Here is a 60,735-nt window from a genome sequence, read left to right on the forward strand (position 1 = left end):
AGAACATTTTGTGAGAATTTTGTGTAATTGTGAGAACATTTAAAGATGGAAAATAATAAGAACGCAAACCATTTGCTGCTGGGTTATTGCAAAAGAAAACAACAATTTTGAGTGAAACACTAATAGTCTATTGTGTCATTTTAACAGCACTCTCTGGAAACACTTTTTAAGAATCCATTGGATGTCCAAATTCAATCCCATTCCTAATTAATGGACTGAAAAGGTACACATAGATTACAGCATATTATTATTATTATTATTATTATTATTATTACTACTATCATCATCATCATCGTCTAAGCTTTAAAAAACATTTGTCCTTTCTGTTCGAAAACATGAAAACTATTCCCATAAAAATCTGCAACATGTTCAGCCCCACACACCAGTAATGCAAATATCTGTGCAGTCCAATTAGTTTGTTTACTCTTTTCAGCCAGGAATATTGTAACCAAATATGTTGAACCTAAACAAGCTAATAAATGCACAAATAAACCTGACTTGCTTGATTTCATCGTTTACAGACAAAATTATGTGTGTTTGTGCCAGGCGAATCGTTGTACTACCCTTTTGGATAAATAAACGCATTAGGCCACACTATGCCTTTCCCACCACAAAATCACTCTAGAAGGGAAGGCAAGGTCATAGGAGGTCATGCAAAGTCATCAACAACAGAAGAAAACAATTATCTCTACTGAAAGCAAAGCTGTCATATCCTGTCCTTTATCCTTAGAAATCCTCAAGGGCCTGAAAATGTGCATAGGCCTATTAGGTCTTCAGGCCTGGAGAATGCCATGGCCTAATTTCAATTATTTGGCTACAATCCACAATCCAGTGTTGTAGAAGTGGTTCAGTGGCACATCAGCTACAGCTGAAGGAGATAATTGTTAAAACAACTTTTCATCCCCTTCTTAGTCGTAAGTTGCTTACTGTTACTGAGCCATTCCTTCATTTACATTTATTCATATAGCAGGCACTATTGCCCAAAGTGATTTACATGTCAACTATATTACAAGGGATTACATTGTCCCCGGAGCAACTTGATGTGCCTTGCTCAGCGGTAAACCCAGAACTTTCAGGCTACAGCATGCTAGCCCAGCTCCTTAACCTCTACACTACCTTCACAGTGTAGGCTACTAAATGTCACCTGCTTCGACCTTGGCACTTGGAGTCAACTAGCTGAAACGTAAACACAGTTAGGCTACTGTCAGGAGATTTGAACACACAGCACAGACGGCACAGACAGACAGCAGGGTTGCATTCACCTGCGTTGAATCCAGTTTTGCCCACAGCCCACACCAAGATGCAACATTCCTTGCTGTTCGTCTCAGCTAGTTTCACACATGACTGTTGTGATATTTTTTTTCAGTGGGTAGGCTATATAAAGATGTGCATTACAATGCTAGTAATTAAGAACAATACATAAATAAATAACTAGAAATGTAATGCCAGAGGAATTACAATAGTGGATGGAAAGCTACTGTCTTAATGTTGGTGGGGAGATTCCTGGAAAAAAACATTGAATCACTTAATCTTTGAGTTCATACAAACCCTCATACCAAAAACCCTTGTGTGTCAAGGCGTTCTTGAGATATAACACTCAAGGTGTTTTTGACCTTGACATTTGACCTTTGACCTCCAACATCAATTCACTTCATCTTTAAGTCCATACAAACACTCATACCAAATTTCAGGCATGTATGTCAAGGCATTCTTGAGATATCGTGCTCAGAGTATTCATGGACTTGACCTTTGACCTCCAACATCAACTCACTTCATCTTTGAGTCCATACAAACACCAAATTTGAAGCATATGCGTCAAGCCGTTCTGGAGATATAATGCGCAAAGCATGAGATTTGCCTGTGGCTTTTATTTTTTCACACATGGGAAACACTTAAACAGGATGTGTAGTTTTAGGGAGAGCCAGATTGTATGCATTAGAAGCTGAGACAGTAGAGTGGTGAAGTCCCGCCCCTTCTACTTCCGGTCCATGGGACCTATCTTTCAAGACATTATGAACGGGAGTTAATGGAGAGATAACAATTATTTTTTGGTCCAGTTTGAATTGTGCCACAAATTTCACATATGATGTGTGTGAATTTAAAAGATAATTTTTCACGTCAAGAAAGTACTGTTGTTCGATAGACTTCAAAAGTTATGTTGGTTTTGTGCGAATCCACTCAGTGGACTACATCTCTCGCTTTGAACGATGTACGTCACCAACGTAATGAAACGATAAGAGTTGTTATGCTAGTTAACGGTTGCATCTTGCTGCCTGCTATGTCACTTAAAAGTATGTAATGTACAGTCTATGGACGAATACAACTTACCTGATGTGTTTAATCCTCTGACTCATGGTATTTTCTTCGGCAAGGAAAGCCCAATTAAGACCTGTTGCTGGTATGCTTGTACAATCTAGTGAATGAGCTAACGTCACTAGCGTGACTGATGGGTTTGTAGTCGTTGGAATTACGATCTTTCACAATGTTGTAATTCAATAGTTACGAAACAAACTGCAAATGTCTTTACATGAAAAATTGTCTTTAAAATTGACAAACATCATATGGGTAATTCAAGGCACAAGTCAACCGGGACCAGAAAATAATTTATTTTTCACCATAGACTGCCATTCAAATTTTTTTGAAAGATAGGTCCCATGGAGGCAAACGGAAGGGGCGGGACTTCACCACTCTGTTGGATTCACAGGTGACACCTGTGCTAGTGTTCTGATTAGCCCGGGAAGTACTCCGGGAGTTTAACAGTGCAGCTGGCTTTAGGCCATTATGACATCACAGCCATTCAAGTCTATGGGGGGAAAATTAGCTTTTTAACATTTTTAATCCCTAAGGATAAACTTTTAAACATGACTGTACATTAAGTGGTTAGAGTCGCATTCATTCTTGAAAAGGTAAAAAGAAAAGGTTATAATAAGAAGAAGCCAGGAGATTTCAAGGTAGTAGATTCCATCCACTATAAATAAATAACAGACTGAACCTGCTAGGGCCTATCCAGATTTGGATTCAGATAATAATCTTCAGAAGTAGGCCTAAACTTTAATTAGGCTAAGGTTTGAATAATAGCCAATGGTCATGTGGTGGCTTTTTTTAAATAGCATATTGTTTTGTTGTTGTAGTTTAGTGGTTGGTGTTGTTATTTTAAATTAAGCTATCACAAGACAGGCATGTAGCCTTACTCGGACTATTTATTCATATTGCTTATGTTTCACGGGAACACATTTTACAGTCACACAACAACACGTTCACATGTTTCCGGGTACAGCAAGATGGCGGTGACTTTGAGGAAGGGGTGTAGTGATTTTCTCCGAACGTGTTGGAGATTACGGGCACATAACTTGCAACTCTCTTTGGACAAACCCTTAGGTTGGTTTACACACAACTTTCCCATTTACTAATTAAGGGATTCCATTTGACATAGGGCAGAGAACAGTGCACCAAACATGTCTGCTTGCAGTCATGCCACAATTAGCTGAGTCCCGTGTTAGCTAACATTATGTTCGTTTCTGTAATCATGCCTTGGTAACATCTGGATGTTTGAGAATGATCCAGTTATTTCAGCTTACCAACGAAATGGTGCACATTGAAATAATAGTCCATATAAAGTAACGTTAGTCAACGTAATGGATTCTTTCAATCTGCTGTTTTACTATGTCAGTGGTCTCAACTGTCACATCACGTTAGCCTAACATTAGCCAGGTTTTTTTCTTGATGAAGCATACAGTACGTCTGATTTTATTCAGTGCAGTGGTGTATTATATATTGTATATCGTTGTGTAACTGTGTAATTGTATAACTGTGTAGCCTATATTTATGTAGGTCTACGCCTAACAAGTAAATTATAGACCTGATGTTTTGCATGTCATTCAGCACAAGTCACCAAGAGCCGCAACTTCATGGATTATGCAGAATCTGTCTACTTAGTAGTTTTTTTTTTTTTTAATTGTCTTTTAAGTCTAGGATATGTTGTACCCCAAGCCGAAAAATATGTAATTTTTGCTGGTCTGAATCCACATATGGTTTAATCTCACCAATGGCTCAACTCAAATGCTGAATGTATGACATCGTCCAGCTAACCTCTAACAGTTACTGAATTTGAACTTGAGTTATTAAATAAAATAGAGCAGGTCATTTTTCATAAATGGAGTGGACGTGCAAATATCAGTGTTTACAATTTAAGATTTTAGGCATTTTTTAGTGCTTTTTCCTTGGATCATGTGTAGGCCTAGTACTAGCTTGCCCATAGTATTGTAGGTGAGCCTACTAACTACCCTATATCATCACTAGGCTGCTTTGAAGACTGACTATCTTCTCCTTTATCTGAGGTCACTAACATTATCTGTGTGAATAATCTTAAGAAGGCCATGCAACCCATAAGACAAGGCAGTAATACTGGAAAATACCTGTGATTGTTATGGTTATAGCTATAACTATGGTTATATGTCTTAACTTCATAAGAAATATAAATAAACAACTTAACCCTTAACCCCCTAAAAGCACGCCATATGGCAACAGTGGCAAGGAAAAACTCCCATATTCCAGGAAGAAACCTTGAGCAAAATAGGGGGAGCCCATTAAGACCTAAAGACTTGGTTTTGGGTATTTCTTATAGACTATCGAGTAGACAGTTTTAAGAAGCACAACTAAGTTATATTAATAAAATAGCCTATAGACAAAAAAAACAAAAAAACATTAATATCCCTGACCTGTCAGGCGATTTGGCATGTAATAAATAATAATAGTTGATTTTTTTTCGTATTTTATTTTACATCTAGTCTGACCTGTTGGTATGAGTTTAAACATTTCCCTACCAATCAGCATTGCTTAGATAGCCAAGTTCTCTGTGAAGACATTCTGTTTGGTCATGTTTGCCATCTGATTTTTTTGTCAGGATGTTTGTTACCTGCCTTTGTGCGTCAACAGAGTTCTCAGATCCTGAAGTACCCACCCAAGTAAGCAAACTTGCATCTCACAACACATGCATGCTCTTATTAATCAGTATCATTTCATTGTGAGCATTTTTGTCAATTTTACACAAGACATGATTGTAGGTGTACACGTGATTGGCCATTGTGGTCAGAATGTTGAACGAATGTTGGTTTGATTGCTGAAGTGGACTCAATTAAACTAAATGCTCAAACCGGGCGGCTGAAATCATCCTAAGCCTCACCTCAGTGAGGACTGATCCTGTACACCACTGATATTCTTGAGGAGCTGGGGTAAGTGACAATGACACGCTGAGTTGTTCATCCTGGTGTTTTGTACACAGTTATGTTCCAGAAACTTCATTATCCAGACCCCCATGGCCTGAAGTAACACTCATAGATCCTGAGGAAGAGGCAAAGCAGCATCAAGGTTAGGAATGGGGATTTTTTTTTGTTATTAAAGATTAAATGAAAGAATTGTTTATAGTGCATATTAATATTGGGGAATATTCCTAGTGTTACAATTATCATGGATGCATCATAATGGCAAGTCTAGAAACATTAAATGTTTTACATTTATGTTGTAAAACAAAAAGTGTTTACTTGACTATTGACTTCCAGTTTAGAGCATTTAGAACATTACTGGCTGCTTACTTTATGTGTGTTTTTTTAACCTACCGAACTTTTGTGTTTTGATACCTAAAAAATAAATGGCTTCCATGAATAAATATAAATGGCTTAAACTCCATGGCTTCCCTCTTTCCACAGCTGTTGTGCAAAAGGTTAACACACTCCTAGAGAAAGGAGATTACGGGAGGCTGTTTGCTGTAGTTCATTTTGCAAGTCGACAGTGGAAAGTGACAAACGAGGACTTGATTCTGATTGAGAATCACATAGATGCAGAGTGTGGTGACAGGATACGAATGGAAAAGGTTTGTGTCACCATGATGGTTCTTTGTTTTTTTTTTTAGTTGTGTTGGCTCTGTGCCTAGGACAGCTGTCATCCTGCTTTGTGAAAGAGGGGCTCAACAAGAAGAGTAAATAAATACCATTACATCTGAATTGAAAGTGTTTCATGAGAATTGGAAAGGAATGTTATGGATTGTGAGGACCATGCAGAAAAGCAGTGATGCATGTAATCTCTTTGTCAGTTGGCAGCCACTGATAACTAAGATTCACACATGAGGTTACATAATGCATATAAATGTGTGCTGTCAAGCTTGTGACATGAGGAGTTGTGAGTTTGAGATGAACTTAACTAGCTATTGTTGCTCATTATGTTTCTGTTCTGTGAATAATTTGCTTTCCTTTGTCTTAGGTGCTGCTGCTTGGTGGTGAAAACTTCACTCTGATTGGACGTCCACTGCTCGGGTAAGCACAGCAGTTTGTGTAATGTCAAGAAAGCTGAATGTTCTAGCATTATATCTTTAGTTTTCCAGTTTCTGGTTCCTGATTACAGAACCATTCATGCTTGATCCTTCAATTAGATTCTATTGGGCTTTTGTCATAAGAAAAATACTAATATGTGTAATGATAATATTATGATCCCATCAGAGATACATTTCTCAAAGGAGAAAACAAGGCCTTTGAGAAATGTATCTCTGATGCCTCTGATACCCACCATAAACAATCTTCATTGTTATAACTGTGATTCAACAACTTGGTGTTTCTCAAAAGTGTACTTTCAGCAATCAATTGCATAATTGCAAAGCTCAGTGGTTGGAACTAGGCCTACTGTTCACAGCCAGTAGTTGTAAATGTAGTTCCTGTATAGTTGCTGTTGTCATTGTTTTAACTGCACTTAAAAGAGTGCCCTTTTCCTTATCTATCCACTGAACACCCACCTACTGACATTTTCATACAAATAGTCCATTTAGCCAACATTTTGACAAGGGAAAATCTGGCTTGTTCATTTTCAAAGGGGTAGAATGTGTTCAAAATGAACATTGATTAAAAAAAAAATTATCAAAATGCTAGGCATACATTTGATCAGATTCTTGAATTTCCCCTTGGGTATCAATAAACTATCTATCTATCTATCTATCTATCTATCTATCTATGTATCTGATCCTCAAATGTACAGAAAAACTGAAAGTGCTACATTCACCAGCAGGTTCTACTGTGTTGGTTCGCCTTCTCAGTACAGACCAATGTGCAAGCTCTCCTGACTTCCTGTGTGACTTCTAATGGTTATAAGAAAATTTCACGGGCTTCTCAGATTAAATGAAGGGTTCATGTTGTTTTGCTAATGTTTACATTGACAGTGAGTTCTTGGAAGAGGCAGGTCTCTGGAAATGAAACCCGTTTCACAACACTGCTAACACACCGTCTGTCTTTGTCTTTTCACACCTAGACGTGATCTGGTCAGGGTCGAGGCAACGGTCATTGAGAAGACGGAGTCTTGGCCTATGGTTCATATGAGGTTTTGGAAAAGACACAGATACCAGAGGAAAAGAAGTATGTTTTTCCTTTGGCATGCCATCTTGCATGCAATTTTGCCTCTGATGAAACTGTGATATAGGTCTATTTAACTCAGTATGCATGCATACCAAGAAAACACTGTTATTATTATTTTGTATTATTATTATTTATTATTACTTCCGTTGAAGAGTTGCCAGGGTAAACCACTGTGGACCTGTGTGTCATTTGTGGTGAAGTCATTTTAATGTTCACAATGAATGGCCTGAATTCCTTCATGCTGAAAGACCAATTACAGGCTAAATTTAGTTTGATGATGTTTATTTGAAGTAAACAGGAACATACTATTTGCCTAGAAAGCGGAAATCCCACCCCCACCCCCTGACATGGGTAGAGAGGGTTTTCACTTTCAGGGAAATATACTAGTGCTTGGAACTATGCCTTGCTGCCGATACTAGCACATACTGCAGTCTTACATATCACATAGCAGCAAAGGATAAGGGATAAACACAGGCCACCTTCCTTGGGCAGGTACTGCAATGGTTAAGAGGACGCGGCATCTAAACATACTGTATGTTTCTTATGTCGCTAGTGATCCTGTATCATGAGCCTCCGAAACAGTTATGTGTGTTAAAAGGTTGTACATTTCAGTTTTGCTCTTCAGCTTTTAAATGAGTGTTTTGCAGTTTGCTATGTATGTAGACTAAATTGTGTTTGTTTTTGTTCCAATCTTTTTCAGTTATCATCCAGCCCCAGACTGTTCTTCGGATAAATTCAATTGAAGTAGCGCCAAGATTGAGTTGATTTTTGCTCTGTAAATAAACGAATGTGTTTCTGTAATCATGTCCTTTTGATTCATGGCTAACTATTTCACTGTGTAATTAAACTTTGCAAAAACATTTATCCTTTGCACTTTGTGGGCTTATTTTCTTCCCACCCCTTGTTTCTACTGCTGTAATGGGAGAGTGAGAGCCAGCGAGCACTTTAAAGGGTTTTCAGAGTTTTCTTATATTTTGTAATTTTGTAGAGGCTTTATGACAGTCAGATATGATGATTATTGGTTCTTGTTCTCAAAGCTATGCACAAGATACAGGTAACAGGGTGTCTAGACATTGTCCAGATATTGACAACAGTGAATATGTTGTGTTTGTTTTTCAAAGTACTGTAATGATCGGTGCACTGTACCAAAACAGAATGAAGTCTGAGAGAAGCCATTTATTATGGCACTAAACCAGAAAGATATCAGTCAGGATGGAACAGGTGAAATGGCCTCTGTTCAGCCGCTAATGTAATCAGATGGCATCTGTGTGCCCAGGGGTAAACATGTAGGTTAGGGCCCGGCCATCATTTTTCAATGTATTTTTTGTTTCTGGCAGGCATGGTATGTGCGCTTTTGCTTCTTGGTAGGGTGTGGTGTGAAAGATAGTAATTGTCATCCTGTCGACATGAGAGACTGCAACAATAAAATAGGCTGGGCACTCTATGATGATGTAGATTCCACGTTGGTTCTCTTGGTTTAATCTAAGGTCTTAGAAATCACAGCATATTGTAATGCAATTTGCTCGGTATTTAATCTGGGTGGGGAAAGGTGGCAGAGAGAAGAAGGAGGTGGGACGTCACTAATGGGTCTGCATTTCAGTGCGTGTGCGCACAGGCAGAGGCTTAAAAACTGTCCGTGCTTATACAGTCAGATGTGGTGTGGTAGCCTACTCCTCAATTGCTTATGTAGTTTTTAGAGTTGTAATTTCTTTTCGGTAAGCCTGGAGATTTCCAGGATGCTACCTTTTGCTAGATTTATAACAAAACTATAACGAAAACATCCATCGGTGAAATTAAAATCAAACTCACCATGACTACAAACCGAGGATTACAAAGAACTTTGAGAAGAAGTGGAAGTTTACCTGCGTCCCGTACTGTGAGAATTGTGATTTTGGGTCAAGCTGCAGTTGGTAAAACGGGTGAGCACCAACAACTGAAATGTTAACCGCGTGTATCTGCGCTGAATCTTTCCTATTTTCGTTTGTTATTTCTCTGGAACTGACGTGGTGGTTGGCTAATATTGGTGCATCCTAATACAAGACACGTTGATATATTACAGTATGTTTGTTTTTTCCCCTGCATGCATTATTATGTCTTTACATGATGAATGAAAGGCATCTCTCAGCACTGCAGGATTTTCCAGCAGTCTTATCGATTCTGCTCTTAAATTATTCAAACATTTTCCTCCAGCCATGGCAGTGCGATTTATCACCAGGAGATTCATCGGCGAGTACGACCCTACTCTAGGTAGGTGTATTGGAAAGGGAGAGAGGATTCACTTTCTATTGGATAGGTTTTGATACATAAACATTAGTAGCCTACCCTTAGGGTACGCATATTTTGATCCACCTTATTAGGCAAAGGCTATGCAGTGGCTTCTACTCATGAAAACTATCAGTCAATCAGGTAAATGCGATATTGTTGATGGATTGCTTCCATGTTAAACAGAGACTATCTACAGACACGAGGTTGCCATAAATGGAGACGCGGTACACTTCGAGATACTGGATACAGCGGGGCAGGTGAGATTGGTATTTTCATCGAAATTACCCTATTAATAAAATACATTGTTGTAGACTGTTCAGGCCTAAACCCAACACTCTGTTTCTGTTTATATTTAGAGACCAATGTCACTTAGTTTACACATGCCAATCATGACTACTCAGACCACTCTGTGTCTCCAACACTCACTTGACTAAACTAATCAGATGATTATGAGGCCTAGGGCCTACTAGCTGAATCACTCTCTTCATTTGACAAAGACCAACATATAGCCTAACATGTTTTGTAAGTCATAGACGGGTAATAGAGTGTGTCTGTTAGGCTAAATAGATGTTTAACAGACACACACCTAGAAATGTCCACTATGTACTTTTACATTTAAACCTGACTATTTAAGGTGTGCTGACTGCTGAGGCACACAAAAGTCAGTATTTCTGAAATTACAGTCAAGAGTCTGTTCCCTGTTGCTCTGTGCTGCCAAAAGTTCCATCTGAAACAATATATGGAGACTGTATTTTCACTAAGCCTTCAGAATACTGCAACCATTTTTGGCCATTGGATTTCTTCTTGAAGTCCTTTGTAACCTGAGTGCTGAAAAAGAAAGCTATATTATTTATTTTCCTTTATGCATACTGTTTAACTGAATGGGGTTAAGATGACCTGCAGCTAAAGTTAAATGTACTTTGTTTTCGACCCAGTCCATCCATAATCCATTACACATATGTTGATATAGCAACTATTAAGTCTGTGTGAATGTGTGTGTGTTTCGTTAAAATACTATTGTTAGTTTCCCATTATATATGAATCAGTTAAGCCTGCTGTTTCCCCCTTGTGGCCAGTTATATAAGCCCATGTTCCCAGGTTATTTGTAAATTGGTTGAAATACGTACTGTATACTAGAATGCTTTTAATACCATAACATTCAGTTTAGGCAGTAGGTTAAATCCTATAGAGTGATGTGCTTTGTATTGCTCATGTGTTGAGAAAAAGCTCCAACACGCTTTCAAAACACTATGACCTAACATGCTGGATAAGCCACCATTTTCCAGAATACCACATCAGCCTTGCCCATGAAAAACCCACAATATAGTCAGCAGAATGTCTGTGTTAGAGGATCATGTCTTGTGAAATACACAGTGTCCAATTACTAGTGTCTCTTGTCAGGATTTGCTACAGCACATGTTCAGCTAATAAAAGAAAAGTAATAGTGTTAATGAGTTTTCCTGATCTGATGCACACTCAGCAGGACCTGGTCTGAGAGAGCCCTGCAGCGCTTCCTCTGAAATTGCTCTCCACTGAGGGCTTTGACATGCTGGCAGCAATTGTGAAGGAAAATAAATCTGACAGCTGAAGTTAACATTCACACACAGTGCAGCTTCACTATGAGAGGTGTTCCACCAAAATACAGTGATGGTGGGCAGGGCTGGGGGAGGCATTGGAAGTTCAGAGCAAAGGTTTCACATCACCAGAGAAGACCAACATATGCAGCCAAACTACTGAAATATGGGTCAGAAATACTGATGTGTACCATCACACCTCAATCAGTCACTAAGTCACTAACTAATTGAGCTGGTTTTAATATTAGAGCATGACATGTTAGGCCTACCAGTTTAGTTTATCACTAAGGGCCCTATCATGACATTCTAAAGCGCATCGTCACTCGTCAAAAGTCTATTCAAATTTAGTAGGATGTCCAGTTCACATTGGGAGGGGTTTTGTTATCAAAAGTGGAGCGCATGGCGCAACAAGGTGTTCCTAGGTTTTTTAATCAGTCATATGGGTGTGTTTGGGGCGTAACACCATTTTAAACCAATGAGAATGACATCTGGCATTCCCTTTAACGGCGCAAAGCGCGATATGTCAAATAAATGCATCGGTATTTTAGCATTCAACGGCGCATTTGAAGGAGGCTGCTTGCGAGACCGTATGGAATAGTCATTCTTAAACCATGCTTTACTAAAACCTAGCATAGCCTTCACGCATTTCCACTCGACTATTATTTGAACTCATTGGCAAAGTGAAACTAACTTCACCAAGGAGTCAGTCAACGACAAGACAGTTATATGCAGTTACTTTCACTATTGACTGACAATGGGTTACCACCGAAAACATAGGCTGGAAAAAGCAACACTTACCCTAATATTGCTCAAATGACTGAATAAAACAACATTTATCCTGCAGAGGAGTTGCTTATGTCTCGTGACGGTGCGTCTTCAGCTGTGCTCCATACGTGTCTCTCGCCTCTCCCCTAATCACTTTTAACCGTCATTACCGATTTGCAAATGATGGTGAATAACTACTCATCATGAGATGTACAGTATTTCGTAATATCTTTATTCTAATTATGTTTCCCGTTGTAATCGTGCAATTTGTAATGCTTTGCATTGACGTGTGCTGGTGTGCGTTCATGAATAATAGAAGGATGGTGCGTGCACCTGCCAATATGACTGTTGACATGCGGTCTTAAAATAGCATATGAACAACTCGCCATTGACTTCTGACCAGGTTTAGGTGGTGTATGATAGCGATTTTAGACAACGCGCTAGGACCCTCCCTAGGTTGTTAATTGCCACAGCCCTGGGCGCAATGCTTAAAAAATAAACGTGCAAAATACCGAATTCAACTTTGCGCGGGTGAAAAACGAACTTTACGCCATGCGCTGGTGCCCAAAATAGACAAATATTAGCCATCTAAAGGCTTTCATTTTCAGTAAGTTAGAAACATAGTGATTTACTTTGCACATGCTCCCCTACAAAACAAAAACATTGTGGGTTTTAAAAAGAAAGTCACTAAAAGTTTATCATTTAGAACCCTAGTAGCCATTAATTACATTTTTTAACCTGTAAACCTGTCTGAGGCAGGAAAGGAACTGGCGATGTATGCGTGTTATTCATGCTCCAAGGAACAACCTTAGTCCTCTGCAAATCCAGTTTTTCTGCTTTTCAACCACAGCTTGATAATTAAAACAAAAACGAGTTACGTAATTTTACTTGGAACTGATCTAACTCATTTTGGCATAGAAATCTTGTAATTATAAGAACAAGCTGAATAAAAAAAAAACAGAAACTCTGTCTAATCTTGCCAGCAGACTGATGCTAATGGATTCTTCTAAATCAGTGATAATTAATCTAATGACAAAATCCCATTAACACAGGCTCAAGCGTGAAGACACCCCTCATTCTTCTCCTCAAGTGACACCCATTTGAAATGGGTCATAATTCATTCTGAACTCTTAACCCGCATTTCAGGAGCTGAAATGTAAAATCACTTCTCTCAGTCTGCCTCCTGTTCTATCTCTCCCCTACATTAAAGCACTCAATTATAAAGATTGTTTATGTCAAAGCAGAATATTCCAGCTAGTGTTTCAATCTTCTCCAGTCCACCACCTCTTTGATGTAAGGATCATAAGGGTAGCAGGAGGGTACTTTAATGTGTTTGTGGACTGGTTTTGTTGTGACCTTAGTGAAAGAACAGGGCCTGTCATGAAAAAAGGGTCTGTGTGGAGGAGATATGAGTCGGATCTTGTTAGGGTTATTATCTTTCACAGTGAATGAGAATCAGGCCCTGGCATCACGCGGGATGTATGCGCCACCTCGCCTGAGCTCCATGCCAGGGGTAAATCTTCAGTGTGAACACACATTCTACACACACACACACACACACACACACACACACACATACTCACATACTCTCTCTCTCTTTTTCTCTCTACACACTACCTCCTTCATACCCATACACACAGAGTCTCTCTCTTTTACTTTCACACACATACACACACACACACACACACAGAGGGGGAGAGAGATAGGGAGGGGGTATACACACATACACTTATAGCCTGTCACTTAAATGTACGCATACCTTTCTCTGTGCAGTCAGCTATAGAATAATACACAGTTAGGGGTCAGAAAGTCAGGGTTTGCAGAGAACAATGAGTGATTGTTTTAAAGTGAAAAATAATGATTATCATAATAATTATGCATATGGCTTTATATATGAATGAATGTGATTTTAAGATGCTTTTTTGTTGCATAAAAACATTAAAACTCTTCTGCAATCAAAAAATAATACTGTAACAGATGATCAGATGACAGTTCATGGAACACACTTTGATGAAGGATCCTGCAATGTAAAAGACTACAATTTGTTTGAATACTTCAGGGGATCTCTGTGCATGATATCTTTTTAGTGTCAGAACTTTCCAGCTAAGCCATTTCTGAAACCAAAAAAGGAAACAATCATCAGATGACAAATGTTAATGCAAAAGGCAACAACTTGTTATAAGCAATACCTCTGGGGACATCCATGCATGGTCCATATATAGATTATTATCCCCATGCATTTGAGCAAAGTCACCAACTCACTCAGTTCTTCCCATGTTCTTTCATTCCCAATCCCACCCAGGAGGAGGACGCCCTGCTGATCGAGGAGAAGATCAGGTGGGGCGACGGCTTCCTCATCGTCTACTCCGTCACAGACCGGTGCAGCTTCGACGAGGTCATGCGCCTCTGTTTCCTGGTCAACCACATCCATGCTGGGGCCGGTGGTGGCAGGCGGAGCAACGCCGAGCCGCCGCCCACACTCATCGTGGCCAACAAGAAGGACCTGGAGTACGACCGCATGGTGAGCCCCGAGGACGGCGAGAACCTGTCGCGCGGCCTCAAGCTGCCCTTCCACGAGATCTCGGCGCGGGACAGCTGGGAGGAGACGGCCGCCGTGTTCCACGCCCTCTACGCCGAGGTGGCGCAGCAGCTGGACGCCTCACCGCCCTCCTTCCGCCGTCGGGCCGTCTCCAAACTCATGGAGAAAATACCCAGAATTCACTCTGGCACGGCGCTGGGTGCCGCGGGACGCAGCTTCAGCTTTGGATCCTTTAGAGATTTCTTGCCTGAGTAATTACTGGGGAACATGGACCCTCCTGAGGTACAGGAGGTGAGGGTGCATACCTTCAACCCTGATCTAGATGTAGATAGAGAATTAGACTGAAGGCCATATCACAGCAGTTTGGCTAGCTCTTAGTTAGATTACTTGCTGATAAAAACAACACATCTGTGTGGTTACTCAATGAATTTTGCAGACAGACTAGACAGATTAATATATGTGTTGATCTGCCTTTATATTAAACATTACACAGTATTTTGTTCATATCCTGGAAATACTGGTGATTGAAGAGAAACTGGAGGAAAGATGGCAACCTCTCATTGGACAGGTTAAAAACTTTGACAGTGCAGAGACGCATGGAACAATGCCTGAATAAATGGCTGACTTTTTTCATGGTCAGCAAAATGCAGAATATAAAGTTGCTCATTTACAGTAATTTTAGAGAGACTATGGATAATAGTAATGTTAAATATTTCTCAAATCCTTTTCAAACAAAAACTGGATAACATGTATGTGGAAAATATTTAACATGAATGTAAACCAGCAATTACTTATACTACATTCTGGGAAATTCTGCGAATTGAAGAAGTGAGAATGCAGCATCACTTGGCTGTGAACAGCATCCCCTTAGTAGATGCATTATCTTTTGCCTGGTGGTGGACACATGATCTACATGTATTGATAGTAGCAGCAGCATGTCATTTTCCCCAAGAGCTTTTACATTCTCACAATTATCAATAAAGTAGATGCTTCAGGGGGAAATGGCTCCCAGTGTCAGACCACAGATATAATCTAAAAATCTCATTGAGACTGAATACCCAAACTAATTATTTTGGTTTTTCTGAAGGAACTTATACTGTATAGATGCCTGCCAATCTTTGGTGTACAGCAAGCTTGCCACTTGCTGTGAGTATTGCACACACAAGATTTTGTCCAACTTAAACTAAAAAAATATAATGCATTTTAGTAAGAAATATTCGTTTCACTAATTATCTTATTACCTAAAATCTAGCATGTTGAAACGGCCTGAATCACAGATCGATATGATCATAAATTAAAGATACCTCTTCCACTTAATTTTGACCCGACACATCACCAGAAACAAACAGTTGAGACTTCATTTCACAGAGAAGCTATGACGCTGGAAGCCAGTAACCCTTGACCAGACAGGAGAGGAACAATGAAGTAACAGTCTTCAGTGTGTTCAGAGGAGTACTCTAATGACAGTGTACAAGCGTGGGTTATTCAGAACAGTCTGTTTTAGTTCAGAGTTATAGCAAGGGGCCACCTGTAATAGAACAGCCTTTGTGGTGTCCTTCTTTGATGCTATGGGAACATATTTGATCAGTTGAGCATTTGCTGCAACTGATAACTGAGTGTGAGAGGCCATACGCAAGAATAACCCTGCTGGAGAGTTATGGACCAGATCATGGGTAATGTTTCTCTGTGTTTCAAAATCTATTAAATTATGCTCTTCTGTCTATATTGCTCTGGCTTTGAGCAACTGGATGTCAAATTTAGTTTACTTCATGCATGAGAGACTTTGCTTGTTTTCTGACTTTGCACTAGCCCTGGTCTTACATTGCTTTGGTTCTAAAAGATAATTTGGATTTTGGTCATCAGAGACTGCTTCCAAAGTCTTCCACCCCATTTGTGGGCCTCTCTTAGCTTGCCAAGAATCACCATCCCTGCACCCTCACAGCAGTGATCTTCATGAATCTGGCAAATCAAAGCCACTGTCTGATTAGTCTGACCTCTTTGCCAGCCAACACCCATCCTGCTAATCTCCAGAGACACAGGTAAACACGGGCTGGTTGGATAAACTTGCTTCACAGTGGAATGGCAGAGGTTGCATTTGTCTTATGTTCCTCAGAATGATCTACTTCTTTGTCATTATCATCACAGGTAAGGAAGACTGATGAGCTCTCTTGCCAGCATTCTTTTGTCTTAACTTGACTTCCTTTTCCAGGGAGAACACTCTAAGGTGTTGCACAATGGTAATCTGCACCAAGTCACAAAGATAATCACTGTAGATATTTGTGAACTGAGGGAATTTAAAATTACCCAGTTAATTAAGACATGTCTGAAGCAGAAGTCATTGATGTGTGTGTGAGCGAGAGAGGGAGACAGAGAGCGAGAGAGAGAGTGTGTGCAAAATAACAGCCTGCTCTAATAGTAGGGTGCTGCTAATGAATCGAAGAGGACCTTTTTTCTCCATGAGGGTGTGCAAGCTGTGGCTTAAAGCATCACCCAGCAGGTGCAGATCTGCCCTCGGGCAGAGAGCCAGCAGCAGAGCCTCAGCATGAGTGTCCGCCAGCCCCACATCTTGTACTTCACTCCACCAAAGATCTGCTAGCTTTACTCCACCACAGAAACAACAGTTTCTGAGTCCACCATATTTGACCCCCTCACTCACACATTTTAAGTATGTGAGGGTCTATAGGTTATGTTGGTGGTCCACAGCTGAACAGTGTATATTAGAGTTGTGAAATTGTCAAAATCCCCCAAAAATGAATCACATGATTTGAGTAAAGCCACATCATTTTTGTGAGTAGGCTAATCAGGCATGACAGGCAGGACTATCATACGATTCAGCTTTGCCGCAACATACATATGTTTGCTGACATTCTGCTCCACTGAAGAACATAGCTCGGCCATGAAGTTGACAAACCGATTCAACTTACCAATGTTCTGAGAAAACATTTCCTATTCAGTGTTGTTTCCTTTGAAATACATTTCCATGATGCCAAGGCGCCCCCTAGCTTTCATTTGTCACCAGAGAGATTAACCTGAGAGATCTTTGAGAGACCCATACTGAATCCTGTATTCTGTGTCAGTATATCCGTCTGAATAAATTGATAGGTGAAGACCAAGAGAAGTCTTGATTCAATATTACAGTAAATATATTACAATTACATCAACCTTGGGGAAAACATGGTACTACATCAACTCAAAAAAATCATATCAATCAGAAATTAAATTGTACTTTTATTTAAAAACACAAGGAAGGTTGAAAATACTGTAATCTGCTGTAATTATGAAGAACTAAGTGTGTCTTGTGGAACAGTGCTGTTATGACATGTTATTTCCCTTTTGATTCACTTATCGTTATCACTATACAGTATTTGTCTCTTAATTTGACTCAGAATGAGGGATGGGTTTAACCATGTCTCCTTGGAGAAGTGGCGAGCTCTCCATGTCTTCTGTAACAGAGTTGCGTCTTGGCTCTTGGAAGTCTGTCTCTGCTGGCTCTTTTTCTCCATGGCTCAACAGTGAATCAGTATCCTCAGTCACTGGTATATGTGAGTGTGTGTTTGAGATAGTATCTTTGTCTTGTAAAACAGGAGTTGTGTCCATTTCTTCTGCAGCTGATTTACTTGTACGGCTATGTGTATCTGCATTTGGTTCTATTGCTTCCGCAGCTGTGTCAGTGGAGATGAAATCTTCTTTGCTAACTGGTTCTGATGAACATGTGTTGGTATCTTCTGGGACATCTCCTAGAACATGTATGTCTGCGTCTGTTTCTGGAGGTGGTTCAGGTGGACTCCCCTGTTCAATACACAACATCATCTGAACACAAGTGCTTAAATATATACAGTAGAAAATCAAAACAAGATTTATCTCTCTCTTAGTCTCCCTCACACACACTCGCTCTCGCTCTCTCTCTCTCTCTTTCTCTCTCTCACACACACATACACACACACACACACACTAATACTAATAAAGCCCACTCAAGTTGTTACTCTTTACATATGCTGCAAAACACTAGTTATTGACCTCCTGTATGAGTATGTCAAGTGAACACATTACTCAGTAGTCAGGTGAAGACACTACCTGTGGAGTGCCTGATCCAGCAGCAGACTGACTTGTCATCTCAGTCATCTCACAATCTTCAGGTGGATCAAGTTCTCCTTTCAAACTCTGTTGTAAAAGGGATGATACTTGTTTCAAAAATCCCATTGTTCAACAACCAAGCAAAGACTAAAAACTAACAAAGCAAGGAGAATGAAATATATGATTGAAACAAGACACTACATACACATGTACTGACTAAAGAATTTCCAGAGTCTGTACATACAGTAATACATTTAATGGTCATACAACAACTTCAGTCTGGTGATACCTCTATAATGCATATACATCTCAGTTATTTTAATATTGAAATACAAATTTACGTACATTTAGTAAAAACTGACAAACCTTTATCCAATGTCTACATCCTTTTTTCTTACACATGTCCAGTTCTGTTTTAATTCTAGGGAATATAGTGATGAAAATGATAATAAAACAATAATTTACACATACTATATGATACTAGATGGTACAACTATACACATACAGTATTAAGTAGCTTGCAAAAACATTAAATGAATGACTCATTCTACAACAAAATCATCAAAATCAATTAAGCCAAGAGGAAATACATACTTATCTCGCCTGCCCATCCCTGCATTTTATACATAAAGATAGAATTAATAACAAATTAAATATTAATAAAGAACTGAACAATTATTGTCTAAACTGAACTCACAGTATGCATGGCTCCATAGCACAATCCAGCTCAAAACAAAAACACATTCAAACGGTAGAACTACAACACGGAGATCTGCTACATTTCGTTCTCCTGTACCTGAAATTGCAGGGTAATGACAATTAGTCAGCTTCACCACCATCACATACTAATTGCCATCTGAGCAGTTTAATTATCACTTTAAGTCCCAGATCAAATAGCACCTATTTTTTTATTGGGTTACCATGTAATGTACAATGTACACATATAGAGATATAAAAGGCAAAGTAGCAGTAACATCCGCTTATTCAACAATGATTTTGTCTGTCAATTATCTAAGCCCACATAGTCTTGGTTTAATAGAAGTATAGGCTACTCACGTGATTTCAGTATTAATTCTGTTGCCAAGGTAGCAGCATTAACAACAACTAAACCAACAGCTCCATACTTGTAGAGAATCGTCTTTGGAGTTTCTTTGTTGAAAAAGTTTTGAATGTTATTAAAAGAGAGCATAAGTTTGAATGGCTTAGAAAGGGACAGTATATTATTCTGCAGTTTGTGGATGTGTGTTCTTTTCCATGTAAATGCAGCATGCAAACAACAGCAACAACAAAAACAATTAGATTTAAATGGTGCACTATAAAATATAAACCAGACTGTTTATACTTGTTATCAACCAGTCCTTATAACTTATAGACTGCATTCAAGACTTGATAAGGACATGACATTCTTAACTAATTAAATGGCAAAATAAATAGATTTTTTATGACTGCCCATTAAGTTGTCAATGTCACAAAAGTTACTAATCAATCTTTAAATGGGCCTGCAGCTGCCACTCTAACAAGTAATTTTCCCTTGTAAAAGGCTGACTGAGCAAGAACAAGCACTGTACCAGCTAAAGAGAGTTTCACCCGATCATATATTCCAGACAGAGCCAGGAGGTGGAACAGGGCAGTTACAGACAGCAATCCAGCACGCTCTGTAGATTCAGGCATATGCAGCACAAGCAACATCAAAAGTGGCCATTGTTCCAAAAAGAACATCAACAACCATAATATGCAGAAAGAGATACAATGTCTTCTCACCTTCATGATTTTCTAGAATTTGATTAAAGAAGTAGAAAATTACTGCACTAATAATGAGGCGCCTGATGAAATAAAATATCTGCCATCCCAACCAGAACAATTCTGAAAAAATAAACCAGTAAACATGCATGAGTGGATATGACATTCCTTGAAAAAGAAGTCTGTATATTCTTGTGTAAACCTAGCAAGAAAGCATTATTACCCTCATCTTACCCTTATTCATATTTGATTTCTAATTGCATAACTACACATTATTAGTAATTAGTTATTAATCATAATATTCTTTCAAATTACACTTAATTAAATTAACTAAAGTAGTCATGCTGTGCTGAGGAACCTTACAGTTGTGAGTGGTGACACACTGTTATGATTAATGTGAGCGTGACACTTACTTGATTTCTCCAAAAAAGGATATCTTTTCTTAACTATGATAAACAAAATCCAGTTGGATAAAATTAATACAAATACTCCAGCAAACATGCTTATGAAGGCACCTGCAAAAGAGCAAAGATATGATTGTTATTTACTGTTCTCTTCTATGAGGTTTATCTGTATTTACTGATGCCATCAAAGGGAAAATGTGTATAATTACAAAAGGAATACATACTTTCACTGAACGTGCGAGACAGAAAAGACATGTTGAACAAGTAAAACAAATCCATGATTTCCATGAAATCACCCCCTTAATTAGAAAATGTATGTAGACAGGTTAGTTTTTCAATTGGTCTCACCATTATTATAGCAAAACATTCACTTCCAACAATTACATTTTAACAGCACCATAAGTATTCTCTATGAACAGCACTGTAATCTGTTGGTGAGCATGTAAGTAGACAGAGGCCTGCTATAATTTCATACATTTTCCCCTTACCTCCACCAAAGAAACCTTTTATGCCCATATGCAGTGATGATCCATACATGATGCCCATGAAAGCCATGGCTTTGCTCTCTCTTTCAATACTCCAAACATTAAAGAAAATGACTGAAATGAAGAGGGACATTTCATAAGAGACATAAGGGATTTTTATCTTTCAACAGCTGTTACTGCATTAGCTGTCAAACTATTAAGACCATTAAGGCTGAGATACACTGGGCAGTGTTTAGATAACATTTCTTAGGAGAAAAATGACAAATTGTGTATGTGTATTTAGACAGTGCGTCTCAGTATTATTATCCATCAATGTTGTCCAGGTGCACCAACAGCCTAACGAAGCATTTTGAAATTACAAACACATAACTGTGTGTGTAACACACAAACCCAACTGTGTGTTAGCATTGTGTAAGAAATATGAAAGGCACTGATATGAGGGTAAATTGCAGTCAGAATTCTATAGACAGCATATCTTAAAATGGCTTAGATAAGCAGACAAGCAACAGTGGTGAAATACAAAATGATTAACATTAGATTTCATGGCATTGTCCATTACGGCAAATTACAGCCAATTCAGACATTGTCCCCGTTTCCCGGTGAACAATGAATCTTAGCATTCTTACACACATTGGTTAAATGTGTGTGAAATGATGAAAGACTTTAGTCACTAAGATTCATTGGGCCCAGAGACAGTTTCCCCATGTAGATCACTGGTTTGTTCCTCCCTCCAGTTGATAAGCCAATTCTGTATCTCATATAACTGTGTCAGTAAACTAAAGTGTGTGGGAGAGCGTGACAGGAGTCTGAGAAAATTGAAGAAACATTGTGAGCAAGATATAACACCTAAGGTTGAATGAAAAAGCCAATTTAGAGAAACCCAGAACAAATCTAAAAATAATCTTTTATCTATTAAAAATGCTCTCAAAGGCTGCTCTGTTGGAGATGTTTTTTTGCCGAAAAAGGTTGCTATAAATCTACTATCTATACATGGATTTCTATGCAATGTCACGAAAACATGTGTGTGCAACTTCAGGGCAGAAAGCACCATAGAACAGCATAGAGCAGTGCTTTCCATGAAAAGATTACAATGAGTTTTTGTGCTGAAAACAGCACCATTCGAAATCACGATGGTTAGAGAATGTTCAATATCCCTAAAGGAATGCATGTCTTCGCCAAAAATGCCAAAAACACCAAAAGACAATGTTATATTAATAATGCAAATGAGCGACAAACTCTAAAATAAACTCTAAAAATGAGATGTTATCATCATTGAGACAGCAGGGGTATACAAAAAATGACGATTGTAGCTTACAGCAGCCAACTATTAGGTTAAGTTTACAACATTGTGGCCGGCCACTGAGTGTCTAGTTTTGTTGGTAAACAGGAAACCTGTCTATAGCTTAAGGCAGTGTTTCTCAAAGTGTGGGGCGGGCCTCACTAGTGGGGAATAGAGACATGACAGGTTGGGCGCGATGAACAGGAGGATTTTTTTATGCTTAAATAATGCCTTTCTTTTTTGACAGATTCAAAACAAAATACACACACAAACAAAGGAGTCATAAACAGACAGACATTAATTAAATTAAAATAAGATCCAGTGGACCAAGACAGTAAAATGCAAAATAATATTTTAACGTTACCATTTTGCCGGGATGATGGGCTCAGGTGGGGCTTGAAAATTCCCCACCTCAAAAGTGAGGAATGACAGAAAAAGTTTGAGAACCACTGGCATAAGGAATCTAACACCTCTCCTGTGTATGTTTGAAATTAACCTTTAATGGATACTAGGTCTACTAGATCCAACAGAGGTTTCATTCATGATCATCATCACATGATTCATTCTTGTAGTGCGTTTGAATCAACATGGATAGTATGGGCCAGGTGCACACTGCAGTAATGAACTCATGCCCATCTACCATAATATTTCACTCAGTTCGGATCTGCACTTAGATCGAGGTTCCATATTTTTTTTCTCAATATGAGATATGGTCATACTGAAGACTTATTAGCATCAGAAATGGTTGTGGAACCTTATTGTAGATTTGAGATTTATGTCCACGTGTCTTGGTTCAATATATGCTAAATCCTTTGAGTACTACAGCATATCTGCATCAAGGATCCACAAAAAATAATTGCCCCAGAGTGTGCACAAGCATGATGGTTTAGAAGGTGGGGGATTTATAAATTCTGATTCCTTACTGGTGTACGCATGACCAGTGTGTGCACGCTTCATAAATACAGATTATTTTTTTACTTACGCACATTCTAAATATTACACATATGGAATTTAGAAACCTTTCTACACAATTGATAAATTACGGCTCACATGCAGGTGCAGGTACCTAGTTTGATTAAACAAACTGCTGAGGCCCTGGTGAAAGTGTTACATCCCTCTGTTTGGATTTTCTCCCCTATCCTGCACTTGTTAGAACTGCATACAAACCCCATCAGATTACACATTCATCTCAACACTAGCTGTGGCATTATCTCTGACATTATGGGAATCACTATTTACTGTAAAAAATGCAATTCAATTGATATATTTCCATAACATACAGCATGTCTTAAGGTGCTTTGCAAAGCTCATCTTGAAACTGTGAGCCTACCTGAACCTTTCCTCAATATCTCATCATCAACAACATCCAAATGTGGACTTCCTTCATGTTGCCCTTACAAATGGTGCACAGTCATCTGTAGCTAAATGCTGCATCTGCCAGAATAATGTTCTTTGACTTTTCGCTTTTAATACAATACAGCCACATATTTTAACCAGACAGCTACTCAGTTTTAACCTTATTAGAGCTACTGTTGTATGGATTACTGATTACCTCACAAGTAGACCTTAGTATGTGATGCTACATGGCACCATGTCTGATACCATCACCACAAACATAGGAGCACCATGGTACAGTGTTATCTAAATTTTTATACTGTACACTGCTGAATGCAGGCACAGCATTGATTCTTGTCATTTACAGAAATGTTCTGATGTCTCTGCTAGTTGGTTAGATGGAAAAAAGTAAACCCCATCCTGATTAAAGGACAGTCAGTTGAGGTGGTCCCCTCATACAAATACTTGGGTAATCATGAGGATAACAAACTGGACTGGAAGATAAACAGCAGTAATATTTTCAAGAAGGCCAAGTCCAGATTAGGAAGTGTCCTTTTTTATGCTGTTGTTTGTTGGGGCGGCAGTCTGACAGTGAATGACAGGAACAGGTTAAGTCCTTAAAAAAGCAGGGTTCATTATTAGAGCAGAGAACCATGAGGAAGCTTAAGAGTGTTCTGTTGCGGGAGGACCATCCTCTCCATGGCGTTTTTGTAAAGAGTGGTACAGTAGGAGTCAGCAGCTCCTTTTACCCAGATGCTCTACTAAAAGGCTTAGGAGGTCCTTTGTTCCTGCAGCACTCAGGCTTTTCAACATGAACGGCAGACTACTGCTGTGTTGTATCTGGGTATCTCAGAATGATCTGCATTGATTTAATTGTTTTTATCGTAATTTCTCTGACACAATGGTACTTTGTACATTGCATTTTGCACATGTTGGTCACTTATCAGTGATATTGTGGTGGTGACTGCACTCTTATCTGTGCATGGTGCCATTATTATATATTTATTGTTGTATGTTTTTTGTTCTATATTGTACTGTACTTGTCATTGTACTTGTCATGGTACTACTTGTCTTGTTGTATGTTTTTTGTTCTATATTGTACTGTACTTGTCATTGTACTTGTCATGGTACTACTTGTCTTGTTGTATGTTGTATGTTGTACATTGTACTGTACTTGTCATTGTCTTGTTGCTGTCCTGTTGCTGTACAGTATATTGTCCAGTGTAGCAAACTAGTTACCCCTTTGGGGATCAATAAAGTTAATCAATCAATCAATGTTCTGTGAGTATGGTGATTATATGATATGATGATTTTGTGCATTAGCCTATAGAATAACCAAACAGGGATATTAAATATTTGTAATTGACCAGAATGGTTAACTAGTTATTTGACTAACCATGCACACCTCTTACAATTAGTCTCGATTCAGGTCTGTCATACATACTACACAGAAAGTGTCTGGATATTTACCAAAATACAAAACGCTGACAACGATGAAGTACTCAAAGAAAAAACCAGTCTTGATGATGGTCTTAATCATTTCTGTAGGAACAGGGACCACATTAGGTTATTGTCAGATGTAAACACTGTAAAATTCTAAAGCCAAGAGAGACTATCAGCACAAGAATATAGAAGGAAATCATACCCCAAGATAATTAAATCAATATCATCCTCTAAACTAAGAATATCAGTATATTAGATAGTGAGTTTGAAACTAATGGTAAGCAATTTCCTGAAAAAATCTTGATATGAGTTGTTATAATTGCCTGCTATATAAATGACAAGCCTATACATCTTGTTCATGAAAATCATGTACTGAGAAATAAGGAGTGGGTTCCGGTTCATGTATATGATGAAAATTTGATAATTCTGAAACTGCAGAATTAACTGCTGAATTATGAACTACCAAAACCAAACAAACAAAATAATCCTCAAACCTGGGAGTTTCTCCTGATATAGACATGTCTTGAATAGTAAAATGAAACGAATTAGGTTGACAGTTGAGCAGGTAACCACCTCACCCAGGAATCCTACAATTACAGACAAGAGACAAGAGATCATTACAACACTAAAATTCAAACCATCCTTAATAAATGAGTGGGCAAATGTATTAAATGTAAATACATTTTTGATAATATGACAACACTTACCCTCAATAACGCCCCACAGCACAAATGCAGTGAACATTAAGATACTTGGAGCAAAGACCAGCACATAGTGCATTATCAAGGCTCTTTGGCTTACATCTGTAGATAAGAAAAAACAAATGTTGTATGTTGTCACTACACCAAAAATTGCATATATGTTTTGTTATATTATACAGTATACAGCACTCACTTACAGGTAAACAGTAGCAGTCATAGGGCTAGGTATCCCTGAGAGCTTACGTAATAAGTAATCATAATCAACTTGAGGAAACATTGGTCTTAACATAGCTATAGCTACAATAGAATAGAATAGAATAGAATAGAGAGAGAGAGAGAGAGAGAGAGAGAGAGAGAAAGAGTGGGTGTAAATGTGTGTATGTGTGTCTGTTTGTGTGTGGGTGGGTGAGTGTTTCTGTTAGTGCGTACATGCATGTGTTTGCAAACATTGGTGGTTCACATGCACATTTGGCAACATGACAACATCAACTGTGTGTGTGTGTGTGTGTGTCTACATGTGTGTGTACAGTATGTGTCTGTTTGTGTGTGTGTGGGGTGTGTGTGTGTCTCTGTGTGCGTGCATGCATGTGTGTGAACATTGGTGGTTCACATGCACAAGTGGCAACATGAACTGACAACATGAACTGTGTGTGTGTGTGTGTGTGTGTGTGTGAGTGGGTGTACATGTGTGTGTGTGTGGGTGGGTGTGTTTCTGCATGTGCGTGAATGCATATGTGTGCGAACATTGGTGGTTCACACGCACAAGTGGCAACATGACAACATAAACTGACAACATGTACTGAGTGTGTGTGTGTCTGTGAGTGGGTGTACAGTACATGTGTGTGTACTTTATGTGTGTCTGTTTGTGTGTGTGCTTCTGTGTGTGTATGAATGCATGCATGTGTGTGGGAACATTGGTGGTAAGTTGTAGGAGTGTGTGTAAGGAGATGTCTTTTATCTCCTGGATGAAAATTATATTCTTTCCCATTCATTTCCTATGGCGGTCATTTTTGACCGTGAACAAAAAAGTGTTTTAAGTTGAATAAATCACTCAACATTCAAAGAAAGTAGTCACAATAAATTCTGTGTTCAAAAGCCTTTTGTGAAGGATATCATAAGATCTTGAGGCAATCTGATGAAAAATGCTATATTTATGGTACAGGGAATGTGTAAATCGGTCATTTTTGACCGAAACAGTGTTAGAAGGTTAAAAAGCTGCTTCCAAGCATTCTGAAGAAACGTCACACACATTACATTATTAATGGGAGTTTCTTTCTGGTGTGCAAGTTATTTTTCTACTTGTTTTATCCAACATTTTTTTTTTTTCTCTGTAACCAGTATATGTTTGGGGATGTGCATGTCCTTCCTCCTTTTTTTCGCTTGATGGACCTGTTGAACGTCACTTGGGTAACCAGGAGAAGCCCAGTGGAGCTGCTGAAGGTGTCTTGATCCCAAAAGGGGGAGAACTTCAAGCAGATTGATCAGTTCTGCATCATCTCACAGATGAATTTCAAAACCAAAAACGTCAGTGTCACTTCCAATCGCCTCTGTAGCTTCTTAACGAACTTCATCAACACATCAGTCCAGAAGGGTGGCATCACATGCATCTCAGGATGTTTGGAACACATGGGAGTGGTCAGACAGCTCATCAAAGATGCCAGAGAGAACAAGGGTAACTCATCAGTGCAGTGGCTGGGCTTGGTGAATTCATATGGCTCCATACCACACAAGCTACTGGTTACCATCTCAAAATGGTCAAACATCATGACCCAGCAGAGCTGTGGCACAGGTGACTGCAGCATCCGGACCACACTTGGGTTTACTGTAAATGCCCACCCATGGGGACCCGGGTTTGAATCCGACCCACGGTCATTTCCCCAACCCACCCTATCTCTCTCTCACACTCGCTTTCTGTCCCTCCTGCTAGTGCTATAGGGTAAGGGATTTCACACAGCGGCCAATCTACAAACAAGCCTATTTTCCGTCAAAGATTTACCAAATCAACCTTTGGGCAAAAACATCACCACCAGAACAGCCTTCAAGAGCATTTCACCGGGGTTATCTAGCACCTTCCTTCATGGGTGTTTCACGGGTGTTTCCCAAGTAGTCTGTGAGTGCCTCAGCCATAGCCATTTGTTTGCTTTTTCAGCAACCTCCAATAGCTGATTTACAGCACTTTTCACTGACCGTCCTCGAAAACCAAAATCTAGCATAAGTGTGTGTTGTGACTTGGCTGTGTGTGATTGCTAGCCAAGTTCTCTTGCCTCTTCTACCAGTTCTGCATACTTTGACTTCTTCCTCTCAAAGGCTTCCTCAGTCCCAGAATATAAAACCATATCCTTGTCTCAAAGCAGTGACAACAATACACTGTGGAACCTGCAGTTGCCTTCTAACATCCACCAGGAGTTTCCAATGCCGCGCTTTGCCCCATCCTCCTGTATTGCTTGAATCTGCCCGATGGCCACTTTTCTGCCCCTCACATACAAACAAAATTCCACAGTCCCTGTCATTTGCTGGCATCAACTCTCTTGCTCTCAAGCAAACCCAACAGTCATTTTAAAACCTCATGTTTCCAGGTGTAGCAACCTTGAGTCAGGCTACTTTTACAACCAGAAAGAATATGCTTTAAAGAGCCATGACCCATATATAGCTTACAGTATGACTTCCATTTTCACCCACCCATTGACTGAGGTTCTGTGGTGTTGGAAGAAGTGGCTCCTACAATGAATTTAATGCAATTAGCATCCATGGCCCATATAGCTCTCTCCAGCTGATCTTCTTCTCAACATCATGCCATTTCATCCATTGTCCTTGCTTTGCTTGAGACACGGCTGTTGAATGTCTAGTTGGCTCTTCTTGTTCAAAAACAAAGCTGGTCAGCATCTGTCTCTTCTCTTGAGCTGTGTGGACTTACCCCATGCTTTCCAACTGGTACCAAGACCATGTCCTGCTCTTTCATTCTGCACCTGACCAACAATATCCTGATTTTGCAGTGCACGTTGAGCATGCTTCACTGCTTCCCTTGGATTCCACCTTCGACCGGTTTTAATGGTTGGGACAGTGTTCTTGACGACTGGATCCTTGGATTGTGAGAGAGTCATCTCTAGGCTGGTCTTAGCACATTTGACCTCCTCCACCAAGCTGTTCAATGGAAATTCCAAGATTTCCTTTCCGTATAATATTACAGTTCTCAGACAATGTGGCACCCCAAGCCATTTCCTAACTACATTGTTAGCAATTCCACTTCTGAAAACAGCAATTTCCTACACTGACAAAGGGTACCTAATGCATGGCAGGAGCCCAAACTGTACCACAACTTAAGCCTGCCAGGCAAGAAGGTTTTATCGATGGAATGTATATTCTATTAAACTGATTTTAACTGATTTAATTTTAACTGAGTTAGTTAAGATTTGAGATTAGAGTTATACTGTAAATAAAATAGTCTTTAAATAATAATAGCTTATTTGAGTGTTATTCATGCAGTTGCATTTTTTATCCACTAGGTGGTAGTACAAGACCAGGAATGAACTGCTGGGCTAACAATATCCACACAGCCACAGCCTACAACAGCCAACTGCTGACCAATCAGATCCATATTGCTCCACATCCACATTGTCGCATAGGGAATTGCAGATTTGATTATTTGTTTCAGGAAAGAGAAAATAAAGGCAAGTAAATAAAAATTGATAAAGGAAAAAAATGGTTAAAGGAGATAAAACAGTTTCTGCTCATTCTTCACCTTTTCACTGTCCCAACTGCTGTACTTCCATCAGTGCACTTTAATGCAGAGCACTGTGTGCTTACTCATGCAGTGTGTGAATCTCAAAAGGATAGTGTCGTCTTAAATCATACACCAACTCTGTGCATTTAAACATAGCGCGTTACTGGTGTTCTCTATTCCAAAGTGACATGGTACTGCATTATCAAAACATGAACAGCCAACTGTCTGGGTCCCATAGCAGACAAACTGTTGTTCCATCTTGCACAGGGGGGAAGTTCATGCGGAGTAGGCACGTAGCACTCTCACAGGGCAGAGTTTGTTTAGCCATATGTCCTCCTACTGGACATCAGGGCAAAAACATTGGCAGCCTGCACAACATTGACCTGAGGTGTGGCATCCATAGCTGGCTCGGCCAATAAAGAGCTAGTTGTATCACCAGTGGCCATCCGCACATACCTTGTCTGGCAGAGCTGGGAGGATCATGAGCTGTGTACACTGTACAGGAACATTTATGGCCACGTGTGCACAAACACATCCAGCCCCAGCGGTAGGTTCTCCCTGTGAATCGAGAACCACAGTTTGCAGTGGGTGGTTTCTGTAGATGTGAAGAAGGCGACCTGTGCGGCACCAAAGCGATTCCAAATGTCTACCATAATCTGAGGGTTCAGGCGCCATACTGACTGGTGCAGGCAGCCCCTGGACAAAAAATCTATGCCGATGTTCTGTGCACCATGCAGGCAAGTGTATTGAACATAGTGACAACAGATGCCCAAAATACAGTCTCCTTGCCAGATGGAGTGTAAGCAACCCTGACAGTTGTTATATGCCACTGTCGCCACATTGTCTGTTTTGATCTGAACATGACAAACGGACAGCCGGGGGCAAAAATGATTCAGTGCGAGGAGCACTGTGTCCAGCTCCAGGACATTGTTGTGTAGGTGCCTCTGTGCTGCTCTTCCACACACCGCTGGCCAGTTGGCCCTCGTACAGGGCATCCCATCCATGTAGAGAGGCATCTGTGGACACTAAGCGCCTGTGGCTCACCTGGCCCAATGGCATGCCTGTGTGCAGTGAGTCAGGGGAGTGTCAGAAAGCTGTGTTTGGCAGAAACGGTGAACACAGTGGCTGATGAGCCAGGCCTGAAGCTTGCACATGGCCAGCAGGCCAAGTGGCACTGCAGCTGAGAGGAGACCTAGTAGCCTCTGGCAGTTGTGCACACTGACCGTGCATCCCAGGTGGAACTATAAGGCTAAATCTACCCTGAGAATGATTACATCCAGCTAAATGGACAATGGAATTATTTGCCCGGGTGGCCAAAAGGCAAGTCACACCACAACTTCCCAAATTGAACTGTTTGCATCCATCTACTGATTATATCAAGCCCCCAAGGCCTTGATTGCATCTCCTGCATCCTTAGATCATCTGGCTCTTCACCAGGGTCACAGAGAGCATCAAGATGAGTGATATTTCAAGTATGTACAATTGTACTGTGTATTAATGAAACATATTCATGTTTGGTCTCTAATTGATCGTTGTTATGTGGACAGCAGTCTGATATGTGCCATAGTTCTGTAGGAATTGGCTGATGGCAAATGCATAGGGATGGGTTTATTTTGTTCTTTCCTCTTCTCTTTTTTTCTTGCTCCTCTATTCTTTTACCCTTTTCCTTCCCATTTCTCTCACTCTTTTGTCTCAGATTTGTTTTTGTTTTTATATCTCATTCCATACAGGTTTTCCTAGTTTCTTCTCCTTAGATTGTATCTAACCAGTAATTTCATTTATGAGTTACAGTTTTGAAACTTTTGGTTTTGTCTCTTTGTCAGTTTACTTGACATCTGTAACATTAAGTATTTATTGCAGTGATAAAATGTTCCTTCATATACCATTCATATAACTCCTGGTGCGCCATGCCATTGCGCCTACCATTTGCTTATAAACTGTTTAGTGATATTGTAGGTGATTTACTAATTCAATGGAGTCAGATTACTTGTATTTTCTACAATATTTACAAGTCTAACGGTGTGTTTCCGCGTCGCTCTCATTGAGGTTGAATGGAGAGACGAAATTTGCCCTGGTTGGGCGAAATGAAAGCGAATCGCCGAGTCAGGCGAAACAAAGTTGGCCAAAGTTTAACTTTATTTAAATGAGGACCATTCGAGAATCAGGTCCACGTCTTTGTGTTTGGAGTGGCACTTGTATAAACACGAATTGTGGTTTATATGCCACACAAACTTAGTCAGAGCACATACACCACTAAATAGACCACTATATATGTTAGTTTAAGCACTCAAAAATCATAGCAACATGGATGACCAGAACGTAGAACCAGCACCAAATCTAGGGGCGGCGCCACGGCAAGCAGGTGCTGTCCCAGGGTTTTTCCCCTGGTTTGCCGGGGGCCCATGGATCCCAAAGTTTGGTGCAGATAAGTGTGAGCAGTTTGGTGAGTGGAAAAGGAATATTGAAGTTTGTCTTAGGGCCTTAACACTTAATAATGGACAGCAGGTTGATTTAGTGATTGGGGCACTAGCAGGGGAGGCCAAAAGAGAGGTGGACCTCTTAAAAGACGATGAAAAAGACACCGCAGATAAGATCTTGGGGTTTTTAGAAAAGCTATATGGCCATGAGGCTAGCCTAGCTGAGTTGAGGGGGGCCTTTTTTACATGCAGGCAGCATTCCGGGGAGGGGGTGGGCTCGTTCATCCTGCGTCTCCGTGAGTGTCACTCTAGGTGGCGAGCGAAGGAGCCGACCCCAGGGGAAGACGATGACACCTTACGGAGCCAACTGGCGGCCGGTTTGCTGGTGGGCCCTGCCAAGAGGGAACTGCAACGGATTATCCGGCGGACCCCTGGCCTTTCCTTTGTGGATGCCTGCAAGGAAGTCCGTGAGGTGGAGAGGGAGGGCGCGGCGGAAGAGGGCCCTGAGGGGGTGGGGGCCCGTCAGACGTACGTCCCACCTCCACGTGGCCGGGATGCCCCCCCTGGTGACACACCAACTCAACCAGGTGAGTGGCAGACCACCCTAAAGGATGAACTCTTCCTGGAACTACGCAAACAGGTCCAGGAGCTCCGCGAGTCCCTGTTGGGAGAGTTGCGGAAGGGAGCCGCAACCAGAGGAGAGGAGGCTACAACCTCTGGTGGTCCCCCAAGGAGACGACAACGCCAGGGTCCGGGAGCAGTGGCCCGTTGGGACGAACAAGGGAGGCCTATCTGTCTGCACTGTGGGAGACCCGGGCACATGCGCAGGGAGTGCCCAGATCGGCAGCCGCCCCCATCAGACCCCGCCGTCTCCAGCCGTGCTGTTCTGCCAACTGTGGGACCTGGAGGAACAGACCTCCCCATGCGGGAAGCCTTGGTCGGAGACAGCCCTCAGGTACAGGTGCTGGCTGCAGGTCGTCCAGTGACCTGCATTATTGACACTGGCTCTCAGGTCACCCTATTTAGTAAGACTCTGTTTGAGCGCAGTGTGCAAGGGGTGAAGATGCAGGATGCAGCAAAACTTCCCTGGCTCGCTCTCAAAGCAGTAAATGGGTTGGAGTTGCCCTATGTGGGGTATGTACTGCTAGACTTCACCGTAGCTGGAGTGGTCGTCCCTCAGAGGGGGGTGGTCATTGTTGAGGACTGACACCTACCTGCATCGTATGGGATCCTGGGCATGAATGTGATCCAACACTGCTGGAAGGTCCTGGAAGAACGTGGCAGTGTGCATCGCTCACTTTTCGTGTCGACACTTCCCCCACCTGCCCAGGTCGCCTGGAACCAAGCATTTGCTACTTGCCGGAGGGTGCAGGTAGCCAGAAGCCGCCTGGAGGCACCCCCTACAGCACGGGCATGCACTACAGGGTCGTCCATGCTGCAGCCCCAATCGGAGAGTGTTGTCTGGGCTGAGGTGCCACGGGGCCAGCTGCGAGATGGGGACCAGGTCATCGTGGAAGATTTCCGAGGGGGCCACCAGGAGTGGTGCATCGGTCGGGTCCTGACCAGGGTACAGGGCGGCCGAGTGCCCCTCCGTGTTTGGAACCTCCACACCTACCCCGTGGAACTTCCCATATGCCGCCCACTGGCCAGTGTTGAAAGGGTTGACCCGGATGCCGTGCAGCTACCTAACGAGTTGGTGCTGCGCCCCCAGGGGGAGCGTGTCGTGGAGGTCGAAGTTCGCCCAGTCAGACACGCGCTGCCACAACATCTGAGTTCTCTGGGGGAGCAGGGAGAGGGTCTTACACCCGAAGAGCAGGAACAGCTGTGCAATCTGTTGGAACGATGGCAGAGGGTCTTTGCCAGAGATGAGGAAGACTATGGCAAGACCGACGCCGTTTACCATCATATTCCGACGGGTTGTGCTGCACCCATCCGTGAACGTTATCGCCCGGTGCCCCCCAGCCTGTATCCGGAGATGAAGGAGCTGCTATGAGGAATGTTGGAGGGGGGCGTGATCTGTGACAGCTCCTCCCCCTGGGCGGCCCCAGTAGTCCTTGTGCGAAAGAAAACGGGTGCGTGGCGGTTCTGTGTGGACTATCGGCGCTTGAACGATGTTACTCACAAGGACGCCTACCCCCTACCCCGGATAGAGGAGTCCCTTACTGGCCTGAAGGGGGCTGCCTGGTATTCGACCCTCGATTTGGCCAGTGGGTACTGGCAAGTGGAGGTGCACCCGGATGACCGAGAGAAGACTGCCTTTGCTACGCCCATGGGCCTCTATCAGTTTGAGCGTATGCCCAATGGGCTATGTAACGCTCCAGCCACCTTCCAGAGGTTAATGCAGCGTTGTCTGGGCGATAAGGTGCATGATTTCTTGCTCATTTACCTGGATGACGTGATTGTGTTCTCACCTGATTTTTCCGCCCATCTGGAGCAGGTGTTCACTCGACTAGAGGCCCATGGGCTGAAACTCCAGCCAGCAAAGTGCAGTCTCTTTCGACGCTCGGTTAAGTACCTGGGCCATGTGGTCGGCAAGGGCGGAGTGTCCACTGACCCTGAGAAGACAGCGGTGGTGCAAGACTGGCCTATACCCACCACGGTCAAGGAGGTAAGGGCCTTCCTGGGGTTTGTAGGCTATTATAGGCGCTTTATACCTGGCTTCGCTAGGCAGGCAGCAGCTCTACATGCCTTGCTGAAGGGGGTCAATGCGGCAAGAGTTCAGTGGACCGACGAATGCCAGGATGCCTTGGAAGGCCTGAAGGGGGCCCTACTGAAGGCCCCAGTGCTGGCCTATGCTGACTACGCTCTGCCGTTCCGCCTTTATACGGATGCCAGTCTCCAGGGCTTGGGGGCAGTACTTTCTCAGGTGCAGGGGGGCAAAGAAAGGGTCATAGCATATGCCAGTCGCAGCCTGCAGGACACTGAAAAGAATGACCGCAACTATAGCGCCTTTAAGTTGGAGTTACTGGCTCTTAAGTGGGCAGTGGTAGAAAAGTTCAAGGACTATCTTTGGGGCATGAAGTTTACAGCATTTACCGACCATCGACCCCTCCTGCACCTGAAGACGGCCAAGCTAGGAGCAGTGGAACAGCGTTGGGCAGGCCAGCTGGCTTCCTTTGATTTTGACCTATAGCACAAGCCCGGGGTAGAACATCGGAATGCGGATGCCCTCTCGCGGCAGCCTAGGCCGGCTATAGTGGGGGAGACCAGGGCCTGGGAAGGCACCGACTGGGCTGAACGGCAGGGGCAAGACCCAGAGCTGGCCCAGGTCAGACAGTGGCAGTTGTCCGGAGACAGGCCTGACTCCAAGGACCTACCGACGGCCACCCAGGGGTTGCTTAAAAGTTGGGGGAGGCTGGAAGTACGGGAGGGGGTGTTGCTGTACCACACACCGGGGGATGACTCTACTGCTGTGGTGGTGCCACAGATCCTGCGTCGGGCAGTGTGGAGGGACTACCACGAGGCTCTGGGGCACGCCCGGGGGAAGCGGTTGTTGAAGGCACTCCAGCTCCGGTTCTTCTGGCCAGGATTGACGAAGGATGTGGGGGCCTGGGAGAAGGAGTGCCCGACATGCCTGATTGGATCTCCAGGTCTCAGTGAGTACCCACCTTTGTGCAATATCAAAACGTGCTATCCGTGGGAAGTTCTGGCGGTCGACTTCCTGTCATTAGGGCGACCCGCGGATGCACGGCCATATGTATTGGTGGCTGTCGACCTGTTCTCTCGTTATGCCTTCGCAGTTCCCACAAGAGACCAGACTGCGGAGACGGCCGCCCGGTGCCTGTGGAAGGAAGTTTTCCAGCGGTATGGCTGTCCCGAGAGGTTGCTGTCAGACCAGGGTCCAGCATTTGAGGCGGACCTCACTCAAGAGCTGTGCAGGACTTATGGGTGCAAGAAGATTCGCACCACCCCTTATAGACCCCAGGGGAACGGGGCTTGCGAGCGCTGGAACGAGACCTTACTTGGTCTCCTGAATACCCTAGCACCCGCAGAGCAACAGAGATGGAGTGAGCATCTGCCTGACCTGGTCCAGGCTTACAACAGCACCCCACACAGCAGTACTGGGCTGGCCCCCTTCTTCGTCCTGTTTGGTCGCCATCCCCGACTCCCTGTGGACCAGGCATGGGGAGTGGATGACAACAGCAGCGTGGAGTGGCTACAAGGACATCGGCGCAGGCTGGCGAGAGCCATCCAGGAGGTCCAGAGGCATGCAGGACAGAGGCAAGAACAGGACCAGCGACGACATCAGCGCCGGCTGAGGGCACTGCCCTTGGTGCCAGGAGAGCGGGTCCTGGTACGGAACTTCAGAAGACGGGCCCATGGCAAGTTGGGGCCATACTGGGATCCCCGTCCCCAGGTAGTGGTCAGGCAGCCGGATCCACAGGGGCCTGTGTACCAGATCCGTCCCGAAGGCCAGGAGGGGCCACTCCGTACTCTGCATCGCCGCCACCTCAGAGTTTGTCCACCTGGATGTGGATTACGACCTCCGGAGACCGCAGGTGGGCGAGGGGGAGGGGCAACTACGAATCCAGGCTTGGGTGGAAGTGGGCGGGTGCTGGGGTGGCCAGGGCAGCTTCCCTTAGAGAACCCTCGGATAGCACCCCCTGAGTTAGCGCCGGAGGGATTGGTGGCTCCTCCGGGGCCTGGGGAGGCCGAAGGAGACATCCTCCCAGAACCAGATGGGGTGGGAGGTGGCGAGCCGGGTGAGGTTCCGGCTGGCCCTCGGCGGTCTCAGAGGGCAAACCTGGGGAGATTACCAGCCAGATATCTTGAGTAGATGGTCGGGACGACCATGTTTTAATGGGGGGGGAGTGTCGTGTCTGGGGAAAAAAGAGATGTAATTGTTGTTTGTATACAGATGGACTTATGTACTGTAGTGGTAACGTGTACTTTATTATTAACTGGAAAACTGTATGTATATTCATGGACTTACAATGGACTGTGGGTGTTATGGTTATTATATGTGGGTTTGGGGGAGGAATGATGCGTACGAGTTGATGAACAAGATTGACAGCCAGCTGTGTGCAATTGGGATTGGGCTGGTGGGCACTCGGCTTGGACACATGGATTGGCTGGCTTCCCAATAAAAACAGGCTGGACACTGCGGGAAGGGGGAAGAGCTACGGGACGCACTGTACCAGGGGAATGCGGTGGTGGCTCTGTCTGGTTGTCCAGATTCCTGTGTTTGTGTCCTGGTGATCGCCTATCGGAGGACCCTGGAGCTGCCTGACTGAAACTGCTGAGGAACGACTGACACACACCTTGAAAGGAACGGTAGAATTCTGAGTGAGTGACTGGGGCTAGCTACGGGCTCGGATAGTCGCTTAGTGTTTGTTTACTTCCTTCTCAGGCGGCAGTTCCTCGAGAGGACGAGCGGTGGATTCGGAGGAGGCTGACGAGAGATTTGGCGTTCTTGCTGCATCTAAAGGAAAGTAACCGTGTCCATCGTTGTTGTGTGTGTGTGCGTGGATTCAGCCATGTTTTGCCTGTTTTGCCCTGAGAATTCCCTCTGTCTTCTCCAGACGGCTTGCTGCTGCTGTGTGCTGCTTCCGGGTTGCGCGTCATCACCGGCTGATCGGAGCAAGAGAGGGAGCGTTCGCGAGGAGCGGCGCTGCGCGCTTCCATCGTCATAAAGCCGTTTTGGACTATTGATGGACAGTTGAGTGCGGGCCGCCGCAGACAGACTGGTTTGGGGATACCTGCTGGGAGGACTGACTTTGTTTGGTTTGTGTTTTGCTGCTTTTCTTTGGGGGATTCAGCAGTGGGTTGTGGCAGAGCCAGCTGATTCCCCCCAGATTTATGGTATTTTGTTTTCTTTTCTGTATGTCTATTTTATGTGTCGCCTGCCCATAAGAGGATCGCTAGAGGGCTGCAGCAGTGGGTCATAATGCACTGTGGGTTTGCTGTGCTGTTATAGTTAGCCGTGTGGTGGAATTTAGCCCTGAGTGTTCTGTAGTGAAATGTTGCTGTGTGACATGATTTATTCTAATCTATACTAAGAACTCCTTTTGGTCACCTGTGTGTCTTGCTGTGATTTGCCCCCCCCCCCCCCCCCCTGCTGCAGATTGACTGTCTGAAGGTTGTGTGTTGGCCCTTAATAAATATCATGGTTTGCACTTCTGAGTCTGTGGTGCCTATGGTCTGGGGGTCCTAAACGTTCCTGTGAGGGAAACAGCCTAGCTAAAACAAATTGCTACATGCTGGGTGGTGAATCCCCCTGAAAGAAAAGTGGTTGTCGGGCCACGACAGTTTATCTGAGATTCTCATATTGTGTTGTCACACTTTGCAAACACCACGTGGAAATGACAACCTCTCTGGGGGTGGAGGCAGAGCAGAGCCTTGTTAAGAAGTAGGCAGGGCTTTGTTGAATATTCACACTGATTTTATGTAAATGTCACGAGTCAACATGATCACCAGATAAACTGGCACACCGGATGTAATAGCAATTTAGCTAGTCGTCTTCTGTGTCTACTGACATGCAATCTAGAAACTCCAGAGGGTTAGCTTTCATTTGACACCAAGATTATGCTTCTACTCAAAGGGGTTCTTGTGGAGTTTTATTGTCAGTATGCTGCTGTAGAAACCTGTCTATGTCATCTGCAAAAACTGGCTGGATGATGTGCTTTTCCATCAGCTCCCTGATTTCCTGCCTCAAAACCACTTTGCAGTGAGGATGAATAAACGTGGGTAGGACTGCTGTAAAGTGTGATGAAGGACCCGCAAACTACAGTGTATAGCCCCTTGACACCCCATGCTCATCCCCATGTAGGGGTGGTAAGATTCACCGATTTGTATCGGTACATCGGTATGAATCGGTTGCATCGATGGCAAAAGTGTGCATCGGTTCATGTGTATCACGTGTAAAGTCTCCGCATTGATAAAAGCCGACTCGTAACTATACTTCAACTCATTAGGACCTAGTTCTGGTTTGCATTCTCATCACCACGGTCGTCATTGGCCAATTCAGCCGGAGTCTCGTGTCGCGCGAGTTGGAGGTGGGGTGAGCAGAACAGTAAACAGCAGGCTTTATCAGAGGTGGTGTTGCCAAGTTAGATTTAGTGACTTTTGACCATCCCTAGCGACAGAAAATGTCTAGAGACTAGCAACAAATTTGGTGACTTCTCGCAATGATGGCAAACTCTGTTTTGCTGTTGAAATGTGCCTGTTTCGTTTGTGAATTATGTTGCGTTTCCTCAAATCGCCCATGTTATTACGCAGAAGTAGATGTTCTATAAATCTAACAGCTTAGACAACGTCATTGGAAGGCAGCTACCTGCAGCACCTCGGCTAAGATTAGAACATTAGAATTAGAGTCAACGAGACGAGATGACGCGATGACGGGGAAACTGTCTGATTAGGGCTAACGCCCTAAACATTACATAAAACTCTATTTGGAGCTGTTGGTGTAGCGGACTTCCTTCACTTATTTTAATTTGCCCATTTCATCCTGCACCCAATTTGAGAGCTTGGATGTACATGCTTTAGTTTTATTACAGGGAAACCAATAGGGACATGCTTGCCAGCATCGTTCAACAAGCACATTGAACAATGGAATGTAGGCTACAACTTCATTCACAAGCAAAGCAGATAGTTCTACGAAATGAGGACTGTTACTGACAATATGCCCTTAGTTCATCACTTTCAATAATTTTGCATTTGTAGGAAGTTTTAATGTGTATTAGTTTTTTTTTTTTGTAATTGCTCATAGGAAGAGCAGCACTCTTTAATGCTGTTAATAGTAATATCTGGTGAAAATTTCATGCAAATAGCCTCATTGGAAGTATACTTACTGAAAAAAATGTTGACGTGTTCAATACTTATTTTCCCCGCTGTAAACTTTACTATAAACGTATTCTTTGGTGTTCTGATTACCGTTTATATGGGACAAGGGCATTTCTGTGTTTAAAAGCTAGTGTTTGATCATAGTGATTCTGCAGATCATCATTTTATCAGCTTTTATAACTAATTAAGAAGAGCTCTTTTATGAGTTAAATTGAAACAATGTAGACAATTATTACCGGCCTTTATTTGTCCTAATCTGAGGCCCGGCTGTAAATAGAATCCCGGCCATAATTTGAGGATTTAAGTATGCATTTAAATCCTCAAAGGATTTAGGTGTTTCAGGCATAGTGCAAGCACTAATCTCTGACTGAAAGTGCGCAGAACTTGTGCATTTACATAACAATGTTTAATACATTTCCTGGGGGTGACACCCCCAAACCCACCGAAAACCTGTCTGACTTGTCGCAAGCCAACGATCTCATTCCACAAGCCTATAGCGGTCTTTCGCAGTTGTAGACAGTAACGTTTCATATAGGGTTCATGTCAGTTAATATGAATTAACATTTAAAAACATGTTCAATTATATATATTTTCATATATAAGTTGCACCTGACAATAAGTCGCAGAACCAGAAAATACGGTATATATGATAAGAGGGAAGATGCACGGCTTAACCCGTCAAGAGGTCACTGCCACCTATAATAAATACTTGTGAAATTGTAGATTTTGACATCCCGTTTAGAAGGACATAGAGAAATGACTGACGTCCGACGAATTTGGGTGTTACCTGTAGGGGGCCAGACAAAGCAGGGAGGCACACTCCAAGAAAACATGAGCAGCCTCATGCAGACCCACCTGCTGCAGGTCTTTGACCAGCACACAAAAAGTGCTGCAAGAGATCCATGGCAAGAACATCTTTATTGTTTTCGATGAAACCTCTGACAACTGAGATCGCAGTGTCCTCAACATTGTAATAGGTGACCATTAAATTAGTTCGCTTTTATTTTAGTAATAAAGCATAGCCTTTTAGTTTGAATTACTCTGCAATAGCTAGTGTTAACATACACTTTCTATAAATGCGATACTACATTCATCAAGTTGGGTAGTCTGGCTCTCACCAGACCAACCTCAATCTTTTAAGATTGAACATTGGTCTGGGGAGTCCACTATGTATTTTCTACTGCACAAGAGGCGTGATCAACGGCATAGTTCAAATGACTCTGTACACAATTGGATAGTCATTCACCAATCTGACCAACGAACCGGGTGACGTTTACAGTGCGACGTGAAAACTCCAGGCTCTCGTCATCATTTTAAACCTGCCAATAGCGCGCCAGGTGGATAAGCCAGTTTGTGATTGGTCCCCACGTATAACGGAAGCGAACGGAAGCGTACAAGTTTCCAGTCTGAGCTGCAGGGTGGAAAAGAAACCACCATCTAATCAGGGTGTGTTCACCCAGCCTACAAGTTGGGAGCAAATATAAATAAATAAATACATAAATACAATATATAGATAGATAAATACATGTATAAATTACTTACTTTTCCTTTTTTATATATTTAATTCAACAGGTACTGAGGGGAAATACTTTCTGACTGATGTCATCTTCATGGAAAGCTGCAATTTCTCAACATTGTCACAGGCAGCACTGCAGTCACTTCATACCAATCAACTGAACCTGAATGACATTCTAGCAGTGGTAACTGATAATGCATCATACTGTCTGAAAGCCTACAAACAAGAACTAAAGGGAGTCATGCCTCTCAGTGTCCAAACAACTTGCTTATGTCATGCCATCAATTTGGTGGAAGAGACCTGGCAACACTACAAATACTTTAGTGAGGCTACAGCTCTAGTGATGTGGGTTATGTCTGCCTTCTTCAAAAAGTCTGCAAGGAAAAGAAGATGGTTGCACTTCTTGACAATAAAGGAGGCTATACAGCCCAAGTTAGCCCTTCACTTTTACTTCCGCCTGTAAACCCTTCTGGGACATAGGGCGCCAACAAGAGCTCTCCAGGCATCCCGATCTAGGGCCAGTCGTTCCAGCTGACTCCAGGTATGACCTTGATGTCTTCTGATGTCTACCTCCAGGTCTCTTGCCCCCCCCTCCCCAAAGTAGCCCTCTGAGCCAGTAAATACAAGGTGGAATAGGTTTGAATCAGTTCAATAACATGCTGAACATGTCCACCTGCGCAAGTTCTTCTTAGCTGAGAAGTCTTCGCTCAGGCAGTAAGAAATATCACTGAGCTGGTGGAAACAGATGACAAACAAGAGGCACTCCACTTGAAATTGACATTTATCTCTGAAGGGAGTGGGAATCTGGTCACAGCTTTGAGGGTTCTGAAGGGCACACCTACACTCCAGTAGCAGTCTCTGCATGTAACATCATGGAAGATCTTGGTTCATTTTTAGTTAATGGAACAGTCAAAGCCCATGGCTTTGGGGCCAAAACTGATGAGCTGCTGAACCAGATGAGCATACAAAAGAAAAGGGATGTGCTGGATCAACTTCATAAAGGATTTCACATTGCATTTGAAAGTGTTTGATCCCAGGCAGGCTCCTGCTATGGAAAGGCAGATTAAAGCCTATGTCTCACTGTGGGCATTGAGGACCCCATCTCCAGAGTTTAGTGAGGAGTGGGCAACATACTGTATCAACACTGTGTCAGAATGAAGGCCTCTCAGCTTCCTTGGACCTTGCTGACTACTACAAATATTGTCATGTCCTACATATACTTGCCTGTCAGTTCTGTTGACTGTGAGAAAAGTTTCAGCAAGTACAAGACACTTCTCACTGACAAGAGAGAGTCTCTTACTGAGCTCAACACCAAGTGCCCTACCATCATGTACTTCAGTGGAGATGAGTGCAAGAGATTGGACATATCTGCAGGCGACTTGTTGGCTATTTTTAGAAGGTGCGCTGCGGGCACCTCATAGGTGTCCTGCGGGCTACCTGGTGCTCACAAACACTGTGTTGGAGACCCCTGCATTAGACATTAGTATTCAATAAACATTAAAAACAAAAAAGGGATCTGAAAAAAATAAATAAAACAGATTTCATAGGGCCCTATAGTAGTTCCGATGAAATTAGACACCCTTTGCTTATCCTCTCATCAATGCCCACATGCATTGATAAACTGTGCACACAACAAGCTGTATTATGTATATTGCCTCCTCTGGTCATGTTGCCTCCTCTGGTCTGGCCACGCCAATACTGACCAAGAGATGCATTAGCCCAGTCATATGGCCATAACAATTATGTGTACATCTGAACTATGTGAACAGACTGCTTGTTTATTATCTACTACTGTATACCGAAAATGCTACAAGGGAACTCAGACAGTGCTGACCTCTGCCAAGGTTTTATTGAAATTTGATTGGGCCTAACAAACTGGCTAGCATGTCACCACCAACTGAGCACATTAGGTGGGTCAATAAAGTTCATCTGGGATAACAAATTACACACCTTTATGCCCAGATTGGATTTAAATGAGCTTCAGACAACATCTAATTGGGTTCAAAGTAAATAAAAACAGACAAGTAAACAGTATTATAACTTACCTTTGATATCCACAAGGATCAAAGCAGAAACGACCAGTGCCACTATAACGGCAGCGCAGCACAATGCTAATATCAGTATGTGCATAGAGGACAGACCTATGGAGATAGTATGGAGATGGAGAGGGTGGTTGAATCACAGCTATAGCAATTCATAACTAATCTATATTTCAATTCTCATATACATTTTAAGTATTGTCATGCACATTTGGGAAAATCTTATTAATAGACAATTAAATTCTGGGTCATAAACTGATCTTTGAGTCTTTTTTGGATTCTGATCATTTCTATACATCATTTTTGAATTAATTGTATTCAACACACACACTTGCAACATCATCTAACAGTTTTAGACCTGGCAGATAAATAGATAGATATCCATATTCTAGCTGAAATATGTAAGATGAAGAGTTCAAAAAAGAGATTCAATCTTTTTTTTATTTTTTAAATGTTCTACATTTTCGAGTGAGCACCTACCCAGTCCCTCTAGAACAACAGTGGTGTTGGCTGATAGATGACCACTGTAGGCTTGACACATGTACTCCCCTTTGTCTTCAGTCCTGACATCCTTCAATCTCAGTGAGAAGTTGCCTTTGGGAATCTCTGCATTGAAAAACTCTGTTCTGCCTTGGTAACTTGCATGTGCTGAGTCTTGATACGTTACATTGTCTTGAAAAAGTAAAACTAGCTTTTGGCTTTTATCTGAATCAACCTTTGTCCAGGACACCTCTTCAGGGGGAATATGGGAATCCACAAAGCAGCTCAGAATGACCTCTTGACCAACATAGGCAGTCATGGCATGGTCTGTTCCTGTCAACACCAAACGCTCTGAAAAAAATATTTATTAAATACAGTTATTCATTTTAAAGTATGCACTTGTTACTAGTCGTCCCCAAAAGATATTGCTCTCTTTTTCAACTTGTGTGAGCTGGAAACTGCATACCCTAACAGCAGCCTTGATCTCTCATGCATGCATTTATTAGGCTCATCTCAAACAAGCAGTCCAGTTTATCCACCAAGCACATGAATGATGCCTTTCACAGGAATGGGAGCAATCACATTCAGATTACCGTGAGTTGACTGTTGCACAGCATACGGAAGGCTATCTGAATGCAAAGCTATTGCTGGAGTCACACTGGACACTTTACTGAATGTTGTGCTAACTGGCTCAGAATGTAATTCACATTGCCTAGAGACATTTTAAAAGAATGGAAGCAGCCGAGAGCATTTCTAGGCACAGGGTTCCAGTGCCCCATTGATACAACTTATACAGTGCATCACAACAGAGACTTGACGGCTATGTCTATTGCCCCTTATTTACCACTAACTAAGGTGTTTATGAATCACAATTACAACCTCATGAACTGGAGAGTTTTCCTCTCATACAAAACATGGAGGGGGAGTGGAAAGAGCAAATGCAATCACCCCTTGCGGCAACTGTCAATGGTAACATTGACTCCTACAAAATGCACAATAATGCATCTTGACAGGATGTTGTAATATGGCAATGAAGAGTGGGTGAGAAGAGGGGGCTGAGGCAGATACAGCAGTACCATTACAGTAGAGGTCAACCGATGTGGGTTTTTCTATGGTTGATGCCGATCTTAGAAATCAGGGTTAGCCGATGGCCGATATATGCTGCCAATGTTTGGCTGTTTTTTCCCCCTGTATTTCAAAGTCAAAGTCAAAGTCTGCTTTATTGTCAATTTCTTCACATGTCAAGACATACAAAGAGATCGAAATTACGTTTCCTACTATCCCACGGTGGAGACAAGACATATTTTACCAATTAGGTCCACAGACAAACATAACATTCAAGTAAACAATATAAAAAGTAAAAATAAGAAGGCACATACAATGAAGAAATTTTGAGTTGAAATTGTGCAATTGTGCATACAGTAGACAGTCAATATAATAGTGCAAAAATCAGGCCAATAAATGGCTGAGGTAGTTCTGTTTGACCTAAGTATGCAAGTGGCATAGTGGTGCAAGTTATGTAAGAGCAGCAGAAGTGTGTTCAGAAGTGTTTTCAGGACAACAAGTTGCAAAGTGTGCAAGTGTACAAGTGGAGTAGTGCAAGTGGAGTAGTGCAAGGCAGCCATTGTGGGTCCAAAGTCCAGGATGTTATGTAGCTGAGGGTGGAGGGGGGAGAGGGGGGAGAGAGTTCAGCATCCTAACAGCCTGGTGTATGAAGCTGTTGGTGAGTCTGGTGGTGCGGGAGCGCAGGCTTCTGTACCTCTTCCCAGAGGGCAGTTGATCAAACAAATTGTGAGCGGGGTGACTTGCATCACTCACAATTGTGGTCGCCTTGCGGGTGAGGTGGGAGGTGTAAATGTCCTTCAGGGAGGGGAGTGAAGCACCAATAATCCTTCCAGCTGTGTTCACTATGCACTGCAGGGCTTTCCTGTTGTATTCAGTGCAGCTTCCGCCCGACACAGCGATACAGCTGGAGAGGATGCTCTCAATGGTGCCTCGGTAGAATGTGGTCATGATGGCTGGTGGAGCACTTGCTCGCCTGAGTTTCCGCAGGAAGTACAGGCGGCGCTGAGCTTTCTTCGCCAGTGATGCAGTGTTGGTGGTCCAGGAGAGGTCTTCACTGATGTGCACCCCCAGGAATTTGGTGCTGCTCACTCTCTCCACCACAGCACCGTCGATGGTCAGTGGCAGGTGTTGGGTGTGACCTCTCCGGAAGTCAACAATCTCCTTGGTCTTGCTGACGTTCAGCAAGAGGTTGTTGTCCCTGCACCACGTGGTCAGAAGGTCGACCTCCAACCTGTATTGAGTCTCGTCGCCATTGGTGATGAGACCCACCAGAGTTGTGTCGTCAGCAAATTTCACTATGTGGTTGTTGCTGTAGGTTGCAGTGTAGTCATGTGTCAGCAGGGTGAAGAGCAGCGGACTGAGCACGCAGCCTTGAGGGGCCCCCGTGCTCAGTGTGATGCTGCTTGAGATATTGTTGCCAACACGTACTACTTGAGGCCTCTGACAGAGGAAGTCCAGTAGCCAGTTGCAGAGGTAGGTACTGAGTCCCAGTTTGTCAAGTTTGCAGATGAGTTGTTGTGGTATTATGGTGTTGAATGCAGAACTGAAGTCTATAAACAGCAATCTCACATATGAGTCTCTTTTTTCCAGGTGGGTTGAGGCAGATACAGCAGTCCAGGGCTGGGTGGAGGGCAGAGCCGATTGCATCCTCTGTGGACCGTTTGGCTCGGTATGCAAACTGGAAGGGGTCCAGGGTGGGGGGAGAATGGATTTGATGTGTGACATGACAAGCCGCTCAAAGCACTTCATGATGATGGGTGTCAGTGCCACGGGGCGGTAGTCATTGAAGCAGGATGGAGCAGTTTTCTTCGGCACAGGTATGATGGTAGCAGCTTGCATGATAAAGAATGATAAGATGATGAGAATTTAAGCCTTTCTGTTTTCTCTCCCAGGAACAGCGTTGTACTGTACTCTTCCAAAGGTTCTGTCTGGAGTCTGCTGGTAATTTAGTTAACACAGGGCAGTATGCATCACACATGTTTCACAGCAATAACAAAACTGGGCTGCTCGTAGATGCAACTGCCTGTTAATCGGCTTAATATTCTCGGATATTGGGCGATGCCTATTATTAAAAACAAAAAAAACAAATGGCAATAATTAAGCACTCTGAATTGACAGCACTCTGACTAAATCATTGGGAACCTCTTCCAGGGCAGTGGTGGCGTAGTGGTTAAGGATGCAGTAGCTTGAAAAGTTGTGGATTCACCGGCTTGTATTATTATTATTCCTTATTATTTTTATTTGTTTTTTTGTTTGTTTATATTTGTTGATGGTGTGGGGATGACCCTTGCAAACAGATGTGGGTAACCGAATATGTTTACATCCCTCTACCCTCTGTGAAAAGTAGCCTAAGTGTTATAATGTTGACAGGCTAGAGATCTGCTAACTATGAGCCATGAAACGGCAACATTATTATGTTCACTAACAGAGAAGGTTTTTTAACTGTTTAAATAGGCTATGTATCAGTGTGACTCGTTTTTTATGAGACTTGTCCCACCTCTTTGTATGACATTTAGATGGGATGTTAGAATAATTGGACTCCACCCAGCCCTCTACAATGGCTATATATACCCTTACCCTGCATCTGTTCTGGTTTACAACTGACGAAGACCTGAGTGGTCGAAACGTTGTGTATCATCATCCACCATTAAACTGGGAGCTTTAGATACAGTGTGCGGATATCTCTTCTTGTGTTCTACGTAGTATTCCCAATATCCAGCACCTGTAAAATTTATATAGATGTGCGTACACCTCTACACTTCAGTTCACCGGCTTCCACCGTTGTGCCCTTGAGCAAGACACTTAACCCCGAGTTGTTCTAGGGACATTGGCCCTTATAATACTGACATGTAAGTCACTTTGAATTGAAGTGTCTGCTAAATTAATAAATGTAAATGTATTCTGGGCTGACCCTGATAGTTCTGCTGAATGACAAATTGTACATCTAGGTAGCACTGTGCACAATACAATAGGAAAGATGTGGGAGTGGCTGCTTTCTGACATGTTTTTACAGTAACAGCAAACAACGAAGCAATTATCCTTTGTAACTCTACAGGCGTTTTATGCATGTGCAGTAGTGCCGATTTTTCACTGGGTGTCACCACTGAGCCATCTGACTGATGTACAGTATTTCACATATTCCAAATGCAATAGAAAGAGGATTGTGTATGCTCACCAAATTAGATGGCATACTTGTTGTGACAGATATTATAGCAATTTTAATTACCTAACTGAATAATAGATTAATGGCGTAGAATGGCAAAATATTCACAATGATCAATGTGTAAACCTACCCAAATTGCAAAGCAGCAATATTCAAAATAATAAGTTCTGCACCCCTCCATGATGTTAAGTCATAATGGGCCATGTCAGGTCACATCAGGGATTGCATAGTACAATAACCTAAATTTAATCCATATACAGTCATGCAGAGTTGTAGTCTGAATAGTTTTTAGGAATATTTTTGAAAGATCATGAGTAGGATTGAACTGGCATTTTCCACTATAGCTTTTACTATTACACTGATATTTAAGCACTAACCTGGTTACAATGTACTGGTATGGCAAATGTTGTTGGGGGAGTAGTACATCTTCATTCTGAGTGAAATATTTTATATTTGTATTAATGGTGTTACAACTAATGACTGGTTGCCAGAAGCCAGACCAACGGATACCCTGTCTTTGCTGAATTACTGATAAGCAGGTGTGGGCTTGGATGGGAAAACTGGTGTTGGTGGATGGCCAGTAGGTGGCACTCTTCCCTCTGTCTAAAATATAATTTCCAATGCCCCAGTGCAGGGACCGGGACATTGTACTGCATGAGATGCCATCCTTTGGATGAGACGTTAAACCCAGGTCCTGACTCACTGTGGTCATTAAATATCCCATGGCACTTATTGCAAAGAGTAAGGGGTTCCCCATTGTCCTGATTCATTCAACCTGCCCCCCTAATCATCCCGCCAGTGTAACTGGCTCATTCACTCCCTTACTATCCACCTCAAGCTGGTGTGTGGCGAGCGTTCAGGCACATAATGGCTGCCATGCATCACCCAGATGAGTACTACACATGAGTGCTGGGGGTGGTTAGTGAGGCTCCACCGTCACTGTGAAGCGCTGTAGGTATTGTGAAAAGCGCTGCATAAATGTAATGTGTTGTTGTTGTTGGTTTAATGTGAAATTCCTGCATTTATATGTATAAATTATTAGCAATTAAATGTAGCCTAACAGTGTCACAGTAAATTAATAAAGTAAATAAATAACACACACACACACACACACACACAAAATCCTGTTCGCCCCACCTGTCTGTCATGTCTCTATTCCCCACTAGGGGGGCCCGCCCCACACTTTGAGAACCACTGGGCTATAGACCTCAAATATAGGATAAATAAAAATATGTTGCTCACCAATGGCATCAATTTCAACGGCAATTTCACTGTTTTCTTCATTTGTGTAAACGCCGCAACTGTAACTTCCTGCATCATCGGTTGTAATGTTGCGAAGAAGTATAGAATAATTCCCCTTCGCTATATCTCCCTTTGTAAAGAAATATGCTCTATCCGTGTATGCAGAGCTCTGCGATTCTGATCGTATTTCTCCTCCTTGGAAAAGATGCACCAGTTCCTTTGAGCTCGTCCTTCTCCATTCCACCTCCAACTCATCCAGAGGTAAGGGGGTCTCAACGGAACAAGGAAGCTGCAAAACACCCCCAAGCTGGGCAACCAGGGGTCTACTGGGGCCTTGTAATATCAGTCCTATCAACAAACCAATAAAGTATTAATTCAGTGAGTGATTATTCGTTTTTTTAGGAAGCGAAATTAAATCATTGGTAAATTGACGTTGGTCGGAATAACCTACCTTCTGAGAAAACGAAAATGATGACACTCAAAATAACTCTTAAATACATTTTAACAGTAGGCCTAATAGTTTCAGCAGTGGCCTAGGCTATTCAAAGCGGCCGGGTCGCAGTTACGCCTAAATGCGAACATTTAATTTCCAACAACTCTCTTCGGTAGGGACATCGCGACAAAACGGTTGAAATTACTTTCGCTTTCTTATTTCAAAATCATGTGACTATGGGCCGATCCCTGTAGTGAGAATGCATGGTTGTGAAAGTTCATTTTTAGTCCATATTTGTGACACTTAATGAACAACTGCAGTGTGCAGATGAATGAAAAGAAAGAACACAGAGGTTTAGATTTTCTTTAACATAGGATTGCTACAGTAGGCTGTAGGCTAGACTATAACATTACAACATATAACAATATAACAACACATTTGTCCACCTCCGAATTTGAAAAGGGGACACTTTTTAGCAGTCTGCGTTTGTCTCAAGTTTGTTTTTTCTATCGATTTTATGCATAAACGTTCAGAGTTTACTAGATATGAAAAGAGCCTGAACTGTACTGAAATGCCTAATAGGCCTACAGGAAACAAAGGGTTTATTACGACGGAGTATTAGGGCCACACATGAAGAAAAAAAATATTTTTGCCATGGCGAGATTAAACTCGACATGTTGACTTTAAAGTCAGCATGTCGACATTAAACTCGACATTTCGAGAATAAAGTTGAAATGTAATGTCGACTTTAATCTCGACGTGTCGACTTTAAAGTCGCCATGTCGTCATTAAACTCGACATTTCGAGAATAAAGTTGAAATATAATATCTACTTTAATCTCGACGTGTCGACTTTCAGATAGATTGCGTCTTTCTGTTAACTACTCATGGCCGTCATCGTGAAGTGCTGTATCTCGCGGTTGGAAGTACCATGCACTATGCCGTTTAGTAGGTATATAGCTAGAATAATACATGTATCCAATGATATGTTTCTATACAAAATGCTATTTCACTCTGTTTTACGTGGGTAAGGCCACCGCACATTCAAATAACTGCCCTTCATGAACCAGGCCGTCACTCTCCATAGGTTAACTAATTTCTCTAAAACTGCTTTTCCATGTCTCACCTGCAATAAACATAGGAGGCTATAAACACAGGTATAGCCTAAGCATATATACTATTTTGATCCCGTGAGGGAATATGTGTGCATGTATACTTTATTTATGCACTGTGTGTGCATATGTGCGCATGTAGGCTACTAGTACATGGGGTGGTCGGGAGGACAGCTTCATTCGTCCCTAGACATTCAGCAATAGGCTGTTTTGCACCCATTACAAACAAGCAATGTGAAATTCTAGATTGGGGAGAGCGCCTAGTAGCCTATGCCTAGTTTAGTGCATAAGCATGAAGTTGAACCTTTAGATTAAAAACACTCTTTAATAATAGGCCTACAATAAATAAAAAAAAAACCGCTAATGACGTTTAGGCTACTTTTGACCATCGCATTTATCGCCTGTAACTCCGTGATAAGGACCTACAGGAAAGTATTTGGCTGAGCAACGGAGGTTAATGTTTTATGTTTTGTTCACATGATATAGGCCTATGTCTAATCATTGTTGCAGTCGAAGAAAACTGGAATGTTTAATTCGTCCTCCCTTTCAATCGTCCCGAGCGGTCCTTCTCTCTCCAAACTAACTTTATTCTCAAAATGTTGAGTTTAATGTCGACACGTCGAGATTAAAGTCGACATGATATTTCAACTTAATTCTCGAAATGTCGAGTTTAATGTCGACATGGCGAGTTTAATCTCGTCATGGCAAAAATATTTCTTCCTTCATGTGTGGCCCTAATACTCCGTCGTAGTTTATCTATAGGCTAGCTTAATATCTTTGATGTGTCTATTTTATGAAATGAATTGTTGTAGGCCTACAAAATTTTACTGTAGCCTACAACTCTTTTTTTTGTTTTGTTTTTTGAATGGTATTAGGATCTTCCCCTGTATACGGAGCCATTGCAAGGTATTTTTTTTATAAATTGTGCACTCATTTTTTTGTGAGTGTGCTCAGTGTGTGCTCATTTTACTACATAGTGCTCTTGTTTTACACAATTGTGGTCTGATTTGTATTAGATTGTATACTCAATTTAGTAAATGGTGTGCAAACAAATTTTCTTTTAAGATTTACAAAAGTTTAAATGAAAGCGCAACTTAGTGAAATGAGCGCTTTATTTAGTAAAACATGCTCACAATTTAGTAAATTGTGCTCACAACAATTGAGTAAAATGCATGCACGATTTACTAAATTGAGAGCATGATTTGGTAAAATGAGCACACCATTTAGTAAAATGAGCGCACATTTTGTGGACATACACCAAAATATATCTTGATTTTGTGAAAATTCTGGATTCTACAAAAGGGACAGCATCTGCTTCATTACATCTTGGGGAATAATGATCAGAAAACTCTCCAAATATGGTCTTTATGTCCACAGGCAGTTGTTGGTATATGCAATGAAGTGATAAAATAACGAGTTTATGGAGTATTTAAAATCAAACCCCCTCAACAGACATGGACTGTAGGCGGAAATGAAATAGGTAATAATACAAGATCATTTTAGATATAAAGACAACAATCACCACTGAATGCAATTTACAAGTACTAAAAGCTTCATATCAGCTCAAGTTATTTGACAATTCAGTTGACCCTCTGGTGTAGTGGTGGTAGTGTAGTGTGGTTAAGGAGCTGGGCTAGCGTGCAGTATCCTGAAAGTTGTCGGTTCAATTCCCAGCATCCACCGTTGTGCCCTTGAGCAAGGCACTTAACCCCAAGTTGCTCCGGGGACAATGTGATCCCTTGTAATATAGCTGATATGTAAGTCACTTTGGTCAAGAAGTGTCTGCTAAATGTAATGTAATGTGTCAATAGCTCCTTATATACACCCGGTGCCACCAGCACTGTTCAGTTAAACATTATAATGGGGCCCTATGGGTATAAATAAGGACATGTAGATTAATAACACTTGGTTAGATCTTTTTTGCAGTGTGTACACATTTAATTATAACTTTTTTAACACATATGTGCACTGTATTCCCCAACAGTGTTGTAAACTCAATAAAATTGCAGAGCTGTACTCAAAGCTGCCATATTGTTCAGGCACCACAAAAGTTTTAAGTTCACTCAACTAGTTTCCCAGTTATTGATTATTTTGACAAGATTACCTCTTAGTATATGAGTAGAACTGATTGTTTGCTGTCAGCCAGCCAGCCAGCCTATTGTTGCACTACTTTAGTGGAAACTGGATAGACAAACAGTATGGTTTAGCATTACCAAAGATTCTTTTATCAACCGTTTCTGGTGTGGCCTACTTTGGTCGCGCAGGTTAGACACCAAAGCAACGTTTCATAAGTTGGAAATCAAACACATGACACGCACAAACAGGCAGCGCACATTTTTTGTTTTAAATCTTAATGCTTTTAAATCTTAAATTTGTCTATGTATGTCATGTCATCTCCACCACACTTTGTCATTTACATCACAACACATATTTTAAGTTAAACATGTAAAAATAATACAACATACAACATTTCTGGAAAATTAATAACGTGAATATTTTGGCTGATATGTGTAATATTTAATAAAATACATTTGGAACAGTAGATGTTATTTTTGCTTGAAAACACACGTTTTGTTGTGTTTTGGAAACAGTTGATTGGGCAGTCGTGGCCTACTGGTTAGAGCTTCGGACTTGTAACTGGAGGGTTGCTGGTTCGAACCCCGACCGGTAGGAACGGCTGAAGTGCCCTTGAGCAAGGCACCTAACCCCTCACTGCTCCCCGAGTGTGGCTGTAGCAGGCAGCTCACTGCATTGGGATTAGTGTGTGCTTCCAACCGTGCTTCACCTCACTGTGTGTTCACTGTGTACTGAGTGTGTTTCACTAATTCACAGATTGGGATAAATGCAGAGACCAAATTTCCCTCACGGGATCAAAAGAGTATATATACTTACTTATACTGGAAATGACAGTTAGACTTTTGGAATAAAATGTAAATAAAAATATATGTTTTAAGTGAAATCTTTACAGCCACTATTAGGGCAAGTTTCTAGAAAGAGTAGATAATTAAACCATGCAAAAATATGTTAAAAAAAGATGTTACATTTTCTGAAAATTACCAGGTCAAAGAGAGCCATAGTTGAAGAATAACCCTGCAGCAATAGCATATGTCTTATATTAACGTCAATTCCAGTTTTGTTAACACGGATAGGAAGCCAAGTTGTAGCTCCGAACTTACTGACAATAGCCTAAGCATGATCAATGGCAACATCCGACTCTGATAGGCCTGCCTATACAGAGAGATGAAGAGACTGTCTGACTGACTTTTGTTCAAAAAAGTGAAATAATACTGTTCATAATATTTTTCCCCTCAGGACCAGATGGCTGTGTGACATGTTTTCAGTTCTGTGCAAGGAACCACCATCACACCATGGTAAGTGATAACTTATTTGTCCTCCATTTACTAGTGTCACAATGTAGCCAACGTGTAGCCTATATTATTATAAGTTATAGGGATATTTTGTAAGGATTTATTTACCAATGAGAATAGCCTAGCCTAATGTTATCCCTTTGCATCTCTCCACAGGGATACAAAGGCTAGGGTTGAGTGATGTTTTTGTATCAAAGAAGGGATGACACCTTAGACTTATTTTATGTGGCATTTTCAAAATGTGTTGGCTATGCAGGTCATGTGACGCCTCTTCCGAGACACAGGCTCAGTTACTTTGCCATTATTAGTTAAATCACAGTCAGTTTTCAAGGGTCAGCCCATTACCATGCATACACCACTCATGCATTTGCTCATTCCAGTCTATTAATGCACTGAACATTCATCTCTCACGATTTCATAGAAAGACAGAGCAGGAGGTTGCATATCAGGAGCGTGAAGGAGTTAGTCTTGTATTTACACGTCACCTGTACTATAGTCTTATTTAATACTGTATATGCATAGGATTAATATTCTGCTGATTTGTGTCTTCCCCACAATCCCTCTGTCTGTCCCTCTGCCCCTCAATGTCAACAGCAGAAGGAAAATTACTCTGCAGGCCCTTCCCATCTTCCTGTGGGAAGATGGATTTTTTAAGACCTGGAATGTAAGTTTTTGATTAAATTGTGTGTCCTCTTTCACTCTTTCTTCTTTTTTACTTTGTCTTCTCTATATATCTCTATTTCTATTCAGCCCTCTCTGATACTACCTTGCAGCCAAAAGACAACAACCACAACCATCTTCCTAGCCACCAGAATAGCAATTAAATCATACTACAGTAATTCACCAAGAATGTCATATTTGGGAATTTTACCTTAACTTTTCATTCACTGGTATTTCATATTATATTAAATACACATGTAGTGTTTTTCATTGACTACTCTACTCATTAACTAATTACTGTCATGTTCTTCAGGCAGAAGAAATTGACCTGCCAGACTTCTCCGATGCAGCTGTAGCTATTCTCACTGTCTCGGGTGATACAGACTCCCTTGTGAAGTTTGGTCCTGCTATCAATTCTATAGTTCTTGACGAAGATATTGTTGTGTGATATAGCAGAGTTGACAGAGGCATAATTTGGCTATTTGGCTTATTTTTGCACTTTATCTCGATTATCCAAAGCAATTGTCCTACACATTTAATTTCATTCTAAAATTATAATGGGTTTGGAAGACCTGAAGCGGTTACCTCCTAGATTGCTGCTTAGCCTTAAAAATAAATTGCTGATGATGGATGAGTAAGCATTCTGTTTTCCAAATCTCATGGTTGGTACTGCCAGCATGTTAATACTCAAGCAAGCAATGGAGCTTTTTTGCTTTTATTTATGTTGGCCTATTATTTTGTTATTTGAGTATTATTAAAGTGGTAAAAGGTTGTTATTGTATTAACCGCATTACTGGGGATGTTGTTCTGTTAGAATTCTAAAGGAATTCTTAAATAAATGGAATCTGCATTGTAATTGTCTTTTGAGTAGTTTTTTATTTGAATCATACAAATAAAATATTTTTGATTTTGAGGTAAATAGTAAACCAAAAAGTCAAAAAATGTGTTTCAATAGAGTGAAGTCAACTTAAAAATATAAGAGACTGAAGTGACAATGTTTAGGTTTGAGAAACTGAATGAGTCATGGTGATAACATGAATATATTATTAGGAGTGATAACTTAAAAACATCAACTCCATTTCCAGTGTCAATTTTGTTAGTTTTAACAATGGTTTCAAAATGATCAGGTTCATTGAACTTATCAACAATTTAAGTAGCAATTACTTAAAATGTTTGTTTGTCAAATTATTATGTTTCAGTTAATCAACTTCCTAAAAAAATGAGTGTGAATAACTTCTAGTTTAGAGTAGTAATTACTTAAAATGTTTGTTTGTTGAAATTATTTGTTTTAATGTTGTTCATTTTCTCAAAGATTTGGAGTCTTAAGAGCTTGTCTGACTAATGTAACAATAACTTAAAATATCTATTTCTCACATTATTCTTTTTAATTTTATCCTTGTCCTTAAAGATTTTGAGCATTAAAAGTCTCATTTTAAGTAGAAATTACTTAAAATATTTTTTAACATAGCTAAATATTTTGAGGTAATCAGTTTCATAAAATATTTTGAGTTCATTGAACCTGTTGGGGTTTACAGTGTGTGTATAAAATACAATGTTTTCTAAAGTGTTATGTTGGTAGGAATTATGGATGATGATTATTGTTATTTTCCATTCTTGGGGAAGGATTTAATGTGCACACTGGGGTATCCCTGGTTTAGAATACAGGTAGGTGGTGAAACCTGCTGGGCATTTCTGCCTGACACACCGCCACCGGTGCCTAGGAGATTAAGGTGTACTTAAGGTGTACATGTTTGAGAACACTACGGAGGGCATCTATGGGTCGTCAGTTTGGGACCACCAGTCAAGGATGTTTTGCTCCTTTAACGCTAGTACATCTCATGGTGGCGGAGCGATGGCAGACATTTCTCCCTGCCACCCCTTGCTGTTGCCCTAGGTGGGGACTGGACCCCGACTCTTTGCCTTCCTTCTCAGCCACAGCCAGAAACTGCCTCTTTCTGCCTCTTTTGTCTCTTTCATGGCTTTCCGGTGCCTTGCTCCTCTTGCACCCATGTTGCGGAGCAGATGAGAGGTTGAAGAGCCCACAAACCCCCGGCACCCCACCTCCACAGGGTATGTGACTGCCCTCCTACCAGCCTCCCTGCACTCTGCAGCCAGGTCAGCATATTTGGCCCGCTTCCGCTTATGGGCAGCTTCAAGCCCTCCTTCCCCTTTCCCTGTGAGTTCCACCGTCAGGACAGTCTTGCAAGCAGCGGACCACATCACAAGGTCTGGACGCAAGGACGTTTCCACTTTCTCCCTGGAGAAATGGAGCTGCTTCCCAAGGTCGACTGCTAGTGTCCACCCCTTGCCTGCTGTGAGGAGTCTTGCTCGGTCCTTCAGGCGGTGGGAATGTGTGATTAGTGCAGGGGGCCTGCTGTTTGCTTCCTGCCTGCATGTCTCCACCACCTCAGCGATCTTCTTCAGCACCAGGTCATGCCTCCACCTGTAGCGTCCCTTGTGCCAAAGCTGTCTTGCAGCCCGTCATGATGTGTTGGAAGCTTGCGTTGGTAGCGTTACACAAGAGGCAAGATTCCTCATTGCCCATCCATCGGTGGAGGTTGCGGGGGCAAGGTAAGGTGTCATATGCCGCTCTGACGAGAAAACGTAGCCTGGCCTGTGGAGTCTTTTCTGCGTTTATGAATGTGCTCAGCCCTTCGCAAGCTGGCCAGACACTTCTTTACCTTCTCCCACAGTGGTTTCAGACCTTCCCTCTCCTCTTCCTCTGCTTTCCTCCCCTGCTTTTGGAGCTGGCGCCGCCTCTTCACCAGCTGCTCGATCTGTTGTTCCCTCCTTCTTTTCTGCCTTGGGCCTGCACGTTGCTTCCCCAAGATTGTTCCGAATCTGCCTCTGCACTCTTCATACAAGATGTCTCCGATGAAGTTGAGCTTGGCCTCAACATAGCCGCAAAGTGAGTGTTCCAGAATGGTACTGCGTTCCGCATCCAGACTTTGCCACACCGTCACTTCCTTGGCTTTTGGCCACTTGACCACTTGTCTCCGCCCTGGTTCTCTTCTTTCCCCTCTATGGACTGGCTCTTGGTTGTTAGGGCCGACTGATGTTCTGGTTGTGCTCTCCACAGGACCACCTTCAAGACGATCACTCTCCACTATTGGGTCTCCTCCCTCTGCTTCCTGCTCCCTCTCCTCAGCCGTGGATCCCTCAGCACTGTGGTGGTTTGTGAACTGGCTCTGGGGTCCACTTGTTTTACCTGCAGCTTGTGCTGCAGTAAAATGCTGCTGGAGACTCTCTTCTCCACACTTCATCTTTCCCTGACGGATCCATAATCCTCTGAACGGAGGGCTGCTGCGCCGGGATTAGTGTGTGCTTCACCTCACTGTGTGTTTCACTAATTCACGGATTGGGATAAACGCAGAGACCAAATTTCATTAACTTATACTTATACACCTCTACCTTCTTCACCATCGGTATGACTTTGCCAGCTGTAACTCTGTGCTATGGACAGAAGTTGACCTTGACCTTTGACAGCATGACATGCATGACTGAGTTCCTAATCAATAATATGTGGACGCAGTGAAAAAGGCTTTGCAGCAAAAGTAATGTAATGCCTTTATTTGTCCCCCAGTGGGGCAATTAGTTTTGCAGCAGTACGAGCACACAAAATTACAAAAAAATACATAAATACACATAATATAATAAATAACATGGTGCACATCATTATCATAGGTGGGTAAACTACCTTTTCCTCCTAGCGTTTAGAAGGGAGACAGCAGAAGGAACAAAGGAGTGTTTGAATCTATTTGTTTTGGCAAATGGGAGCCTGAGCAATGAACCTGATGGTAGAAACTGAAACTGTCGATGTAGAGGATGAGATCAGTCAGACAAGATGGAGTTTGCTTTCTTAAATAGCTGTTTGTTGTAGAGATCCTGTAAAGTTTCTTGTCCAAGCCCAATAATTTTGCTACTAACACTAACAACCTTGTTTAGCAGGTTCCTCTCCTTTACCCTCAAGGACTGAAACCAACAAATAAAGGAGAATGTAATAACAGACTCAATAAAAGAATGATAAAACATAGTCATCAGGGTAGAGTCAACCTGGAATTTGGAGAGTTTTCGAAGACAAAAAAGACGCTGCTGGCTTTTCTTACAGATCGAGTCAGTATTTTTCTCAAATGTCAGCTTGTTGTCAAGAAAGGTGCCTAAGTACTTATAAGACTCTACAGATTCGACTGTCTGACCATCAATCACTATGATATCCGGAGAAGGCTGCACACTTCTAAAATCAATGCACATATCCTTTGTCTTTAAAACATTTAAGGATAAAAAAGATTCCTGACACCATTTTAAAAAGTAATCAACCACAGGACCATGCGATGTTTCCGTGCTATTTAACAGGCTCACGATTACTGTGTCATCCGCAAACTTCAATAAATGACGGTTTTCAAAATTGCTACAGCAATCATTTGTGTACATTATGTACAGCAGGGGAGAGAGAACGCACCCTTGAGGTGAGCCAGTAGATGTTACAGATAGATCAGAGAAATGGCCATTTACTCTGACTCTTTGGGTCCTCAATGTAAGAAAATCCAAAATCCAGCCACCAATACTACCTTCCAGACCAAAGTTATCCCTTAGTCTCTGGATTAGTAGGTGTGGCTGAATAGTATTGAAGGCGGATGAGAAGTCAACAAACATCAATCTAACATGATTTTTTGGACTCTCAAGGTGTTTTTAGATGTAATTCAACAGAGTTATGGTGGCATCCTGAACCCCTCTCTTGGTCCTATATGCGAACTGCAGTGGGTCCATCAGGTGTTCAGTAGCTTTCAGCAGTTCGGCTTTGATCAATTTTTCGAATGACTTCATAACTAATGAAGTCAGGGCTATAGGCCTGAAGTCATTTAAGGATTTGGGATGTTTAGTTTTGCCAACAGGGACTATAGTAGACATTTTCCACAGGTTAGGCACCTTCTGCTGAGACAAGGATAAATTAAAGATGTAGTTAAAAAAGTGTCCGAGGCTCACAAACCCACTCTCACGGAATGCCTTCCAGCTTCAAAAATGGCCACTCCACCAAAACAGCTCTGCTGTTTGTGACAGAAGCCTCAAAATCTGCCAGAGCAGCAGCTTGGTCCTCAGTTCTCATCTTGCTTGACCTATCAGCTGCTTTTGACACAGTCAACCACTGCATCCTGCTATCCATCCTCTTCAACATGGGTATTACAGGCAAAGCACACTCCTGGTTTGATTTGTACCTCACTGGGCGATCGTTCAATGTGTCATGGCTAGGACTCACATCCGCATCTGATTGCCTCGCCACAGGGGTGCCCAAAGGCTCTGTTTGCCGTATAGACCACCTCGTCGGGCCCAATCATCCACAACTACACAACTTTATCTATCTTTCAGGTCTGATGATGCCATGGTCTTGGCGAGGATCTCTGACATAATCGGCTTGAATGAATTAACACCACTTCCAGTTAAACCTCTCTAAGACCGAACTGCTGGTCTTGTCAGCCAAACAAACCATACATCACAACATCAACATCAAAACTGACTCACTTTCTCTTGCTCCTACCAAGGATGCAAGAAACGTAGGTGTCATGATTGATGACCAGCTGGTCAACCGGTCGTGCCCCTTTACACTATTCAATATAAGGACAATCAGGCTGTACCTAACCCAACATGCTACCCAGTTCCTAGTAACATAGTCTACAGACCATACTTATCTCACACCTTGGCTACTGCAACGCCCTCCTCACAGGCCTTCCGGCTTGTATGGTGA

At 42.2% G+C, this 60,735-nt stretch overlaps 3 protein-coding genes and 1 long non-coding RNA gene across 4 annotated transcripts; 3 read left to right on the forward strand and 1 right to left on the reverse strand.

The window, feature by feature from the left end:
* The first annotated feature begins 3,241 nt into the window (after positions 1-3,241).
* mrpl21 (mitochondrial ribosomal protein L21) lies at positions 3,242-8,256 on the forward strand. The gene is made up of 7 exons (XM_042062206.1): positions 3,242-3,378; positions 4,904-4,964; positions 5,282-5,367; positions 5,706-5,869; positions 6,256-6,308; positions 7,291-7,394; positions 8,095-8,256. The coding sequence occupies exons 1-7, from the start codon at positions 3,282-3,284 to the stop codon at positions 8,157-8,159; spliced, it is 630 nt and encodes a 209-aa protein (XP_041918140.1). The 5' UTR covers positions 3,242-3,281; the 3' UTR covers positions 8,160-8,256.
* A 180-nt stretch (positions 8,257-8,436) lies between these two features.
* Positions 8,437-16,576, forward strand: LOC121682162 (ras-related and estrogen-regulated growth inhibitor-like). Its single transcript, XM_042062205.1, has 4 exons — positions 8,437-9,313; positions 9,585-9,641; positions 9,843-9,916; positions 14,301-16,576. Exons 1-4 carry the CDS (start codon positions 9,205-9,207, stop codon positions 14,790-14,792), a joined length of 732 nt encoding a protein of 243 aa, XP_041918139.1. The 5' UTR covers positions 8,437-9,204; the 3' UTR covers positions 14,793-16,576.
* Positions 16,577-17,749: 1,173 nt separating this feature from the next.
* Positions 17,750-50,067, reverse strand: LOC121681697. Its single transcript, XM_042061594.1, has 18 exons — positions 49,875-50,067; positions 49,424-49,771; positions 43,954-44,304; positions 43,480-43,575; positions 26,005-26,100; positions 25,792-25,884; positions 25,325-25,396; positions 21,244-21,354; positions 20,980-21,054; positions 20,765-20,866; positions 20,373-20,474; positions 20,180-20,266; positions 19,668-19,760; positions 19,309-19,407; positions 19,206-19,224; positions 18,978-19,032; positions 18,612-18,698; positions 17,750-18,326 (listed from the first exon to the last, which is right to left on the reverse strand). Exons 1-18 carry the CDS (start codon positions 49,921-49,923, stop codon positions 17,910-17,912), a joined length of 2,352 nt encoding a protein of 783 aa, XP_041917528.1. The 5' UTR covers positions 49,924-50,067; the 3' UTR covers positions 17,750-17,909.
* A 2,688-nt stretch (positions 50,068-52,755) lies between these two features.
* LOC121681878 lies at positions 52,756-58,653 on the forward strand. Its single transcript, XR_006022335.1, has 3 exons — positions 52,756-52,770; positions 57,917-57,920; positions 58,551-58,653. It is a non-coding gene; the product is annotated as an uncharacterized LOC121681878 (long non-coding RNA).
* Positions 58,654-60,735: the final 2,082 nt, after the last annotated feature.

This window comes from Alosa sapidissima, chromosome 14, assembly GCF_018492685.1.
Source record: "Alosa sapidissima isolate fAloSap1 chromosome 14, fAloSap1.pri, whole genome shotgun sequence".
Lineage (NCBI taxonomy): Eukaryota > Metazoa > Chordata > Actinopteri > Clupeiformes > Clupeidae > Alosa > Alosa sapidissima.

Excerpts from the sequence above, each read along its gene's own strand:
- mrpl21 (XM_042062206.1), top strand. The coding sequence starts at position 3,282 with ATGGCGGTGACTTTGAGGAAGGGGTGTAGTGATTTTCTCCGAACGTGT. Across the intron at positions 3,379-4,903 it reads CTCTTTGGACAAACCCTTAG|GATGTTTGTTACCTGCCTTT; the intron begins GTTGGTTTACAC and ends TTTTTTTGTCAG. Across the intron at positions 7,395-8,094 it reads CAGATACCAGAGGAAAAGAA|TTATCATCCAGCCCCAGACT; the intron begins GTATGTTTTTCC and ends AATCTTTTTCAG.
- LOC121682162 (XM_042062205.1), top strand. The coding sequence starts at position 9,205 with ATGACTACAAACCGAGGATTACAAAGAACTTTGAGAAGAAGTGGAAGT. Across the intron at positions 9,314-9,584 it reads AGCTGCAGTTGGTAAAACGG|CCATGGCAGTGCGATTTATC; the intron begins GTGAGCACCAAC and ends ATTTTCCTCCAG. Across the intron at positions 9,642-9,842 it reads CGAGTACGACCCTACTCTAG|AGACTATCTACAGACACGAG; the intron begins GTAGGTGTATTG and ends CATGTTAAACAG.
- LOC121681697 (XM_042061594.1), bottom strand. The coding sequence starts at position 49,923 with ATGTATTTAAGAGTTATTTTGAGTGTCATCATTTTCGTTTTCTCAGAA. Across the intron at positions 21,355-25,324 it reads TGTCAGCGTTTTGTATTTTG|TCATTTTCTTTAATGTTTGG; the intron begins GTAAATATCCAG and ends TCTTCATTTCAG. Across the intron at positions 21,055-21,243 it reads AAAAGGTTTCTTTGGTGGAG|GGGGTGATTTCATGGAAATC; the intron begins GTAAGGGGAAAA and ends TTTCTAATTAAG.